Source organism: Gavia stellata, chromosome 1 (assembly GCF_030936135.1).
Source record: "Gavia stellata isolate bGavSte3 chromosome 1, bGavSte3.hap2, whole genome shotgun sequence".
NCBI lineage: Eukaryota > Metazoa > Chordata > Aves > Gaviiformes > Gaviidae > Gavia > Gavia stellata.
In genome coordinates this window covers 120,249,669-120,321,489 of record NC_082594.1, presented here as the reverse complement: position 1 = coordinate 120,321,489, position 71,821 = coordinate 120,249,669, and the positions used below count along the sequence as shown (strand labels likewise).

The 71,821-nt window shown below is 39.2% G+C and overlaps 4 protein-coding genes across 4 annotated transcripts in view; 2 read left to right on the top strand and 2 right to left on the bottom strand.

Moving 5' to 3' along the window:
* BTLA (B and T lymphocyte associated) overlaps positions 1 to 7,635 on the bottom strand; it is a 14,736-nt gene extending 7,101 nt beyond the window's left edge. The window contains exon 1 of the mRNA XM_009821445.2: positions 7,548 to 7,635. Coding sequence (XP_009819747.2) covers positions 7,548 to 7,635 — 88 coding nt within the window. The remainder of the gene's footprint in view (positions 1 to 7,547) is intronic.
* A 6,384-nt stretch (positions 7,636 to 14,019) lies between these two features.
* On the bottom strand, positions 14,020 to 19,210 carry CGGBP1 (CGG triplet repeat binding protein 1). The gene has a single exon (XM_059815988.1). The coding sequence runs from the start codon at positions 19,185 to 19,187 to the stop codon at positions 18,684 to 18,686; it is 504 nt and encodes a 167-aa protein (XP_059671971.1). The 5' UTR covers positions 19,188 to 19,210; the 3' UTR covers positions 14,020 to 18,683.
* Positions 19,211 to 22,642: 3,432 nt separating this feature from the next.
* ZNF654 (zinc finger protein 654) lies at positions 22,643 to 58,168 on the top strand. The gene is made up of 9 exons (XM_059815882.1): positions 22,643 to 22,774; positions 34,460 to 34,605; positions 39,216 to 39,297; positions 41,252 to 41,387; positions 45,506 to 45,708; positions 46,482 to 46,621; positions 51,435 to 51,576; positions 53,303 to 55,616; positions 56,010 to 58,168. The coding sequence occupies exons 1-9, from the start codon at positions 22,643 to 22,645 to the stop codon at positions 56,015 to 56,017; spliced, it is 3,303 nt and encodes a 1,100-aa protein (XP_059671865.1). The 3' UTR covers positions 56,018 to 58,168.
* Positions 58,169 to 65,618: 7,450 nt separating this feature from the next.
* C1H3orf38 (chromosome 1 C3orf38 homolog) overlaps positions 65,619 to 71,821 on the top strand; it is a 6,911-nt gene continuing 708 nt past the window's right edge. The window contains exons 1-2 of the mRNA XM_059824129.1: positions 65,619 to 65,751; positions 67,992 to 68,212. Of these exons, the coding sequence (XP_059680112.1) occupies positions 65,619 to 65,751; positions 67,992 to 68,212 (354 nt within the window). The remainder of the gene's footprint in view (positions 65,752 to 67,991; positions 68,213 to 71,821) is intronic.

Genomic DNA, 71,821 nt, shown 5'->3' with positions numbered 1-71,821 from the left:
TGGGGTTGTTTCACTTGAAGAATAGCAATGAGAGGAAAGGACATAATAAAATGATGTAAAGACATAAAAGAAGAATGAAATAATATGTTTTTTCATGTTTCTGTTAGGTATGGGGAGAAATAATGGGCTAAAAGGGAAGTAAGGAAGGTTGATTACATAGTTTGAAAAACTTCCTAACTGTGAAAACAGTACTACTGGAACTGGTTTCCATGGAAGCTTGTAGAGTTTGAATCATTGGTGGCCCTGAGGACTAGCTTACACTGACATCTGTCAGGATAATCTAGCTGAATTTACCTTCTAACCTGTCGCTGTATGTAGTCATGTAGACGAGTTCATGGACAGCAGGTCCATAAACGGATACTGAAAGGACTTGGGAAAGATGTACATGCTGATGTCCCCAGTGCAACAGTTCCATTGCTGGGGGCACAGGAGAGGAATGGACTACAGAAGGTGGCCGTGCTCATGCGCTCTCCCTGAACAGCCTTTCTTCTTGCTCCTGCCAGAGACAGAGCACTGGTCTTAGGCAGTATGGCATTTCTTGTGTGGTCTCCACTGACACACAAGAAATGCTCATGATCCGCTTTCTGCCACAGCATTGCCTCAACAGTAGCTCCTGAATATAAATAAATATGTGGTGTACAGGAAGAGATATTCTCCCAGGGACCATCCATCTGGATGCGATGGCAATAGCAATATATTTAATGTATTTAATATAACATTTAATATGAATAAAATAATTAAAAGTCGTATTTCACATATTAAACATACATAATATATATATTTTTACTGCAATGCTTAGGATGTGGTAAATATATTGCAATAGCAACAGCTCTAACATGTAGAGCCTGGCCATGTTCGCAAGGTAGCATTTCGGTGTTAGGTCAGCATGCCCTGCCCAGTCAACTATTCCTTTTTCTGCTTCCCTGAATAGGATCATTCTGAAAGACATATTTAATTATGAAGAAGGATCACTTATCTTTCACTTAAACTCTTCCATCTCTGATTAAAAGAAAGCATGATTTGGTTTCAGGCAAGTAGGTCATATCTACTTTGGTCATACCGCAGTAGCAGCACATGGTTATCAATAGTCTGAAAATGGAAACTAAAAGCTCAAATTAGAAAGTAGAGGTTTCAATTATTTAAGCAATGATTGCCATGTCAGATAACGCTTCAGGAAGTATCTATAAAGCTCAGATTGTGCCCTGATAGCAGCCTTCTTTCTGACATAATCTTATGGAACAGGTATTTCCAGAAGGATGTGCAGGTCTCTGCAGAACAGATATTTTCTGATGTCCTTCAGCTAATTATTTTATCATATAGTTTTATCTTTTTCAAAATTCTCTTTTGGAAAAAAAACCGACAACACCACCAAACCCAAACACACACCTCACCCCAAACAAAACACAAAACTTTTCTAGCAGGTCCAAAAAGTCCAATTTCTCTCAAAGTTTTACAACAGATTTCAGTGCCACTCTCTCATTCAGCATCATTATTAACCAGGGAGAGGGGCAGGAATCATTGTACCTCTTTCATTCTTATCCTTTTCCAGTGCAGGGATGTCACTGCCCACTGTCACTTCTGGAAGAACGACCTTATCAGCATTGAGCAAATTTTGTACATCCAACAGCATTCACTGATGAACATTAGTTGTGTAGGTAGTTGGAAAGGAAAATGTCTTATCAATGTTAAACATTGCTCTAAAGAAATTATTGTCTTGCACTGGTCAGAGTAACCTAGAGCAATGCTCAGTGGCAGAACCTCCCAGAGAGAGGGAACAGGGGCAACACTGGGTGCACAGAAAGTTCTGAATTACCCTGCAGCCACATCCTGAGTGGGAATATATAAATTTCCTAAGCAGAAGCCTTACTGAGGTCTGGGTGTACTTCTAGAGCAGTTTTTGTGCAGCCCTTTCTCTGTAGGTGAAATGCATATGCCATTCAAATGTTATATGCTTGCACTGATATCACGAGAAACTTCCCTCCATACAACTTCCTGCACTACTACTAATTAAGTCATAAGGAGCTATTCCACTGCTAACAAAGGATTTGCTTGGTTACAATTTGTTTTTTTAAAAAAAGTTCCACTGGCATTGATGTTACTTGTAATACTTTTGCTCATATAGTATGTATTTAAGAGAGTTCAAATAAAATGTGCTAGTACGTCTCTCAGTCAGGTGAGCTTGAATAGTGTTTCTCTTTTTTTTTTTTTCCAAGTGCCTATGCCAACACGTACCACAGTTTTGCTCCTTCATCTTCTGCTGTTATCACTCACTTTTGTTGGTAATCATTCACTTACTTACTAGTATAATTCCAATATAATCAGGTTAAATTATATTTCCAGAACAAAATTCCCTGCCATGTAGTGGGCCTGACTCCAACACCCTTCCTTTCTCCAAAAGGTTATCTATGGAACATGCCACTGAGCTTCGGGAATGGCACGTGGGAAAACTTGTGCTGCAGTTGCTACCCAGCCCAATAGTGTCACTGCCTGCCCACGATCCCTGGGCAGTAGAGCCCTGACCCGCAGAGGCGCTTTCAGATAGAAGCTTGCATAACACCAGTCTGCACGTACCTGTTGGCACTTAGCCTTCATTTCTGGCTGCTGATGCAGGTGAAAGTGTTTGGCAGCCTGCTGTCAATTAACCCTAGTGTATAAAACCTCTTCCTCTTGTGCTTTAAAATAAGTAGAGGTTGAGAGTACTGGGTTTCACTTGGTCTTCCATTTCCTCTAGTTTATAGTGCCCACCTCCTTTTTTTTTTTTTTTTTTTCTTTCTTTCAGTATAGCTATAGACTTGGTAGAATAAATTTAGCTTACTGAAAATTGATTTAATTTGCTTAGTTATCATTTGTGGATCCCTTGGAAGAAGCCTGTGGGTGCCAGGTAAAAACTACTATTTTATTCAGTCACTTTTTTTTAATTATTTTTTTTCTCCTGTCAGTCAAATAGACCAATCTTTTGAACTTCCTAACCAGGAGCTATACAAGCTACTGCTTGCACTACTGTGCGTATGAGAATTTGTAGACTGTCTCCAGAGCCTGCAAAAGGATCTTCCTTTCCGAGGCTTAAAGCATTTGGACTTCAGGCTGCCTTTGAATTTTTTTTTTAATTGTTACAAAACAATGCTTGGAGCGTGAAAAATACTCACAATTGCTTTTGTATGTTTCTGTGACTTGTTAATGACTGATGGCTGAATGACCTGGGCTTTAGGTTTTCAACTTTTTGCTAGGAAGAAAACTAGTCCTTGGTAAATGTTATTAGTCATCAATTTGGGGACCTTCTAGAACAATATAATCAGAAGAGATGAGTGAATAAGAGTTAAACATTTTTCTCAGGCTTTGGGAAATTCTTAGTTTGAATTATCTTGAACTTCAGTAACTAAAAATCTGAGCTAAAGAAAGCCTTTTCCTATAATCCAGCCTTTTTTCTCTAGTAATTAAGTGTGGGAATTCATCATGAAATCTCTAATTAACCTTTCATCTCTCCCAAATTGCACCTCACTTGGCAAGAAACTTTAAGTGGATAAAAAGCTGTGGAGAAAATCCTTTTAAAAACCAAACGACTTGGAATCTTTTTTATACAGAATAAAATATTTAAGGCAAACTTTTAAAATACCTTTCACAGATTTCCTGTAAAGGCCATTTGGCAGGAACAGGTGTCAGTGAAGATTTGGGATTAAATAACAATATAAACTATAACATCCTAGAGGATGAGGGATATCTTTTTTTTTTAACACGAAAAAAAATCAGCACAGTTGATAATGAGAGAACCTTTTCTGTCATTGGTTGTCATTAGAAAGACAAACATGAAATAAACTTCAATTAATGAATGAGCACAAACAGCGCGGTGTACTTTTCCTGTGACAGTGTATCTTAACTTTTTTCTATCTGCTGCCTCCTGTGGCTTATGAGAAGTCAATGGTAGAGACACTGTCTGCCAATTATATTCTACATGTGCAAGCGCTTTCCAAGATAAATTTAATTACCCTTTCTTTATGAGATGAGACCTGAGACCAGTTACAAGGTCTTATACTGAGTCTTAAATTTTCAATGTCACATATATGGGTGGTCACGGTGAATATCTGAATGTGCAGTTTTCAAGAGAGTAAAAGAATCTGTAACATATGGAAGCTTTATATATCAGCTTCAAACCTACACTCCTTGGTAAGATTCAGATTGACTAAAAGCGCTTTTCTTTTAGATCACTTGAGTGTGTTCCTGAACAGGCTGCAGCAAGCCAGGCTCCATTGCACCAAGAATTAATTTGCACGGGTAAGGAAAATCTTCTGTACGGTGTACTGCCAGGGTAAGGATTTCAAGTGAAAGCGTGCAGTCCATAACTTGTACAATAGGGAAATATCCATGACAATACTTACTTTTATAAAAAACAATCTTTATTTTTTTCTTATTCTTATGTTCTAGAAACCATAGTCATGACGTGACTCATTAAGCAAACAAAAGAGGTTTATTGGCTTTCCATTTACCTAACTCAACCCATTAGTAAAAAATAATAGCTAAAAACTGAGCCTTCTAATCTTCAAATTATAAATGGTGTCATTCACACCTGGTCATCTAAGAACTCAGAACAACTCTAGTAAATTAGGACCTATTAACTGAAATTTCTGAGGCATTCATTTTCAAAAGTATTTATCTTTACTTTGTTTTCCCCTCTCTCCTCCCTTTAAAAAAAAAAAAAAAGGAACAAGGGATGGGATAGAATACAGGTCATACATATCATTCCCTGAGGCAGATAATGGCTGAGGTATAAAATGTCAATTATTCACAAAAAATAAATGTCTACAGTTAGTTTTGAATCTTATGCTTGGGTCTGTCTGTGAACGCAGCAAAGCACTAGTAATGGTTTTAACTCGGGACGTTCTGGGAAGTTTCTGGTTAGGGCCATAGCACAAATACTACACCAGAAAGTGCACTGATTTGTTGGGGTTTCACAGTTAACATTGAGATCTTCATGGCTTTGTTAATTTTAACAACAAAAAAGGAAACGGGCTGTGAGAAAACTCATGGAAAAATATGCTCCCTTCTTGAATTAGGTAAGGTGTGTTTAGAAAAAGAAGCACTTCACAAGATATATTAAGTGATACCTGGATAGGTCTTTTTCAGACTTCTCCCAGCTTCAGAGAAGGCTTTTCTAGAACGATGCAAAATGTTATTTTAGTCATTTTACATATTGATATCACAATTTGGATTTTTTTGAAGAACGTCATTTTGCTAATAGAAATTTAATTTTAGTCCTTTTCACTTATTTTTTCCCATGTCATCTTAAAGATACAGTAATGTACTTTTCCTATTTACTTGGTGTTCAGTGAAGTATTTTCTGGGTTTCTTGTTGGGTTTCTGTGTTTTTTTTTTTATTCTGGCAACAGTAGTATTTGTAAAGCTGACCCGCTTGCTGAGGTAGCTGATGGAGAATTGCATCATTTTTTAACTATTCCTCGATGAAAGCTGTGTAAGTGTGGAAAACATGCCTTTGTATTTTGATGACTGAAACTTGAAGATGGAATGTTTCTGTTTAGCTGAACGTTAGCATGTGCAGGCTATCCCACGAGAAGGTCTAACAGCAAGGTGTTATTGAGCCGAGAGCCTGCCCACCATTAGCGGTGTGTGTTACTGGCTGGGGCTTCTTGGAGCGAGGGGAGGTTTGCTGGGTTTTATTTACGCTGGGATGAAATTCTTCACTTACTTTGTGTATGCCGTCCAGACAGCAGCAACCACTCTTTGTGAGACTGGATAGGAACAACCTGTTCTTTGGCGTTACAAGGGAGACGGGGTCTAACTGGTCTAAAACTACTGGCGTGAGGGGAGAGAAAGTCTTTCTGTTGGTGACTTACGAGAAACAAGCTTACTTCTCATTCCCTAATTTAGAAAAGAGTTGCTGGTTATTGACTTTGTATATGAAATCTGAGTGGTCAACTTAGTTTCTCTTAGGAGTAAGGGAAACTTTGGATAGATTTACAACATGCAAAGCTTAAATAAGTTGGCTTCAATTTTCAGCTTACTTCTAACCAAAATAAAAACCAAATAAGCTTGGAAAACTTAGGGCTAAAATGTAAATACATTAAAAAATATTTACATCAGGGCTCCGCAGAGACTGACTTTAAAAAATTTTCTCTCTATAATGCTCCTATGAACATGATTCTAATATTTGTAGTAATATAGGTGTGTAGAAAGAAATAGTATTGTTCCCAGAGGACCCCAAGTCGTTTTGATGTAGATCAAAGAATAAAGCCTAGTAAAATAAATCCTGTGTAAACAAGATTCGTGCAATAAGCAGCATAACAGAAATCACATTCTGTTTTAAAAACAGTATCTAGAACCCTAGCAGATGAGTATGGAGGGTTCATCCATGTGTTAATGAACTATGTTGGACAATGCAGAGAGGTGATTGTGTGAGGGACTAATAACCTAGACAGACTTCATGAAGTGAACAGAAACAGTAGTTGACTCTCAGAAGAAAAGAAGATACTCCAGTTTAGGGTATGAAGGAGGGTATCAGCTCTAGATACACCCCCTTCAGAAAGCATGTTAGTTTATTCATTTGAAAATCAAATGTGAAGCAGTTCAGTAGCATCCTCGAGCTCAGATCACACTCTGATTAAGAAACAGCTGCATCTAGCTGACCTGGTAATTCATGTCCCTGAAGCTAAAATTTGGGTTTCCCTTCCCGGGCAGATGCTCTGAATGCTTGTTTAACCTTTCCTATTAGTATTAATAATGAGTTTTACTCATAAAAACAAGGAGTGTGGAAAAACGGTATAGTTTTGCAGAGTTAGTCACGCATGTCAACTAAGCTTCGCATAGCCAATTCAATTTGTTTGTGTAATTTTAGCAGTGCCTTATAAAAAATGTTATTTTGACCAATTTATCAGTTGATATATCTGAAGTGTGTCAACAGCAGCTGAGCGCATCCATTGCAGCAGTTATTACCCTTTCTGTGTGACTGCCTTCCTTTCAATACTAACACTTACGTCTCCTGTGTGATATGAGCAGGAAAGAGCTTGAAACAAAATAATCTCATTAAGCAAAATAAAGTAAAAATAGTATTAGGAGTATACTGGACACAGTGTAGTCCTCACATTAGTCCAAATTAGGAGAACCTCTCTATTTAAAAACTGTGGAGAGTCAAAGTTGAAAGTGCGATGAAAATTAGATGGGGCTAAGCTAAATAATTGAAGGTACACTTACCTGGTAAGGATAATTTGACTGCAAACTGGATCTAGTTCAGAGCTAGTAGGACTGCCAGATTTCAAGCAGAGGCTTGAATGCTGCCAAACCCCTTGAAAGCAGAGCCTTTGGCCACAAAGCAAGATGTATTTGGTCCCCAAGAGCTAGAGTTCTGGTCTAGACACTTACTGAATATTTCTCAATTATTATCATTATCATCCTCTTCAATCAAATTAAGAGTCTCTGTTATGGTATTAAAATAAGACACAGATTATCTCCGAGGTACACTAAGCGCTGCTCTGGTTTCTGTTCTACCCCCGCAATGTTTAATAGCTACAGACAGGTTGAATTATAAGACTACATCTTACCATAAACTTGATAGTTGCTCTGAGCCAGCATTAGTAGAAGGATGTACAGTAATATCTTTTTTACCAACATGACTGGAGGAGCCTTCATTCTCTGGGCATGGTAGAGAGAAGAGGTTCTCACGGGTTTAAAAAGGGCAGTTCAGGTGGCCTCTTGCATCCTGTTCGGTTTACCCGGGGTGTATGTCTGAGCTGATTCCCTCTTCTAGTTCTTCTGCCAAGAGTGTGCAGAAAGGGGTGGGGAAGCAACGTATCTGCAAAAATCTGGCAGGTTACACAGTTGTCTCTCTTTGTGTGGTTGAAACGTGAACTGCTTGATCATTTCACATCATCTGAGAACTCTGCAATTCAAGGCGAAATATCTTTCACCCTTCTCTGGCTCCCCTTACAGTGTAACAAACATAGCTGCAGATTTGTTTTTTTGAAGATGCTCCTTCAGTTGAGGTTTTGATTTTATAAGCAGCGATATGGCAGAGAGAAGGGATGCACAAAAGTATTTTAAACTTGTTCAGTCCTTGTGTATTACTCTAATTCAACATTAACAAATTAAGAAGCTGAACAAATTCACTATTCACAAACTGGTAGATGTCAGAAAAAAGTCTGAATAGTCTTAATTTGCGTTAGATTAATTTACAATAATCTACACTATGAGAGATGATTGCTCGTACTACTTAGTCTTAGCATCCTCATAGCATAAGGCCAAATAATTTAAGTTTGGATTTTGTGGGTTCTTCTTCAGCATGCCCTCAACACCTTTTTCCCCTAAATATTTCTAAAACACTGAACCATTTAGCTGCACCTTCCCAAAACATTCTATCAATGCAGAGTTTCTTCATAAAGTTAGAAGCAAACTAAGGTCAAACAGGAACTTTCTGTATAGCAATTATCACTTCTGCTTATAATGCAAATACAACCACCACAAATAGAAACCAGGGAAGAAATTAAAGCAGTTATGAAATCCTGTCTTAAAATGGGGAGGTTTAAACGTGACATTAGGAAACATTTCTTTACCAAGAAGGTAGTCAAACACTCGAACAGGCTTCCTAGAGAAGTGGTCGATGCCCCAAGCCTGTCAGTATTTGAGGCATTTGGACAATGCCCTTAATAACATGCTAAACATGTTAAAACTTGCTAGCATGTTAAAACTTGTGGTCAGACAGTTGGACTGGATGATCGTTGTAGGTGCCTTCCAACTGAACTAGTCTGTTCTAAATATTTCAAGCTTTCTAGACAAAATATATGCATATTACATTCTAACAAAAATCTAAATTACCAGGATTTTTTCCAAGTAATATTCTGAAGAAAATCATTGAACAGCTTTCCAAAATTTCATGGTTGGAAGTGTCTGGCTAAGTACGTGATGATGAGGAGAATCATACTGGTGTTTGAGAGAAACTGAAATAGCCTTACAAAAATTACAATCCAGCCTAAATGCAAATATTTGCGAAAGAAAACTCTTTGAGTATAACTGCACACACAGCATGCTTCCACTTGAGACAAAATACTGGTACCGCAGGTTGCATTTCTGTATAGCGAAGACATCTAGTGGCGACATCTGTAGCTAGCTCAGATAGTAAAATTGGTCATTAAGGGATGCCTTTCCTGCCAGTGTAATTTCTGCTTGTGTTAATGTTGAGCTACCTGAAGTTTATGCTAGGTGTGTATCATTAGTAATTGGTATTTAATCTCTGTATTCTTACTAGAACTGTTTTGGGCTGAGTCCTTTGCTACTGACTGAAGCTTTTTAATGAGACAAGGTTTTATCTGCTCTCTACGGTATTTTGAGGTTGGCTTTCTAGGTGGATAATTCCTCGTTGGTAACGTTGTGGAAGTATTCTGAACTGTAAGACAGGCACTGTCGTACATTAGCCTTTCGGGAGAGGTGAGGTGGGTCGGAGTGGCAGGAAGGAGCACGTATTTCCTGTACCACATACTGTATGCGGCTTGTGAGGATTCTTTACTTTGTCTTTTCAACGGTAAATATCTTGGACACTCATCTATGTTTTTGGAGCCCTTTTCTTAAAAGGGCTTTGGCAAACGTGACTTCTACTATCACTGCTGACACTTCATTATTTCCTTTATCTCCTTTCTGCTTAAAAGTAGGGTTGTGGGGTTTTTTGGTGGGTTTTTTTGAGAATTTGCTTGAAGATGGCAAAGAATCTGAATTTTTCATCTTTTCTTGTGAAGACTTTATTACTTCCTTGAGACATTCCTGGGACCTTTTTTTTTTGGTGATATTATTAAGTTATAAATGAGATCTTTTAGATCTCCAAATGGTAATTCATATTCTAATTTTTTGAGAAAAATCTGTCCCTAATTTGAGACACTAAATTATTCTACTTTTGCTTTAAAAGCAAATCTATCTAAGGATGGTAAATACTAACTAAATATAAAATAACTATTTACCAAAGAAAGGAATGAGCATTCTAACCTAAAACTGCATAACTAGGAGAGGGAGGAGCATAGGCATTTAATTCAAGATGAGATATCGTTTGAAGGTGGCAGAAAAAGATGTCACTAGATGGCACTGATTTCCACTATCTGCAGTAACTCAGTAATTTCTTTGCTATATGCAAATCAGACCTCAGCTGAATCCTAACATACCAAGCATTTAAGGAACTAAGAGAATTCTGTGCAATTCAAACACAACAATTAGCGCAGTTCTGTGTGTATTGGATACTATTTTCAGGAAGAGGCTCGAAAATACGGAGTAAAATTAGGATAAACACCTGAGGATTGCTATTAATAGAAACTTTCTTCACTTGATTCCATCCGCTTTGTCATGTCTGCTGCTTCTTTACTGAATGCGAGCGGGGAAAAAACCCTACTATATAACATTCTTTTTGTTCCACTTCAGTTTTTCTTCTGACAAGACAAGGTTGTACTTTGGGGTTGCATTTTCCCAGTTTGCAGGTGGTTAGGCATTGGCCTCCAACCTCATAGAGAGATACGGCACTTAGTGAGCTCCAGTAAGTCTGCTGAAAATGACCTTCATTACACTACATGAAGAAGCTTTAGTATCTTCAAGGAACAAGAATAATTTAGAGTCTCCCATCCTGCTCCTTGCCTGTCGCTAGTGAGCACGCAGCTTGCAGGAGTACGTGCTGCCACATGAGTTACAGTTGGCCCCTGCAGCCTCTTCCCATGTCTTGCTACTGTAGCTCCCTGTTGAAGGAGGGAGCAGCTACTTCATTTCCATGCAAGTTCTTTCCTTTTTCCACAGTATGAGATTCTCTGCATCTCCCTGCTTCTTCCGAAGCAATTTCAGTTTAATGAGATGAGCTAAGCTTTGTTACATCAATAAACACATCTCGCACCAGGTTCTAAAACGCAGACTGAGCATAAGCCTGGATGCTCTCACAAGGGGTGTCAGTTCATTCAATAAAGTCAGTTAAGAATCTGCTCAGGGTTTTGCTGTATACAAAACACTTCATTAAGTGTAAGCATGGGTATTCTAGTCATTGGATTCATCTTATGGTAATGACAGGCTCCAGAAGTAAGGGGAGGGAGGAAGCAATTTAAAGCTAATTACAAAAGAATTAAGGTAAGGAGGTCTCATTTGTCGCAGTGAAATCTACTACTGAGTTTGGGAGCTATTCTGTATACTGAAGGACAGATAAAAAAACACTTGAGGCAAACCAATATGCAAAACCCCCCTAAGAACCTCTAAAGCTCCTAATTCTTTTTCCTCCAGCTTTGAACAGAACTGCTGAATGATACCCTCTCTCCACTGCATTGCTGTAAGCTACTCTATTAGTTAGGAGTAAAATGGAGGATTTCCTTATTTTCCTCAGGGACATAATAGTTCTTACTGAACAGGAGGATCAGGTAGGAGGAAAAAGTAAAAGTATCCACTGAAAGGCAGTAGAAACTTCCTAATGAATGCATACTCTTATTTTAGTGTGTTCATGGAGCACAAATAATATGAGAATACTGGTCACTTCACTGCACTTAAATAGTCCTCTCCTTTTACTTCCCTTTCTTGTGCACTACTAGACAGGAGAAGACACAGAGAGAGCTAAGTACTTAGATACATCTAAAACATGAATAAATTTAAATTGCTTGTGCTTGTTTGGCTCAGCTGAACACAGGTTTTGCATACCTACTGAAAACAGTCATCTTCCTCGTGTCCTTCGCCAGGTCTAGCAGAAATCTTCTAGCAAAATGTATTCTGCTGCACGACTAATCTTCAAATGTTTCTGGCTTCTGAAACCTAAATTGAGCATGGAGTTGAGAGACTCAAAAGCTAAACTCAAAGGGACTGAAATAGCTATTCAGCAATTGTTTATCATATCTATTTTATACGTAGTTTTCTATTTTATACAATAAAACTGTATTAAGTATACTTAATACATAACGTTTAGCTTCAGGGGCAACACTGGTCTTGAGGCTGCCCTCTGTCAAGCCTGAGTGACAGTTGCAGTAGCTCTCTGTATCCTACCTCAGAGCCTGCACCTTGTGCTTTTACTTCACATGTGCTGTCTGCTTTTGAGTATGAAAGAGGTGGCCTCTACCACCAGAAGACCCACAAATTCCAAACCCCTTGTAGAAAGAGAAAGGTGGTGGGGTGGGCAAAAAAAAAATCCCTACCCGATTTAAGCAGAACCGCCACAGATTGTCCATCCTCCAGTCTCTGCTGTCCAGCCTATGTAGATGATAAATGTTAAACCTAATTATCAGTATAAATGTGGCCTAAAAGCAGTTATGTACACTTCATCCTACTGCATCTTGGATATGGGTTAAACAGCATGATTCACTTAGGAATGTAAAATGTCATCGTAAGAATCTAGCATGGCCTAATTACTAAACTTTGAATATATACTTCACCTGATTCTGCATCAGCTTCCACACAAATCCTTACTGATATGTTGATTTTGCAAGCATACAGATGCTGTTTCAAAGAGGAATTGTCCACATGTCACAAATCCTGATTTAGGATCCTGCCGACTATGCCAATTTGTCATGAATGAGTGCAATGCACCTCACTCAAAAGACAGAAGCAGCAATATGTTTTATTGAGGTAATGTGGTGTTGTAAAAGTGTGACTTAACAAAGTTCAATGGCAAGGTTCACTCTATTAATGACTGCATGGAAGAAACGTACAAAGGAGAACTGAGTTACACTCGAGTTAGAATGATTCGCAGAGAGACCGGAGGCGCAAAGGGTAAGGAAGACCCTCCCGTTGAGTCACGAGGTTCAGAGTGGACCCCCTTGCTTTCTAAACTCCTGATGGAGCTTAGGTGCAGCTAGGTCCAGTCTTGGTCTCAGACTTGGACAATGGTTTATGTCTAAATGATTATATATGCAAAGTTTATGTAATGTTTCATTAGCATCAATTCAGCATGCAATCAGTCACCAAGGCAAAATCAAAGTTACTGTACTACAGGGTTATGCGTGATATTGGTCGCTCTCCAAAGATCTGCTGTTGGTAAAAGGTCTCTCTGCCTTGAGGAGCAACCTTGAGAGGTGTCCCAGCTCAAGGGGAGATCACTGCCATGCAGCCACGCTGCCTAGCATGGAGAGCTCAAAGAAAGCTCACTTAGGTTGCTGTATTTATGGGATGGCTGGTTGGCTTGTAGTCAAATTACATGCGATGGAAAAGGTATGCTTGAGACTCCTTGTACCCACAACTTTCTTTGTTCCTTGATTAATTGGAAAAGCCACCTGCTATTCATGGGTTAATCGCGTGATCAGTGTTCCAAGCTCATATGCATCGATGCTCACTGTGTCACTCTGCTCCTTTGTGGGTTTTCAGAGAACAGATAGAAACCAGAGGCATTCACGGCCCGGCTATGGCGCAGTCCTTTACCTCTTCCGGAGCCTGCACCAAACCACCACCAGCCTGGTTAAGGGGTCGAGAGCACCCGTCACACCACAAGAGAAAACTTTACCAAAGGGTATGTTTATTTCTATTCTGCTTTTCCATTTAGTATAAAGGCAACAAAAAGCAACTTGATCTTAATGTGCTGTGACCTGAAAATGACTGAAAAAGAGAAAGTAATGATTAATAAATTCATGAGTGAAGAGGTTGCACGAGTTCATCACTGATCCATCATGAGATGTCAAACAAGACAAGAATTCAGTAAAAGGAACATGTAACCAATCAAACCTACACTTGATAATTCTGATGGGCTGATGTTATTTGCTCAGTTTTCATGAAGTCCCTAAGGGAGACAAAGATCAAACTGTGACCTTTTTGCAGATAGTTTGGAAAGACCTGATTCTTCCACATTGCAGAAGCCCTTCTTGAAAAGACCTGAAGCATTAGGCAGCTGCAAGATCCTATATCTACAAGTTGTTTACTGCAATGTTGAAATGCATAACAATTATTCGGTTGGTGTTCACTTGCAACAGAAGGCATAACTAGAGAATTTCTGTCACCATGAAGAAAGTCACATACTTGACAGGAAACAGGGGTTCTGTATAACCAGTCCTGAAACGGACTTCAGTGTGATTGCACAGATACATCAACAAGCTGTTTCAACATATAGTTTGGTATTACCTTAAGCTAGAACAACAGCATGTACATCCTTTAATTTTTCCTGTCACCATCCATTTCTACTATCTCACATTACCGTTATATGTGAACTACCACATGTTCTTTATCTGCTTTCTTGGCAAAATAAGAGATCATGCATAAATTCTATGAAAAAGGAATTCCTTTATTTTTTAAAAAAGGACCATTTTTCCATTACCAAGTGAAAACTTTACAAAGTAAAGTATTTCTCTTCCAATAATATTTTAATATAAAAACTTAAATCACTTATTCTGGTCTTACTGTTCTAACAGGAAGTCTTGTGGCACTGCAGGACCCAGGTTATTTTCAGCCTCACTCTAGAATCTAATCATAAGTTCATCACTTGTTTAAATAAATCCATTTCTGTGGCCACTTACTATCAGCAAAACATCCTTACCACCAAACCAAAAATAAAGCATCTTCACTAGCCCAAAAGAGACTAAACTCTAATAGCATTATTACAATGAGAAGCTTTGTTAAAAAAATTTATTTTGAAAGTTAGACACAACCTTAAAATTGTACAAAGACAACAAGCACTCTAATTACACAAAGAGTTAGCAGTGAGTACAATGTGAACACAACAACAGTGAGTCTTTCCTCTCTTTATATGTAAATATAAATAGAGATTATCCTTGCCAAACTTCCAGCTCTTTTTTTTTCTTTTTTTTTTTTTTTTTTCCTGAAAACCAGCTCATTATGCTGCAAACCCTAGCAGGGAGCATTTCACTGTTCAGTTCAACAGAATTGCTAAAAGGGGCTCTGGCTAAAAATAGTCCTTCTATCATGAGAATATCCCATACTTTGCAGAACCAAGTTTCTCTCTCAATTGAAAAACAGCTTTCCCTTTCATTATGTCAAATGTTTCACCTCCTCTAGGGACCTACCAAATTACAGGCTTCAAAATGCTTAAAAATATTAAAACTTGCTCATGTTTTTTCAAGAACATGCAAGCTGAAATTAACATGGTGCACACATGTAAATAGTCACAAAACAGAGACTGTTCCTGTTTGTATTTTACTCTTTGAAATTGTTGTTCCTAGAAAAGTACTTTGGAGTAATTTTAGCTGTGAGTTGGCTAAACTAATACAAGTACATGGTCAGAGAAGAAAGTATTTCTTCTTTTCTTTTTTTTATATTACATTTAGAGCTTCAAATATATTAATAAAACCACTTGGCAAAAAGTATCCCTTATAGCTTGTCCCTACATACGTATGTAAAATGAAAAGCAGACATTGCTACCATCCTCCCTTTACTTCTGAGTACTCTTTACAGGAAGTACATGGGAAAATAATGCAGTGTTCTTGCAGAAAAAAAGGAAAACCCCATGGAGACTGTTAAACAACTTAACCGCAGCCTCTGTTCTAGGAATTAGTTATTACTTAGGTTTAGATACACCAGAAAACTTCTGCTGTAAATGTTCCCTAAGATCAATAGCAATTAAGCCAAGGTTATGCTTTATCCAACTACAGCCACACTGGCAAAATTATGCTCTGAACTTGAGTGTTTGCAGGACTCTGTTCCAAGACTGAGTGGAACCATTTTTACTTTTAGAGAGAATAATTGTAACTGTCTTGTTAATGATCTGGGTTACTTTTTCATTATTCTTTCTAGATTACCTGGAAGTGCTTTACTTTTCATTGGTTTACTCCATTATGAATGTTTATTGCAATCAATCGGTATCTTGATTTTCAAAAAGCTTGAAAAATGTTGTGGCTTTTTTTTAACAAAAATATCCTATTATTAAGACACCACTGTCCTACAAACTGCTGTGCACTGGAATTAAGTCAGTTCCACTCAAAATCCCAATGACCATATTTTGCTTCTAAATTGTTAAGAGTTGGTAGCTACACTGATAAGGTTCCTCACCAGGCTCGTACCATCTGCAGTAATTTTGCATAAAAAATAAATTGGTACTGGAATAATTACTGAAAATACTTACAGAATTGTATTAATCCTGTAAATTGAGGCTCTGTACACAGACTGCTTTATAAGTAGAGTAAGCGTTTGAGAAACTAAGTGTTCTAATATTACTTTGCCTTACTGAAAATGACTGGTTTGCTTTTTTTAAGAAAAGCTGTTGATGTTGCTAACTTTCATCTTTATGTAAAACCGTATAAGTGAAAGTAACTTGATTTTTTTTTTTCAGTTGCACAAGAGCCTATTTAATGTTCCCATTAAGCTTTTCAAAATGTCTCAGTTTGCCAGTCAAGGGAAAAACATACAGCATTGAATCCTATATAAAGTGGTTATGGGGTGCAGCCTGTGAAATCCCATGTTAGCAAGAACTGAGCTAACCAGCCCAAATTCATACCTTTTAAACATACCATCTTCTCTAGATGCTTTTGTTTAACAGAAGCCTGTTTCCTCAATACTCCATTGTTTTCTATTTGCTTCAATTCTAAGATAGCATTCATAAGGTAAAAAAAAAATTAAAAAATTAAAGCAAGGATGTTGTTTCACTGTAATGAAACAGCAGCTGTAAAAGAACACTTTCAATTATTGTCAGGACAGAAAAGGCTACTGGCAGTGTACATTTCACTTGGCTTAAGATTTATAAAACAGTTCTAGCCCAAGGCAGTTCATGATCTTAAGCTAAACCCAAGCTTGTACAATAGCAAATGATATTTTGGAAGGCATATTTTGATATCTAGGATTAGAGAAAAAAATTACTACTGATATTTCTGTCTTAAGTTCTAAACCAGCAACCAATATCATCAATAGGATTGCTATGACTGCATGGAGTCCCCGCTAACTTCAACAGGGACAAAAGGTGCAGCAGTGTACTGAGTACCCATGTGCTGCTACAGGTGGATAGGCAGCCTTCTGCATTTTAGTCTTCTCTGTTTATTCAAACAGGTCTCATAGCAGAAGGCCACAAGACATGGTTATAATGTAACACAAGTGCATTTCTGTAGAAGCTAATTGCACAAAAACTAGTTGCTACTAAGTATGTAAGTCTCTCTCAATCCAGCAAAAGAGACTGCTCTAGAAATAGCTAGGGAAATAGCTACAGAAACAAAATAAGCAGGTTATTTTGTCTCTTTTTAGCAATTACTTAGTATTGCTGTAAGTATCTGGAATAAAATACTGAGAAACAGATACTATTGGGGAAAGTAAGCTGAACAGAACAACTGGCCCCACTTGAGGGGGAGTTAAAGCATGCTTACGCCATTGTATCCACTGAGCAGGGGATTTCTGTGCTACTAGAAGATGCTTGGCACCTCCCTGAACCCAGAGCATCTCAAGGAAATCTAGAGCGGGCAGAAGTTGGTTGTATTCCAGCACTTTGCACAATGCTCCCTCATTCCATTCAAAAACTTTATAGAGTACTTACATCGAGTGGTCTATTTGGCATAATAATTTGGAATAGCTCAGTAATAGTTCACTAGATTTCGGAGAGGGTAACATTATTGAAATTCTTCATTTTCCCATTTTACTTTTTGCCAGTCCAATAGATGTGGCCTTGGCACAGCATAAGAAACACAGCCCAGATCTGTAATTCCAGTATAGCTTCAAAGTATACATGCTTTCCTATTTGTACTTACAGGTATTGAATAGCCTTTGCAGTAACTATTTTGAAAACTATTTTAATCACTTTACCTTCTTTGACTAAAAGGCTGAGGACAAGGCCAGAGATGTAGAGGACTTTCAGGGAAAGATGGAGGAGCCTCTTCTCCTGTGCACTGTAAAAAAGCTTTCTCAACTCCACAATTTAGTGCCTCCCCCACCCCCAATTTAGATTTGGCATCCTTTGTCCTGCTATTAAGAAAAAGGCATTCATCCTCCCTACTATGATCTCGGTCCAGTATAAGTTTCACTTGCCAGCAGCTGCACTGCAAACCACACTCAGTTACTGGTTTGTCCACTCAACTTTCAAAGATTGGCACTGAAACTGAAGGGGACAGGTTAAACCGAGACAATGAAACAGTGATTTTAAAAAAGCGGGCATGGTAAACCAGCAGAACTCCTAGCTTTATGAGAATACTGGAGTTCAGAGGTCAATACAAGAGACCAGCTATTTAAGCTGGATAACGAGCACATCCACAGTTGCACCAAATAGGGTGAGAGACTATTCTAGAAGAAAACGTTTCCCGTTTTAGAACGTAAACTGAACTTGAATAGGAATTCGAAATAATCCTCCCCCAACAGAGCAGCTGTATTTTAACTAACCATTCTACAGCTTCTTGCATTTCAGATGTGCAGCGCTTCTTCGTCACTCCTGGACAGGATACTGGACAAAGCAATCCACTGACATGATTAACAATCCCTATCGCATCATCTTCCTCGTATGTTTAGATGCACAGTTTAGGTAAGCGAGGTCCTTCATCCAAGTGCCTTTTTCTTAGCGTCAGTTACAGCTGGACTGAACATAGTTAAGGTGTATGCCAGGTATGTTCCCTACATTCATCGTGAGTTCTACATCAGTGTAGCTCTGAAGTCTACAGCAGGGTTAGCAACAGTCTGTGGCATACCACTAAGTTCACAAATAGATTGTCATTTCTACAATAATACAAAATAGCTTGTAAAACCAATATGTAACACTGTATATATGCATGAATATAAAAATAAACCACACCATCAATATGTAAAACTTCACAACGATGATGAAAACAGTTTTCTTCTCAACGGTCTTCAGTATTGATGAGTTGGTTCTCATTGTCATACCCATCAGGCAGGTATGCTTTCCTTAGCTGGTCTGACTTAGGTATCGAGCTGCCATTCTTGACGTAGCGGGACAGGAAGGCTCGCACAGATGGATGATCAGCCTTCTCAAGTGGAATATTAGCTTCCAGGCACATTTTCACAAAGTCCTGGATGACGTTGGTTTTCTCTGTCTGGGCAGTACTGTTGCACTGAAGGGAGGCAGTCAGAGTCCTTTGCTTCTTCCTGACATTCTGTTCTTCGAACTCTGCCTTTCGCTTTGTGTGTGTTTTAGACTTGAGGTGGTCATTGATGGCAGACTTGCGAACGTGATTCAGAACCACGTTGCAGGAAGTACAGAAGAGTTTTCCTCCATCTTCGTGCAGCTCGCTGCCAAACTCAGTTACACGATCCTGAGGAGTCACGTACAAAGCAGTCTTCGAGCGGTTACGTGATGGAGCGGACTTCACTCCAAATCGTTCCATTGTTGCCTTCACTAAACTTTACCTAAAAGCTGAAAAAAAAAAAAATTGCTGTTAAAATGTGCTAATGATTTCAACCAACTAGTTCTGGACGCAGTCTATTCAATATCCCATATAGCACTTATGGACATCTGAAAAATAATTATATGTAAGATATGTGTGTGAAACTATTATTGAAAGATTCTTCACCTTGAAGTTCTAAGAACTCAGGAGGCCAAAGTTCTTCATGGGTGAGAATAAAATATTTTTTGGTTTCTACAACTACAAAGCTCACCAGAACCCTCAAAACTTAATCTGTTCATCACTGAAAGTCAAATAGAAAGGTTTTTTGCTTCTTCATTTTTTATCCTTTACCCTTTAGTGGAAAGAGTGATTTCTTCTTCTTAATATTTTCAACATATTTGACAGTTTCTTAGTTATGTTGAGTCACTAGTTTTCTGTTTACTTCCTGAAAATGTGTATTAGTTCTGTTAGCAAAAACTTTAGTTGTCCAAATATCAGGCAAGAAGGCCACTACTGTCACTTGCAAAAACCAGTCAAAAAACCCAACAAAACAAACAAATCAAAACCAAACCAAAAAAACCAAACCTGAGCTTTGTCAGCACTCCTTTGGGAACACCCCTCCCTCACTTTTGCCCCAGCTCAGACCACAACTACTAGATTGAACCTTAACTCAGAGTCCAAAGCAAATCATCTTGTCATTGCAACCAGAGACTGGTGAAACAGCCTAATGTGAACAGGAACTTGCATACGTTTCAGTTCAAAATAAGAACCTGTATTTTCAAAGACGACAACATCTCTGAGGAAGGTAACTGATAACTAAGAGAGCTGGAGACTTTTTAACATCACGCTAAACTACATTGTTACTGAAGCAGGCAATAACCTAGTCAAGTGTACTAAAATCAAACAGGACCTATTTCTTTTTTTGTTGTTGAGAAATAGAGTAGCTGGTGTAAATCTCAGCTAAGATAATTTAAGTCCTTTTGAAAGTAAAGTTGAAGGCAAGAAACAGCTCTGTTCAGGTTTGAGGTTTTCTGAGCAAAGTTATCACTCATTACATTAACTACCCACTTCCTTATCAATAAATAGGGCAATAAGTGTTTCTTAAAAAATACATTTTGGCAAGCACTTTGAGGTACAATAGGCTGCCTGGGCATTTACTTGTGGGTATGAACCTCTTTGAAGAATTTTGTATTGCTTATGCTTACAAGGCAGACAGAGATTGGAATACCTCTAGAGGCATTGTTCTCTCTACTTATTTAGTTACACAGCGTTTGCTGTTGCATCATTTTAAAAGAGCTGCCTTTAAAGACTAGAATTTCCAAACTAAATATAAGTTGAGCTTGTCCAGCCAGAAGGACTGAATGGAGTGTCTGCTGTCCAGAATGCCTTTTGCTTGCTCTGGAAAGAGAGTAAAGGAACAGAGAATTCAGACTTCAAAATTGTCTTTTTTCTTAAACCACTGCCACACTAAGAGATGACAACCTTTTGGAAAAAAGGAGACCAAGGTCTTGCTATTAGCTACTTTCCTAGTTACTTTTGTGCACTATCTGCTACTTTCCTGAACTGTAAGTCTTGACTGACAGCGTCAAGGTAACTACAGACTAAGTTAACACTGCATAACACTACAGACTAAGATAAACAATCTTTTTTCAGCATCGATGGAGCTTTTTTCATTCTTTTCGTTGCTTTATGCAATTTATCCCCATGAGTTTCCTACATAACTGTCTCCTGAAATCAAGCGGAAAACATGTCTTAACCTAACATAAACTTGTTGCTCAGGCTTCTGAAACGTCAAAACAAATCCTCTACCAAACCAGGTGTTTGCACTTACGCTTTATCAAGATCCGTAGGAATCCTGAGCAGTACAACTACTGAAACCCAGGATTTTTGGTGGGGTTTTTTTTTCTCTCAAGTTGTGGCACGGGTTCTTTGATGCGTACTAATGTCTGAGCTACTTCTGGGGGACGGTGTGGGTGCAGACACGGCATCCAGGACAGACACCCGGCCTCCCGCCCTCTGTTAGGCCTTCAGGTGAGGCCGGCGTTTCGGAAGCGGTGGGAGCCCCGGGAAGGCGGATGGGCACGCTTTGGCTAAAAGCGTCACGGGCGACAGAAGCACCCCGTGTGCACGGGGACCTCTTGGCGAGCCCAAGGAGCGTTTCGGGCGAGGAGGAAAACAACTCCGCATTTCCAACCGCCAAAGAGGTTTCGCTCTTCCCCTCCCCGTGACCGGGAGCCAGAACTCGATGCATATGTTCCCCGGGGTTTGGTCACCGGATTGACGGCGCCATTTAACCCGTGAGGGCCTCTACGGAGCGGCGGGGTCGGCGCTCCGACGCCCCGCCGGCCGCCTCTCTCCTCCCCCTGCCCGGCCCCGGGGCGCTGAGGGAACGGCCTGGCCCGGCCCGGCCCCCGGCGGCGACGCACGCACCCCAGGCCTCGTCCCCCGCCCCGCAGCGGCGGGCGGCAGACAGGTGCGGCCCCTCCCGCCCCGGCCCCGCCCCGCCCCGCTCCGCTCCCGCCCCCGCCCGGCACGGCGGGTGTTTCCATGGCAGAGCCGGGAGGCGCCGCCGCCTCCGCAGGCGCCGCCGCTGTCGCCCGCTCCCCTCCCGGCCCCGGGCGGGCCCCGCCGAGGCAGCGCCGCCCGCCGCGCCGCGCCCCGCCGGCCCCCGCCCGCCCCCTGCCGGGCGCCGTTACCCGCTCCGGCCGCACGGCCTCCCCACGCCCCGCCGGCGGGCGCCGCGCCGCCGCGGGGCTGCTGCCGCCGCTCCTCCGCTGGGCGCCGCGCCGCGGGCCGGACGCGCCCCTCCGCCGACGGCCGCCGCCGCGCAGCCAGCGCCGCGCCGCAGCCAGACGGACCTACCCACCCTGGCGGCCGCGGTAGGCGGGACCTAGCAACCCGCCTAGCAACCGCCGCGCCCGCCCGCCGCCCGCCTCTTGCCCGCCGCCACAGAGCGGCCGAGCAGCAGAAACCCCTCCGTGATTGGTTCCTCTTGGCTCGGGGGCGCCGAGATGGACGTCACTCTTGCCCAATTAGAGATGGGGGGCGGATGTAAGCGCCGTGATGGAGGCGTGCTCAGGCCAGTCAGAGTGCGCGAGGTCGTCGGTGGCGTCTAGCGGACGGGGGCTTTGACCAGTCGTCGGCAGGAGGCTGAGGAGAGAGGTGTGACAGACGGGATAAGCAGCCAATGGCAAGGTGGGGACAAAGTAACGAAGGTTACTTTTGCTCCAATCGAAGGACGCTTCGGCGGGGCCGGGTGGAAGGGAGGAGCCAGAGGTCAGGGGTCACCAGCGAGTTCTCTCGCCGTTGGCGGTTGATCGGCACGGCGGCTGGCCCAATAGGAGCGCGGCGGGTGGGCGTGGCCGGACGTGAGGCGGCGGGGAGGGGGCGCCCCTTCCGGCGGGGCGGGGCGGGGGCAGGGGGGTGCTCGGTACGCGCAGGGCGGTCGGAGCAGCATGGCGGAAGACGAGAGCGATCAGGAGTCGGAGCGGCTCAGCGAGGAGCTGGAGGCGCTGGTGACGCCGGGCCTCCCCGCCGGGCTGCCGGCCCTCCTCAACAGCCAGTATTACTGCCGCCGCTTCTGCCAGGTGAGTGCCGCCCCGCCCCCCCGGCCCGCTCCTCGCCCCTCCCCCCGCGGACGGGGGTGGGGCGCGGCGGGGCTCGGGGCCCCCCCCGGCCCCTCGTGGTGGCGGGGAAGGGGGACGCCGCGGGGCCGGGGCTGCTGCCCCTCGGCTCTCGGCGGGGCGGGGGTCGGGCCGCTCCCCGGCGGCCTGGGGTCAGTGCTGGGGCAGGGCTGAGGGGGGGAGGGCGCCCGCCCCGCTGCGCTCCCGGGTCTTGAGACGGGCAGCGGAGGCGAGGCCGCCTCGTCCGCGGGGGGCGGCCGGGGTGCTGGCGCCGAGTGCCCCCGGCCCGGCCCGGGGGGAGGGTGGAGGCCGGGGCGGGCGCGGGGCCGGGCTGGGGCTGGCAGGGAGGTTTGCGTGGGGGAGGGGAGGGAAGGCGCCTCCCGGCGGGGGGGCGGGAGCGGGCGAGGAAGGGCCGGGGGCGGCGGGGGGCGGCGGGGCGCCGCCGCTGCGGGGAGGCTTTGCCGCTGCTGGGCCCGGCGGACTGGGACACGTGCGGTCACGGTGGTGCTGGCGGCGGTGGCGGTGCTGCGGGCAAAACAATTCCGGGTGGCTTTGCCTGGGCTGCGGAGTTGGGCGGGAGGCGGAGGGAGGGCCTCGGAAGCAGTTCCCATAACGGTGGCTAAATTAGACCAGGCTATTCGAATTTTTTTATTTTTCTTTCTTTTGGAAAGCGGCGTTTCTTCACACGGGCCCGGAATTCTTGGGCTCTTTGCAGCCTCTTCATGTATGCCTTGCGAAGCAGCAAGCAACAACAGGTTGCTTTTCCTAGTTGCTTTCATCAGGAGGTGTTGATGAAACATTAGTTATGCTGGGTATATTTCAGCCACACTCCTTGTTTTCAGAAACACAGTCTGGAGGTTCTTTGTGTGGAATTATTTCATTTCATCAACTTCTTGGCTGCTTACCTCACCACTATGATTGTTTTCTTCCATTTAAATACGGAATTCTATGTTCCTATTTTGTTCTTCCTGTTTTGACATTCAATAAAACATCTATTTGAAATATTATTTACTGTAAGATGTGCTTAAAATCATCATGGGTGGCATACTGCTTGGTAACTCCACAGGTTGCCTTTTGGTTTTAGTGATCCTTTTGTATTTTCTTCTGTTTAGTGATTTCTCTAAACTTAGTATGTGTGGAAAAAAAAATTGTAAAGCCAGTAAAAGGAGAAGTGCATGTTTTGGGAAGTATGGAGTAAACTACAATTGTAAGAAATCACAACCGTATTCGATTAAGTTGGCAGGTTGGAAAGAGATTTGCTTCTGCTCAACACTGAGAGTTTTCTCTTAAATTTTTCTAGCTACACTTACTGTCTGTTGAATTCGTTGTATTAATGAGGAAGTGTGGGCAGGGTGATAGCTTCATACACTAATGCCAATCCCGTTTCCCAGACAAGCTAGGAATTAGTAGGGAACAGATGGGGACAAGACCAGGGAAGGAATTTTCCTAGAAGATAGTTGTATCACAGTTATTAATGGTAGACTGTCTAAAGCATTTGACCTTGACTTCTCCTGCAGTTTCTTTTGTGTAGAAAGATTGCCAAGCCCTCTCCCCTACTTTGTTTTGCTTTGAGTTTATGAACTCTCCACATGGGCAGCCAATGTTCTGAGTGTATAAAGGGCTCTGTTTCTTTTCTTTTAAATTTTCTTTTTAATAATACTTAGTTTAAATAAGCCTGATGAAAGTGAGTTAATATATTAACACTTTGTCTCCAGGGATATTTTTTTTTTTAAAATTTGGCCTGGTGTGATCAGCAGTCATGTGCTCACTCAAAATATAGTCTTCCATGTTTTGTTTAAGCATGTGTTTTAGTAATGGATTCTTCTACTGATTTAACTATATAAATACAAGATCTTAACTGGTGTAGTGTGCTGGTATAAAAAGCTAGTAGCTGTGTGACATTTGTGCTTTGACAACAAACGAAGTTGTGTGTGCTCCACATGAGCTCATTTACCCTTGTGAGGTTGACAGTGGTGTAATTATACTGGTCTGTATATACCTGTACATACCTGATAGGCCCTCAGCCTATTTAGTAAGTGATGAAGCACATTTATAGTTCTTCTTCACAAAGTATCATGAAGTTTAGGTCACTTCTTTCTCAGAATATTTGTTGTAAAGGAAAACTTCTCACTTAAATACTGTGTCGCTTTATTAGGGTTTTTTAGTGCAATTTTTCCTTTTGGCTCTAGTTTTATGTCAGAGCCTGTTGCTTTGTACTTCTCTGTCCAGATCTTTTGAAGGTCATATTTGGCTGTTGTGCAGATTGAGCCTCTCCACTTCATTCCACTCCGCACTGGTAACACAATTTTGCTTGTCTTAATGGTTATTTGGCACTTCTGAATGTCCTAGCTTGCCTCCTATGTTCCTGTTTCTGTGTCGAAAATTGAACAGCAGTTGTAGAAATAGTTGCGTAGCGATAATACCATGAGTTTGAACTACCCAAAAGGAACATTTTTATTTTCAGTATAACAACCTATTAAAATACATGGCTGTGCTTCGATCATAGTGATGAAGCTTGGTGTCAGCTGAAAAGAATATTGTTTAGATTGCTTGTAGTTACGCTACTATGTGAAGTATGTGCACAGCCACATCTCTCAGTAAGAGCTACAGGAAAAATAAAGCAAGGTGTAAAGCCTTTTTGGTCTGCAGAACCATTTTCTGTAGGTAGAAGCAAAGACCTCTTGACTGATCTTAGAGTAAGAGGAGGGTGGCTTAGACCTTGAACAGCACTGGTGTGCACATGTCTTTCATCCTTGAAATACGTTAGAAAGGTAAAATATTACTGTAAACAGCCAGGTTGAGCACTCTTGAGGCCTGGAGTATTACAGCTGAACTTCACTTTCAGGTAGTAGATTAAGTAACAGTTACAAAAGATGACTGGATTAGCAGAGCATTTTCCTTAAATATATGCATAATCACAATTTAATGATACAACACGAAGTCAGAATGTGGAGTCTCTAAACCCATGTGTAGTTTCTGGAGTCCGTTTTTGTATTGTAGGTGCGTGTGGTCATACAGAGTCATTACAGCCTGAATCTTCCAAGGCAAAGTGGAATAAAATGTTTTCTTGGATTGTGATTTGAGATTGATGAAATGGGGAAAACAAAAATCAAGATTTCTGTGGTTGGGAATGAAAAGAGACAGTTGGAAGATAAGTGCTCAGCTTATGCATCTCACCAGCTGTTTCTATGTTACTTTCTAAAAATTGCTGATCTGGCACTTCTTCCTGTTTGTGAAGTTTGCCGTGTATTGAAACCACTTACATGTTGGGAAGAGCAAGTCTACTGTTCCCAACTTTGGCAAGCAAAAGAACAAGGCGTCTGTAACTACTTTGTAGGTTTAAAGAAATTCGAAAGGTGGTACCTAGCAGAAACCCCCTCAGTTTAAACATTTGGAAGAGCTTCGAGAGTTTCAACTTGTTATGTTATATGCAGAATTTGAAATTCTTTCAAGAGACTTCTCAGAGACCAGAGCCATTGAGACGTTCCTGTGCGAGTGAAATACAAATGATGAAGGGCAGAGAAAATAGCGTAGATGGTTGCTTTTTGGTCTGAGGATGGAGGGAGTACTTTCATAATTACAAGGATGAATTTCCGAATTTACTTGATTTGAAAACAAACCTTAAGAGAGCTGGAAAATGGATATAGCTTTCTTTGTTGCACCAACTAGCTTGAAATTTTCTCTTCAGAATCTTTTCTTGTAACATTAAGTACTATCAAAATATTACAAGTTACTCCCAGCATTTCTGTAGTTGTCCACATGGCTGCATAACTGTACTAGATGTTATTTTATGTTGTTCGGTACTGACTAAAATAAACACAAGGTGAGTCTTGATTTGAAGTAACAAGGTAATACTGTGAGCGGTAAATACTACTCGAGTGGCTCTTACGGTGGCATCCACTTACGGCCTTCCAGTATGATCTGACTTCCTGAAATAAAGATTACCTGCTTTGCTCACATTAATTGGTGGTATCTGGAGTCACTGCTAGAAAAATAATTCTTGGGTTTATAAACTCGAAAGCTAAGAAGTAAAATTTAGTAACGCACTAGAGAAGATAGTGTTTCCTGGCTTTATTTTAGTAGACAAAAAAAAAATACAGGGCTGTATGACTCAATTGTTGTCTGTCTTGCTTTGTGGGGACGAAGGTAGAAAAATAAACATGTCTTTGAATGTTTGTTCTTCTGATTTTGGGATTAATAAATTTTCGTACTTTGTGATGTGTTTAAATTTGAAAGTACTTGCTCTTTGACTCTTACTTTGAACTTCAAGTCAATAGTTTTTAAGTTGCTTTTATATTTCATACCAAAACCAGCCCAAAACCCTTTTGGTTATGCCAGACTTTTATTTTACTACTTTTTGGACTTCTGGGATCCATATTTGATCTCCATACATCGTTTTAAAGTTTAGCTACAGAAATCTTGTTCACGTGAGTACTAGTGGTAGAAAGTGAGCTCTTCAATTTCTTTGAAGCTTATTTCTCTCAGAAGGTATAATTTGTAACTTTTAACCACCTATTTTCTCTTGTAATGATTGGTGTTCTAGGATTTTTTTTGTAGCTTCCTGAATAAATATGCTTTATACTTGTTAATGGCTCAAATTTTGAGAGCACTGTTGAAAGTCACACTTCACTTATTTGACTGTCATTTTTCAGATTATTTTTAAATGTGTGACATTGGTAGTTACATGAAAGCTTATAAAGGGCAAACCATACACTGCAGTAACTAAATTTACCTGTGTATCAAAGAATAACATAACTACTTGAAACAGTTTAAATTTAAAAATTAACCTGTCATTGTGTTCTCTATTTACTGGGTCTTTTTTCCATGCTTGGCTGGTGAAAACGAGCATATTCAATTTGCTAGTTAGCAGTTTAGTATTGTGCTGCTTGAGATTCAAGTGAAGTTCAAGTTTAAAATGAAATCCTTAGAAAATAGCTGTGGCAAGCACCAGGTCGTGTTTACTCCCAAGCTGGATGCCAAGCGTGATCATTGAGTTCTGCTGAGGAATACCTCTCTGCAAAGGAGGGTGTCCTGGGTTAGGTGGTGGCACTCTTTCCTTTGACACTTGATGGGAAACCTGATAAGCCACTATCATGCAAGGCTAGGACATTATAAAGTCTTTTCTTATTCACATACTCTCTTCTCGCTTCCTACTGGCCTCTCCTCGGCTTTTGTGCCTGCTGTCCTTTTAGCTTTACCCTGGGAAATTATCTCCCCTTTTTAAAAGTGGAATTAAGGAGTTAGTATTTAAAAAAAGGAAACATTGCACAGATGTACAAATACGTTGCATACTTTTCTTGATCTTTGTAATGTTTCTTTCCTTCCACTTCTTTGGAACTTTCTCACACTCTCAAACTTCTTGGTGTTGCTGCTTCTCCAGTTTTTAATGCCTTATCTCAAAGTTTGGCTTTTGCATGAAAACAAGCTTTTGAGTTTTGCTTGGAAAAATATATCAAGATTGTAACTTACAAAGGAGTTGTAGGTTTTTATACCAAAAAAGAAGGATCTCCATTGAAGGATGCTTCTGTAGCACAGTCTGTCTGATAGCCTTGCTACGCAGGCTTTTTCAAATTATAAAAGGCACACTTATTGCAGTAGATAATGCAAAAATCAAAAAGTAACGTCTTTTTGGGTAGCAGTTGTTCAGGTGAGGGAAAGAAGTAATGGTACTTGAAATGCATCTTAAGTTGTATTTTGCTAGTATCACTGGTGATCTGGACATGCATTCATGTGTGTGTTCACAAGACTGTCAGTTCTCTCTCCCATATATAATGAAAAGAGTTCCTTACATTAGTTGAATTTTATTCTAGGGGGGACTACTCAAAAGGTGAGGAGGAATATTACTTTTCAATGTAAGTATTTATCTTTCAGTCATAAAATCTTACACAGGCGCGTTTACTACAGTGCTACAAGTAGCCAAAACTGCTTTCCTAGGATTAATATATAGTTTTCACTGTTATTCAAGTGACAGACTGTAAATATGTATGGAAACTGGCTCTTTGGATAGCTAAACCTAATGAGTACATGGAACCCAGTCTTAGATATTGTTCTTGCCTCAAGCAGGCTGAGGAAATGGATGAGATTTCAGTGATGAAGGGTGGAGGGAGGCATTTAGCTTTAAGGGTAGAGCTTTGGCAGAAACTTGTCTCATAGGATGTGTCATGCTGTTGCTGGGTGATGTTTTTTTCTTTTGCCAGAAGTGTGATTATGTTTGGTTACTCCTTATGTAATATTCACATGTGAATTGCAGTAAAGCCATTGCTTACATCTGTTTTTTTTTAGTTACACCGTATAAACACATTTTAAACTTGTATCTGTTAAATAATGTTTTATTTTATGTTATCTTAAAATCTTAAGGCCTTTTCTACTCTCTAATTGGATAATGGAATCCTTTTTTTGTGAGGACACGGTTAGCTTGATTGTATGCAAGAACAGAACAAATGCTCATCATTCACTAAGTAGGTTAAAGGGACAATAAAACAGGCGTGATTATATCTTCCGATGTTTCCAGGTAGAGTAAATTTAGTGTTATTCAAGTTCTCTGCTAGAACTGAACTTTGGTATCCAAGCTGCTCTAGTACTTCTGCTAAACAGACACCTATGGTAGGTGTTGTGTTTAATTATGGTTTTTAATTTTCAGGAAGCTCTTTTTTTAACATGCCCTTTTTTTGCTTGGCATTTTAAATCCTTTTTGGTTTGTTCTGTGCTGTGACAACCACAGTATTTGCTTATCATAACAAATGGCAACCACTGTATTTGCCAACTAGCTTTGTTCTGAAAACTGTAAATGACTACTCACAGAAGGGTTGTGGTTTTAATCCTATGGTGACTTCCTTTACTACATCTCACAAAAAGTTATGGGAGCTACTTCATTTAAAATCCTAGTCATGACAAAACTCGTGGGATTCGTGGGATTTTTTTCTTTTTAGTTTCTTTTTTGTTGTGGGGAGGGACAGAAAAAGTACAGGAAAAGACTTCAGGTCTAGCACTGCATAAAATATTTGGTTTTTGTCCTACATATTTGCAAATCTACTTATTTGCAATATTATGTCTCTTAAGTATTTGAAATATAGTCAAATCACTTTATGTATATTTAATCACTTAAAATATATATGTATGTTTAATAATTTAAAACATAATATTCAGGGAAAATTAGTTTTTACATTGTTTCAGGTCTTTGATTACTACCTTGTTATTTGGGGGGTTAGCTGCTTTAGTGGCATGCTTAGGAACTCCTTATAGGAAACTGATAAGTCTGGTCTTGATTTTTCACTGAGTAGGACACACCTGAATCACGGATTTTCCTCTGAGTTACTCAAATGTATTAAAGAAGGGGAAGTAGTGTACTGGTGTGGGAGAAAGGTGGCGTTGAATGAGGGGATGTCAGAAAGATGCTTCAGCCTCCCTTTCGGTATCTGTACTGAATGAGCAAGGGAAGACAAAAGGCCCCACAATCTCTTCATGGATGGCAGTAATTTAAAAGGTAAAGACAGACAGGGACTGGGTGGGGGGGCAGGGGGGGAGGAGATGGGGAGAGTCTTTAAGTATGTAAAAATCGCACCCTAACAGAATTCTCGAAGGGAATCGTTGCAGAAAGTCACATAAAAATGTCACCTCCCTTGTAGTTTTCTGCACTGTGTATTGGACAAGGAACAGGCCGGTTTGTTTTTGTGTCCTTCTTGTTTGGCTGACTTCATTATATTTAAATTAGTGTGCTTGTTAAAGATGTGCTGATAAACGTTAACTTTCAATAAAGCATTTAGGACTCAAGCAGCATAATTGATCTGATTTTCTGAAGTGCTCTGATGACACAACTTCACAACATGAGGGTAAACGTATGCGTGTCCCTTTGACTTCTGTTTTCCTTGAAAAATGTCAGAAGTGGTATAGTTTTTTTTAGATTTTTTTTTGCTTGTTTTGGGGGTTCTTTTCAGTATAAACCTTCGCCTATGTTCTGGTTTACAGTCCTGTTTCAAAGCATGGCATGTTGAGTATTTTGAACAAAAAAAGGTGTTAGTTTCTGTTATAGAAGAAGCTACTCTATGAGAGCACTTACAAACAGACACTGAAGTGTACATAGAATTGTAAAACAAACATACATTATTTTCCCCCTCCCCCCCTCCATATAGAACGTGTGTGAAGTGTGGTTTGGAATTTATTTCATACTTAGTTTAGCTTTTTCCCTCCACCCCCCCCTACCTTTTACTGGTGATTGTTGCAACTCTGCTGAGAATTGACCGATTTTAGACTTTTTTTTTTTCCTGGGACTGACAAATACATGGTTTCAGGTGTCCATACTCAGGAAAAATATGCTGGTCATATTCTTCTTGACCAGTTGCAGCGTAGGGGGGCTGTTGCTGTGAATCTTTTGTGGCTACATTTGAGTTGCAGACTAACTGCCTAACTAAGGCAATGTTGCTGTTGTGGTGTCTTCCTTTCTGTGCTGCCTCTGGCACTTCTGTGGCAGGGTGGCAGGCCAGCTCAGACAGATGATGTGGACGGTGACTGATGGCTTTTTTTTTGGGGAGAGGAGGCTGTTGTCTACCATTTAGCTCCTGAACTAGCTTGCTTTGGGTTCAGATGAGTGCAGTAGGTGCAGCAAGGGCAACTAGTAGGGCTGTATAGGCCCTTATAAAGTGTGGGCAGTAGGACTGCACCTTTCGGAGAGTACAGTGTCTAAGTATTATCCTCTGCACAAGCCTTTGTTGTATTGTTTTTGAGTGCTGATTTTATTATTTCAATTTATTTTATAAAATTATTGTTATAAATTATAATTTATTTATGTATTTATTATTGCAGAAGCAATACACTGGCATTAGGACCAGAATCTTATCAAAAGTTCATCTGTGCCTAATCAAAGAACGAGATGAGCAAATACAGTAACTTTCCCCTCTCTAACCATTTTCAGTTCAGCTAATTTACTGTAGTTAGTAACTTTTGGTGGATATCTTTTCCAGCTCATGCAGCCTCTTTCAACTCACGTAGCCATTCAGCATACCTTTAATAAGGAACTCCACAGCTTAATTGCATGCTGTGTGAAGAACTACCTTCTATAATTTATTTTGATCCTGCTTGCCAACCTTGTTTGGTGTCCCCCCTGCACTTGTCATGTCTTTAGAACCTAAAGTGTCATAGTTAGCTGCATTGATCCTTATGTGAAATGTATTTTGCTACTTAGCATTTCTTCCCTCAAAGCTTTTTTTGATCCTTCTGTATTCTCTTTTGAGATAAGAATGGGTAGGTAGCAAACCAGCATGCAGTTTTATGGATGCGCTGTGGTTTTCAGCAGTTAACACTCTGCTTTGTTTTATCTTATTACTCTCCTAAGATTTAATTTGCTTTCTTGGCCATTGGGATGAGCATTGAGGTGATTTTTCATTAAAACATTTACCATAATAACAGTCTTGCTCTTGGGTGGTAATTGTCAGTTTGAAGGCCATCATATTACATGTTTGGATTGTTATGTTCCCCAAGCACCACTGCACACTGGTCTATGCTGAATTTCATCGCTTGCTGTCATAAATCCTTTCTACAGTTCTTGACAGTTAGCACCTTATGCTACCAAGAAAAAAAACCCAACAGTATCATCACAAAATGTTGTCTCATTGCTTGAAATCGTTTATGAACATATGTATACTGTGCCTCTCAGGTAAAAGTGTTGTGAAACACCACGATGGGAACGGATGCTTTATTTCTACCTTTGACCATTTGGAGGCTAAAACCACTAAAGGACATTCATTCTCTCTGTCTGCTTTGCTTCTCCTAAGGCATTTGTGTTTTCCTATCCAAGGGACCTTGTTAAAAGTATTTCAGAGAACTCACAATAGATGTGTGAGGCAGTACTATTTTATAACGTGTTTATTCTTCCTTGTAAGAGGAGTATTTATCTAAAAGTCTGCTTATTCTCTTCCAGTTGACCTAGATACTTGCTGCATTAAGCCAACATATTTTCAAACAGGAATTATTAAAATAAATTTGGTGGGAAGTCAAAATCTACTTACAAAATATAAATCAATCTCAGCTGTTGTTGGTGAGGAGAAAAAAATACCGGTCCCATTATCGGTAACTGCTTTGCTTTGGAGCGGCTATAACCAAACTGTCAGAAATAAGGCACTGGCCTTAAACAAAACATGTTGCAGAGCCTTAAACAAAATTAGGCATACAGCTTTGGAACTAAAAATGTAGACCACTTAACCTGACTTATAAGCCCTTTATTTAGTTCATGGTGAGTTAGACAAATCTAAGTGGGATTCACAGATTTTTAAGTCAAAAAGAAATCCTGAAGAGGGATATATCTGATTTTTGGTTTAGTCTATGCTTTGTTGGCCAGCCTGGCTCTTGAGATGGGTGGCCAGGTATAATAACTACGATTGGCACTTCATAGCTTTCTTGAAGCCAGTTACTTGTCTCTTCCATATGCTGTGGAGTGCTTGAGCTTTCTCTTTACAACATGGCTGATAGCATTGTGTTTCCCCACCTGCTTCTCACTTTCTTAGGATGTAGGAGATCTCAGCTAGGTTTCCTCAGCCTGAGAAGAGTGCCCTAGGCCCTGAAGTGCAGCTAGTCCACTTTCTTCTGCTTATATTGAAGCTGTGCTGTTACGATGGAAAAAATAAGGCAAGAGTAAGTGAGCAAAGGGAGCCTGACTAGTGCAATGAGATGAGCTATGTGCCAGAGTGTGGAAGAAATACAGTTTTCAGTCTCTACTTAGAATACTGCCTATGAGTCATGTCTTAGCTGTTGATTAAAGGAGGAGAGAAGACCCAAAGCCTTTGGCCTTCTTGCTGGGGGACTGCAGCATAATGACTAGTCTGTCACAGAATTGGTGGGTGCCGTTATAGGCATCTGTTCTATTGCTGTGCTTTGTGCTTAACTCAGTGCTATGCATTTCATACATGGAATGCTCTAAATGGACTGGGCCTCTTGGAGGACTTCACTGGAGGGATACCTGTGTAGAAATGTCAGCTGGTGATGGGTTATTGAGCCTCCCAATGTAGGCATAGGCAGTGCCAGAAATTTGCATTTATTTATACAAACAAAATTGACTAGATGACCAGGCGAGGATTTTTCTCCATTAAAACACCTAGTCTTCACCTTCATGTTTCTCTGTAGTGATGCAGTTCTGTAGCTGTAGATCAGGGCATAACTAGCCTTAGTTCCATCATACAGATAAAAAAGGCCAAATTTACTTATTTGATCAGATAAAAAAGGGTAACTGTATGTTTGTGCCTTTCTCTGCTGACATAAAGACGAGAAGAGTGCAGGCTAGTCCTTCCCCTGTTTGAAAATTCTACAATGGAATGTCTGGATAGTGTTATAGACTTGCTAATTTGTGTCCTCTTGTAAAATAAAAATGTGTGTTTAAATGCAGAGTGTAGTATCTACTGTGATACTATGTAAGAAGAAAGTATTTCCTGCCTTATCCTCTGGAAAGAGTAGTTGAAGGTCCACTGTGGTATATCTTTTATAATGTAGGACATAAAGTTTCCTTTTTTTGTTTAGTGTAACAAAATGGTCAGGTTTTTGGTTACAAACTCTGCTTCTGAGGAAGGAGGGGAGATAAAGCAGGTACAGTATTAAATACTCACTATTTCTGACTAAAGAAAGTGTTTTCCATTCTAATCTATATTTCAATGTTTTTGTTGTTAGGTTGTTGAAGACTATGCTGGAAGATGGCAGGTTCCTTTGCCTCAGCTTCAGGTGCTTCAGACGGCGCTCTGTTGTTTCACGTCTGCCTGTGTATCATTCCCAGCTGAATGTGAGCACGTACAATATGTATTGAGTAGCCTAGCTTTGTAAGTACATCTTATTTTTTTTTATTACTTCCTTTACAATATAGACTGTCTGTGTTACTTATATAATAGCGATAGGGTCTCAGAGATTCTCAGAGCTTTTAAGAGTGGTTTTACCAGGTGACTTAGCTATGTGGAACCAAGAATTGCTAACTGAGGATACAAAACGTAGAATTTAGTTTAGTCTTTTTATGTCCTTGTTAAATATTCAAGTCGGGTATTACAATTTTGTGTCATAAGGGTTTTCTGACAAAATTAATAATCTAAAGAAATAAGTGATCACCATACAGATTTCTTTTTGGAAACTCTTACTTTGGAGTATTTGAAGACCAACCTTTGACAGTACATAATTGTAAATAATTTACCTAAAACTTTTACTGTTCTACTTCTAGTGATGTAATAAGCTAAGTATTAAGATAAATTTCTTGTAGTGTTTAAGAAATGAGTCAATTTTAAAATGGATTTTTGTGTTTGAGTCATCAAAATGCTTATGGGAATGACTTGTTATATAGTTAACTGACCAAAAGTCATATTCAACTTACAGAAATAACATTCAACTCAATGTTAGGTCATAAATCTTGCTATCATCTCTATTTTCTTAATGCATTGGTGGTTTTCCCACATGAAGGCTGAAAGTGTCAGGGTAATGATCAATAGATAAGTAAACATCCCATTTTTTTTCTTGCTGTAAAAACCTACTTTTCAGATTTCAAAGCCTCAATGTTGAATGGAAGCAAAAAAAAATATAAGTGAATTAGATATACTTAGCCAAGATGCAATGTACTTGATCTTCTCTCAGCAGATGGGGAAAAAAACCCTAAAAGCTAGCTTTATTGAGAGTTTGGTTTGAGTAAATCAGATTTATGTGTCCAGCTGGTTAAACTGCTTTCTTGTTGAGCAGGGCTTTCAAATACAGCTCAGTATCTCAGTCCAGAATTTCATGTGGAAATGTCTTGCTCCCACCTCATCTAGTCATCAGAAGTGAATGCTCTCCTGGTCTTCCTCTCTTAGTTTACTTGGTCAGGAGGACTGGGTTGCTTATCCTTTCCACTGTTCTTGAGCTATTAGTACTAATTACATAGGAGTCAAGGCTTTATTTTGTACACTTATATCTGCTGTGTTTAAGTGGTGGTGAAACTTCACCAAAGAGATTTACTGTTTTGTGTGTGTGTCAAACTATTTGACATGGGACTATTTATGGAATCAGAAGATGGCAATTTTAAAAACTGGAATGCTCAGGTATCGGAGAATGACTAGCAGTTGCATCAAAACATGGTGACCTATTTTTTTTTCGCTAGTTTTTAGGAAAAACCCTCAATGTTCAAACCACACTTTTATATACTTGTAAATATCAAAGCTTGGGAGGGAAAAAGGTAGAAATGCAGGTATTTGTTGTATGTAGGGTGGTCACTTCCTGATAATCTAGAAGTGAATTAATCGCTGAGTCCCTGTCACCCTTGTCTATCTTGGTTTTTGGAGCTGGGTTTACTCACTGAGATTTTCTTCCATTCTAGAATGCCAGCTTATTTTTTCTTCGGACTCTGCTTGACTGGTGTAGTTTTGCATATGATATCATAAAGGGATCCTGGGGCTTAGTAGTTGCAGTTACCTGGGAAACCTTGCTTGAATCTCTTTGAAAATTTGGTGTATGTTAAGTCTTCGCTCTTGGAAAGCAAAAATCTGCCTGACTGTATTGTCATACTCGAGTAAGATTTCTTTAGTAACCAGACAATAAACTATCTACAGTAGTGACTGTTGCATTTCCTATACTTACTAGCCTTGCTATGTATCACAAGTGAAGCAGCATCTGTTCTAACATTAATATCAGGGAGTTTTAATAATGGTGCCAGCATACTAGTGCTCTTAGGCAATCTTCTGATGCCAGTAATATCAAAGTAGTGATGTGATAAATCTAGAAGCACCATTATTATAAATGGATGGATGTCCATGTGGATGTGCAATGCTGCAGACTGTTTTAAGTTAACTGGGCCAAGCTGGAATTGACTATAGTAATTTTAACTGAATGGAGACTGATGATGAGGAAATAGAAATATTTTGATAGCTTCCTTTATTAGTCTGATAAGAGTGTGGAGCAGGTGCATTGATAGGGAAGAAAACTGTAGTTTACACTTGTTCACTATTAATTTCCAGGTTGTGGGTTTTTTGTCAAGATCCTAGTCTCTTTAAATCAGTCAAAGCAAATAAAAACGGATGCATGCATCATTTGCTGTGACTAGTTTTGTCTTATTATTTAAGTTCCAGTTTGGCTGCTTTCCAGATCATGACATGACTCATGCCTGACCTTTCCTGAGAGTCAAGTATGCTGCAAAATTTTGTTTATCAACATGAAATGAGATAATGTTTTTCAGAAGAAAGTAATTATTTGAGTACTGGTTGTTTTTTCATTACATATTTGAGTTGAGATTCAGGGACCTAATCTGGAGAAAATTCTGTCATTGAACATAACGAATGTGTATCTTAAATTTTCTAGGTCTGTTTTTGGCATAGCTTGTCACTGGTTAGGAAAAAAATTACTGCAGCATAACCTAAAGGAAACCTAATTTTTTTATACTTTTGCATTATTCCCATACAAAGCTTCATTTTGTTTATGTGAATATTAAGATCTTTTAATGCACTGTATTTCTGAAAATGTCATTGAGAGGAAAAATTGCCTTAACTCTGCTCTTTAACTTCTTTTGAATTAGCTTTATTAAAAAGGAAACGTTTTGTAGGAATACTTTGGGTCTTAATTTCATACATATTGAAGTCTGACTTTAAATTTGGGGATACCTGCAGTGAATTTAATTGTTCTGCAAAGGAGTTCCATGTCCAGCTGTTCATGAAAATCTGCCTTTTGTTTTAAGAACTGTCGCAACACAAGACTAAATGCTGTAGTTGGGAAAGAAATTGCCATCAGCAAGGTCTTGCCTCAAAAACCTGTAGGTTGGAAGAGTCCTGGCACCTCTTTCAGGATTCATCTTCCACTTTCTCTCTCTCTGCCTCCTTATTTTCCCTGTTCGTTTGGAAAAAATGTCTAGAATAATCTTAAAGAAAATTACTCAGATTTTCTTCTGTGATGAGACCAAAGCCTTTGCTGTTCAGTCCTGTTTCTAAAACACCCTAGATGCAGAGTTATTCTCTCAGTACTCTTTCAGTACTATCTTTCCCTCTGAGTCGCTCAGTTATTGCCTGCAGCTCATGACTTTCTCAATGAGCAATTGCAGATTATGTTAGTACAGTACTTGGTAGTTACCTTTTCCAAAGAGAAATTTAATTTCTCAGAATCTTAAGGCAGAGCAATAGCAGGTGCACTGGAGCTGTCTGCAGATCCATGAGATGCAACTATTTAGTTTTTGATTGAATTGACTGATTTACAAGTATTATCTGGAAGTATGCTTCTGTAAGTGAAGGCCTAAATTGACTTGAGCTCTGGAAAGCTACTTTTTACCAACCTCTCTGATTCTGCTATCAGGATTGTTTGTCTCAGTCACTGTATTAAAAATAAATAAAATGCTGGACATGTATTTTAAGATGATGGAAAACATGGAGGCCACAGCTCAGTTTGAATCTAGGCTGCTGTTGAAAGGATTGGTTCTGCCTTCTCCCTTCTCTGCCACCTCTTTTGGGGTAGCACTTGTGAATTCATGTTGCTGCACATAGACCTCATTTGCTTAAAAACTTACTGGTGGTAAAATCGAAGTTTTATCAATTCGTTTGAATGCCACACAGAAGATGAATGTAATTTCATTTGCATATTTGCACAAAAGCTCTCCCTTTGAAAATAATCTTCAAAGGCTTTTTTGAAATGTGAAATTAATAGCAAAAGGCTTTTATTTGGAAATAAGAAATTAATAGCACCTTTAAACCTGCATCTTCATAGAGAGACTTCAGTGGGTATTACGGCAAGACAGGCTGAAATGGAATAAAATGCGTTAGTAGAAAGTGCTTATCATACTTGAAAATATGAGTTGTTGGTAATCTGCATTCACGTAAATTACTGTTCCTTGAATGTAACTCCTTATACACTGTGCATGCTACAGTAATTTTACAGTTGTCTTCTTTCTTCCTCAAAATTGCTGCATATGTGACATGCTTTGGCTTTTGAGGAAGGTTCACTTTTGTAATGGTGAATGGGGAGCAGCAGTATGGAGGACCTAAGAGTTCTTGAGGGAGAAGATCAGGCAGATACTGTCAGTCTAAATGTCCTGAACTTACGAAGAATGTGTGGCAGAAGGGATTTTAAGTTGTGCTTAAGTATAGTCTGTTCTATTACTAATTTGGTCTTGTTAGCTAATCTATACCTGTATTGTATTTGCAACTTGATGCCTGGTGAAAAATGTGTTGAGGGGGCGGTGGGGGTGTGGCAGTCTAACTGCCAAAATCCAGCACAAAATATCAGACCAACATAAAGTTTTTGAAATACGAGTTGTGTTCAGTGACTATGGGTGTTAGCCAAAATTTTTAGAGCAACTCTGGCATGGGTACAGGTCTAGAACTTAGGAAAGACCTTATTTTGGTTTTAGTGCTGTGAAAACTAATAGACTACAGTAGTTTCACTTCTTTTGAAATAGCATTTTTAGTCTGTTTGACTTGTCACTACTTCTGTTTTTTAGGAGTTTTTTTGAATTGCTGCTGTTCTTTGGAAAGGATGAGTTCTATGAAGATCCTTTGAAAGATATTTTAGGTTCAATCCAGGTAGTGTTGCCTACTTTCATATAAACCTTTAACATTATTTTATTACATGTAATGACAGTTTTTGTGGATATGTAACCTGGAGGAAACATGCCATTATAGTAAAAGAAGGTAGCTGATTTTCTTACGTTTATACCCAAGGGGGAAAAAAAAGGGATATTTGAAGGGAAAGACATTTATTCTTACATTTATCATCAGTATTGCTATTTGAATCTACTTGGACTAAGTAAAATGTACTTCTCTTTGTTTGTAATGCCAATCTTGTTAAAGACTTATTTTTTGCATTTCCCATACAGAAGAGGGAAGCTTTGCTTGTTTATATCTAATTAGAACTTAATGTCATCCAGTGTTGTGTATCAGTTCATGACATGAAACCTCAAGTTTTGCTCTGAGGTTTTAAGCAGTAAATTCGAAATTGAAGCTCTATCTTCATAAACTCTTCAGGTCAGCATAAACTCGCCTTGTTTAAAACTGTTGTACTCTTGGCTAGACTGGGACAAGGTTTTGTATGGCTATATGCAACTGCATAAGATAAATGATCCTGAATTTAAAAATTTACCTTTTTTTTGCCAGATAAGTCTCTTTGAGCTGAACTGATTTTGAGAGTTAAGTTCACTGCATGGGAACACAACCACTTGTGCCACCATGAGATGAAACTTCATTGTAGGGAAAGAAAGGATGAAAAACAGGGTTGTTTCTTCTGTTAGTACTGATCATGGAACCGCAGCTTGAAAAATAGCTATCCCTTTGTTATTTTTATGTTGATACCTGTTTGTTACTGCTGCTACAAATTAGTGTGTCAGCACTACTTAATTATCAAACCAGCAGCAATTACATGCTTGATTAGAATTGGTGGAAGAATGGGGTCAAGGAGTGGCTTAGTAACCTCAGGAATGGGTAGGGTCTCTTGCATAAAAGTAATGGGACATTTTGGCAATCCTGCAATAAGTGCTTTTCAAAAACAGTCTATGAACAAGAAAGAATTTAGGAAAAAATGTGATGTATAATACTTTCTTCTCTGTGCTTTTGTATTAAAATTCTCAATGGCCTTGACTTTTAAACAATGACTGTATTAAAATATGTTTTTACATAATTTTCTAAATAAAGAATTTCTGAATCAGTGGTGTAATCAAACTGGTAGTGAAAACCATTGTTTCAGTTACTTAACCATTTTTACCATCAAACATATTCATCTGAATATAAAAGAGAAAAACTGAGTTGAAACTAAAAGAATTTACAGCAAAAAAGCATATGTGAAGAAGTTAATTATATGTGCATAGAAGCCATTCTTCAGCTACATCTTTTTGTTTCAAAATTAGATACCTTTTTCTTGTGATTAAAATTCTACTGTTGATTAACATTAATGTTGACAGTTTTACCAGCAAATAATAAGGCAGGGGGGAACTTGGCATATGTGAAAATCATGGGTGGCTAAAACATTCCGGATTATTTTAGGCAGGCGTCGTTTCTGTTATGTAGAGATTTGGAAAAAAAATGGTTGCTTGAGGGCTGGTGACTCACATGGCTTAATTCAGTTTTTCCCTTGTAGAATTCAGACACCATCACTGGATCACAAATCCATCATCAACATATCTAAATCTGTGCAGACTAGCATGAGGTGAAGACTTCTCCCACAGCGTATGCTAGTAATATCTCTAATTGAAGGAAAGGCGTTTTTGCATTGTTATGCAAATGACAGGCTCTTGCTGCTTGCCTATAGAAGACATGAGCATTCTGGCTTCCACAGTTCTGGATTACCGTTTTTAGAGAAAATAAGTTGTTGCTTTAGGGCTTTCTGTAGGCCTGGTCAATAAAAGACTTTGTAGCTTGAATTGTTGACTGAGGAAATATTTGAATATGCATGAATATACTTCTTTCTTATCTTTTGGATGGCCTAACTTTATTTTTAGACAACTTTTTTTTTCTTCTTTCTAATTGTTTTTCTTTTTGCCTGTAGGAATGTCAGAACCTTTTAAATAGATACAGAAATATGAACTTGGAACTAGTGACTCGCATTATCCGAGATGGTGGACCATGGGAGGATCCAGTATTACAAGCAATTCTTAAAGCAAAGCCTGTATCACAGGAATCAGGTATTTCATTTACTACGTTGATTTTCTTAGAATACTGAAAAATGTGTTCAATTATGCTTTTTTTGATATCAGAGTCACGTGTTGTCAGCTGGCATCGCAAAAAAATTTAACTATTTTTCTGTAATAAAAGGTACCGGTCCCTTTTTTTATTTGCAAGAAAACTAAATTTGTTTGCTAGTAGTTTAAGTCTACTTTTGTAGTGTAGAGATCAGATTATTCAGATAAAAGAGGCTACTGAGCAGTTACTTATAAAATGAATTTACTAAATCCAGGTGTTCAACCCCTGAAAGAGCATGGAGAATGACTTGACTTGAGTTAGGCTACTGAAGTGACATGATTAGGGGAGGACCTGATGTGTATTTCTGTCTCGTGGTACTCTGACTCATTTAGTTTTTCTTTCAGATTGTAGATACTCGGACTTGTGGCTTTTTTGGCTCTGTTCAGAATGAGGCCTGTGACTACACCTGATAGCTGCTTTCTGTTTATATCTATGTAATTCCTAGAGCTGGGAGTGGGAGAAAGGTTTCTGTTCAGGCTGCAAAGTAAACCAGCATTTTTTAACAGTGCATGGAAACAAACATTACCAGAATGTTAATGAAAGTTCCTAAGGGGAAAATATCCACCCTACAGTAAAGTCTTTACTAATATCTTATGCGACACGTTTGCTAGCAGTGTTCACAGAGGACCTCTTAAAAGTTGTTTCTATTTGATAGTGATAGAAAATACTAGTTCTTCTCTAGTTACTACGGTATAATGCATGATTGAAATTCATTACTGTGTTTATGACAATGCATTCGTTCTGTAGAGAGAGGAAGAGGACTATAAAGTCAGAACAGATCAGTGAGCTGCCTCCTTAACCAGAGAAAGTATTTTGATAGCAAATTAACGTTATTAAGTAGGTAGTCTTTGTTTTGTCTCTCTTATGAAGCAAGCACTTGAGCAACATAGTTTACCCATGATTTTTATTATATATCTGATAAACTTCTAGTCAAATACCTACAGAAACAAAATGAAAACAAAGATTATTCTTATTTTGTTCTGCATTGCATGACGAACTCTAGAAGTTTTGGTAGTTGTGATCTAGAAGTTAGATCTCAGTCTTCATCTCTCCAGCAAAGAATTAGTTTAGTCCTTTGCCTTAATGATTCCCTTGGTCATCATGAAACCTCTATATGATGGGTAACAGTTTGAGGATTTATACTTTGTTTTAACCTGGCAGAGTAGGAATGAGACTGCCTGTTGTCACTAGATGATCGTTTTGTTTCCTTTTATTGCAGACCACATCTCCCTCCCCTCTGCTGAGGTATTCTTCCTCCTTTTATCTTCTGATATCCCTGCACACCCCCTTGACATACCTCATCTGTGATGAAAAACATTTTATTTTAGATAATATGTTTTGGAAGCTTTTTCTTTCTTGTCTCACTTACTCTAAAATCTGATTCTTGTGAAGTCTTACACAAAGCAAACATTCTGTGCTGCTTTGTAGGCTGGCAGTGTTTGGTGCATATATTGAAACTTGGCCATATAGTTCCCTCAGGGATCACTATTTTAAATGGGGAAAACTGTCTATTGCTGAATCACCAACCATTACTTGCAAAAGTCAGTTTGATAAATATGTACTGCGTGAACTACATAATCCTGTCTTGGTTTAATTAATTACATGGAGAAGCTTAGGCCAAGACAAACCTCGCTGTGTCTGTCTTTACGTGAATTGTAGTATACTTTGAGATATTGCAGCCTATTTTGAGATGTCTGGAAAGGAAGGCAGTCTTTGGGTTTAAAGAAAAATAGCAGGGTTGAAACATAGGAGCAATAAACTTCTAGTAGGTTAGGGAGAAAAAGGCAGCCTACTGTGAACATCTAGAAGAGTATTGTAGACAGAGGTACACTCAGATGTAAGCAGTTAATTAGTTTCTAAGCTGATGGTTGGCATCTATCGCTCTAAAGCAAGGCACTGCACATGCTGCCTGGACAAGAATAGATGTTTTCCCCAAGCAGTTTTTAATGTATCACAGACTTGGCTAAATGCTACTATAGTTAGTAGTTGTCTTTTGCTTGGGGGGTTAGAAGATCTGTAAATGCTGCCTTGGGAAAAGAGGGCATTCCACTACAGGGAGGGAGCACAATCCTGCCAGTGGTGTAGCTGGAACTCGCAGTCTGTTTCAAAAGTGTTGGAGGGTGTAGGAGCCCCCCTTGCCTGGGTCCTCATGCTGTCAGAAGTGGGATTTATGGAGCAGAGGGGCATACTGACTTAAGAGTTGCCCACACAGAAAGTGGGAATGATATAACAAGTTAACCTGTATTGTGGACTGCAGTCTTCCCTTGCTTGAGGGAAAAGGCCAGTTGTTATACATGCAGCATTTTCTTAACATTAGCACACAACAGAAGCTAAGTATTTCTGGCCTAATTTTTCAGAGCGAATGTTCAGTAATCTGTTGGGTAATATTTGCATACTAAACTGATGATTGGGTTTATTATCATAAGTATGTTAATTCAAAAAAGGAGCGGCCTTTACTTGGTTTTAAGGATTGTTCTGTATGATCACTTTTTCTTGCAGTTGATGACCCTGTTAGACACTGGCTTTTCTTTCAGTCATCTTCTTTAGTAAGTTTGTACCCAGAAGTGCTAATGGATAGTGGGGATGAGATCTTCTCTTATGGTGGACTTTACAGTACACTTATTAACAACTCTCATCTAAACCTTATATCACCTTGAATAATATTTCTTAAGTGTTCATTAGCATCTAATACCATTGGCTTGTGTGGAAAAAAAAAAAAAAAAAGCTAGAGAAAACCTGTTCTGAGCATAAGCAATGTCTTTCAAACCAGGTGTACTTAAAAAAAAAAGTTTAAGTGAAAGCTTGTTACAAAAGTAATCTTTTCATTTTGGGGAAAAAAATTTCGCTTAGCTGTTCAGATTGTGGTTTTCAATAACTGCTTCTATTTTATGTAATCATTTTAAGTGTCACTTTAAGTTGCTTGTAACTTTCATAATACAGGTTCCTTCTAAGGTATAAACTTACCATGCTCACTTCTAGCCTTCATTGACTTTAAATTGACAATCTTTTTTCATTTTTCTTTTTTTTAAATATGAAACACTGAACAGTACTACAGGGTATGCACTAGAAATTGTGGAGGTTCAACTCTTTCTCTTAAGGTAGCTGTTGAGCATATAAGAGGAAGACCAGGCCATATTGTCCAATACATTACATAAATGTTAACACACTATTAACACCTCAGTGTGCATGTACTTGACAAGATGCAAACAATTCTCAGAATAAAAGCAGCATTTTTACATTTTGTACCCTTGAGTGATATTTTAACTTCAATCCTAAGAGATACTAGAATCTGTGTGATCTTCTATAATAGAGATCTAAAGCATGTCTTCTATGTATGTCATAGTTTCCCAATTACTTAAATGTTAAGTATTTTGAGTATCACAATTGAAACAATTTCATTCAAATGTAAGCTTTAAGATTAGCTTCTAGATCTGAAAAACAGATTTCCAGAAATCAGGGCCTAGAATTCAATGGTATTTAGGGATTTAGAATTGTGTCCAGTAGAACTTTTAGAGGAAGAAAAAGTATATTTTCCACTTCTCCAAGAAAAATCAAGGTGTTCAAAGCTACTTAAAGCAACAGCATGTGAATTCTAGTTAACTTTTTCACCACTCCGAGCTCTTCCATTTTAATGGGTAATGAATATCCTGAGTTGTTTTAAATATTTATAATTATAGTGTTGGAAGTGATGTCTATCCTATACTTCTGACAATCACCCAGATTCCAGTGCTGAGAAAGGAGGGAATTTTCTTTCTCAAAAATGTTCTTATCTGCTTCTATATAGTGTATATTTTACTAATCCTTTGAAGCACCTTGTGTTGATCTATCGGAAACAAAATACTGAATTAGATTACTGGTGTAAGAAAAATAACAATTTCTGTTTCCAAGCAGAAGGACAGATTCTTGATGTTATTTAATTTAATATATGATAGCTTCTTTAGCAGAGCCTTTTTTATATTTTTTGTTGACATTGCACTATTAAAAACAACATTACATTTAAATATATTTGTTGTTTGGACTTCATATTCTAATTGCCTTTAAATCTTTCTTTTCTGTACAGTTAACAAATATTTAAGCTCTGAAAATCCACTGTTCTTTGAACTACGTGCCAGATACCTTATTGCCTGTGAACGCATCCCTGAGGCAATGGCTCTTATCAAATCTTGCATAAATCATCCAGATATCAGTAAAGATCTGTATTTCCATCAAGCTCTTTTCACCTGTCTTTATATGTCACCATTAGAAGATCAGCTATTCCAGGAGGTATTGTTTGTCAGTATACATTTTTTTTAATGAAGTGGTACATTATACTTACTGTATACAAGTTGTCAAAAGGAGCATATGGAACTCTGTTTTTTGTAGAACCAAATGTCATAAAATCAGGCAACTACACCGGTGTTGCTTAACTTAGTGCTGGCTTAAGCTTTGAAAAGTTAAATGTTAAGCGCCTGCAAATCTTGTTGACCTAAATGCAATTTTTTGGTCAAGTTTACTTGTAGATATATTCCCTAAATAACTTGAGTCATTAATATTCTGTGGCTTCAGTGTATTGACTATTTTACTATTGACTATTACTCTAGCAAAAGCACTTCAGCCTAATTGATGTCAGTCCAGTGTTTTGTAAGTTATATAGTTTTGTTAGCCTTAAAGTTTTTTTTAATGATGCCCCAGTATGTAAAACGACACGCTAGCTGAATGTGGCCCTACTTTTACCACTGATAGCACTTCCTAGATAACAATTCTTTTCCTAACCTTGTTTTAAGAACAAGCTGCCATCGTGCAAGAAAGTGCTTTTGTGTAGTCTTTTAATTTCTCAGACGATTATTGTGATTGTCATTACTCTAAGAAATATGAAAGAGCTCTAAATATCTCCAAAATCTCTATTTACAGACCTACACAAAAGCTATTCCAAAGAAATCCTATGTTAATAGCGATTCCTGAAGTTTTCAGTAGCTTCTTTAATGTAGCAAGGTCTGATAGGTTTTTTATTTCATGTTAGCAAATTTATCTAAATTGATTTTATTTTAATTGTATAGCACTTGTTGAGGACTGATTGCAAGAGTGGAATTGAGATCATCTGCAACACTGAAAAAGAAGGGAAGACTACCTTAGCCTTACAGCTATGTGAATCGTTCCTAGTCCCACAGCTTCAAAATGGGGACATGTATTGTATATGGTAAATACTTTATTTCTGGTGAAGCAGCTTAGCAGATAATAAATGCTTATTGCCAAAGTGAAACTCATCTAACTTTAAGATGTAGCTCAAGTTTAAAATACCAGATAAAAACATTCTAACATGATTTTTAAACATTACTAGTACATCTGTTATGCCTGATGCCTTTTTACACACAATCATGTACAGTGGTAGCCTACATAGTACATAACACTTACTGTTTCAGAGTAACAGAAGGGTGAGCCTTTACATACTTTAGGCTGTAAATACCTATAAATATGGCATTTATTATTAGCAACGTGTAACAATATGCAGTCTGTAGACTTTCTGGCAATGCAGATATTTTGCTGTTCTGCTAGTTAAATGACACTGCTTATAATAACCAAACTGTAGTATGTCACCAATTTGTCTAAAAAGAGAATATATGGTTCTGAAAATGTGCTATGAATTATGCAAACTTTTACTTCATAAACAGAGCCATAACATAAATGGTGGTCCTCTAGAAAACATTTAAGTAAGAATGTCTTCATACACACTGAATCAGCTTGATAGTTGGACATTTTTATGGCTAAAAATTGTTTTCTAAAGAGTTATCAAAACAAATTTCATCATTCTGAGGACTGAAAGATAGCTAAGGAAGATAATCCACCTGTTTAACCTGTATAATTTCTGTACCTAAAGTAACATCTGCATTCCTTGATAAAGTATGCTTGTTTGATTACGTAGTTGAAGCAAAAAGGCTTTGTCAGCAAGGATTTGATTTTTTCTTTAATCAATAGAGATCAAATTATTAATCTGTGTAACTGAGTTTAATATGGAGCTTAGAATCTATATAGGATTTCCCTGTTCCCAGATTTCAGGGAATTGAAAAGTAAGATGTCTCCCTTCTCCCCGCCCCCCCCCCCCCCCCCCCCACTTCAGGACATAATGAAGGTCAGACGTGATAATGCTTGGTTTGTTAATATAATTTTTCCTTAACTAGTGGATGAGTAATGGATTGTGTTGAATCAAAACCTTTGGAATTATGATTATAACATACATCTATAGTACAATGTGTTGGCAATACCTAGTGGCATTTTTATTCAGTCTGTCCAGAAAAAGGTGGGCATGACTGTCCCCATAGGACAGATGAACAAGTTCCACCAAAAAGGTACATAGTTTGTGTGAGCCCAATGACCAGCTTTGGAACGGAATCCAACTTTGCTGGTTCTTGCCCAAATACTGCATCTCCTGCCTTCCTACTTATCAGGAAATTTGCAGATGTAACCTACACATATTAGTTACGTGGTTACTGCCTTCTGTTTCCAGGATTCAGTCTTTCAAGAAGTGCATTTTAAATATTGGAATTAAATCTACTTGTTATACCTTTTGCTGTAGTAACATGTTAATGATCAACTGAGTAAGAGCAAGATTGAGTTTTGCATGATCCATTTTGAAAATTGCTATGCAAAATAAGATGTCTGTCCTTATGTTCTGTCAAAGTGGATGTTAAAATGAAATTCCAGAAGAGACGAAAAGTACTGTTTGATATCTGTTTATCAAGGAAGCCATTTTGGCATCTCTTAGTATTTTAAGCTTCTGTTCAGAATATAGAACTTGAGGATCTTTCAAAGAGTTCGGAGCAGTTACGTCTGTGCAGCTAGAACAGCTGTTTCATTCTTTTAGAGATGCTGAGCCTTAACAATTACGTACCCAACAAGAGAAATCTGCATAATGCTTAATAGATAATGTAAACTGGAACAAAGCTTGTGAAGGCATGATTATACTGCACTTAAAATTTTTTGAGAAGTAGGAGCCAGGTTAAATTAACCCACATCGTGTATTTTTCCCTAGAGAAGATTATAATGTCTTCAGCACAGTATAAATCATCTTACCTTGTCTGGAATTGAGGACCTTGCAGATCTGGCAGGGATCTAGCAGCAAACACTACTACCAAAATAAGATATCAAAATAGATGAGAAGGCTGTAACTAGCAGATACTTGCTATCGCTTCATGTGAAGCAGCCTGTATGAAATCTTCATGCTGAAACCATTAGGTCTCATTATCTCAGAGGAAGATGGACTTTAAGCAGCTCTGTCACAAAACTCTTATTGTTTTCATTGACATTAAGAATAAATTCTAGATTTGGGTGATCTGAATTTTTTTTTTGAAGTGAAAGCCCACTTACAAATTAATCACAAAGCAAGCTGTGCATGGTCTTACTAGAAGTATTTGTGTACAAGGTATTGGTAAGAGATCAATCCATAATGATGTGATTAATGCCTTTCTAGTATCAAAAAGTGATGACTCTTCAGGAAGACAGACAAAATTTTGATGGAATAGGTGTAGCAGAATGGCTTGCCTTCTCTGCCAGGCAATTTTTAAATGCTGTTTTGGCTGTTTTCAAGTGGTTTCTATGCGGTAAATTCCCACACGTTCAATCAGTCTTTGGCTTTTAGGTAATTTTTGTGAATTGGATAACATTTTGGTAAAGTGTGCTATCTATACCCAAGGAAAGATAGACTTTCTACTTAAGAACAGTAGCAAAGGTTTTAGATCTAGCTAAGGTAGGGTGGGCTTAACCATTCTCTTATGTTGCTGATGGAGGCACACAATGGGTTTGGTATTTTGCAGAGTGTTAACAGGCTGGAATACCTGGTTGCCTCTGGTAAAGAGGTACCAAGTTCTGTGATCTCACAGTAATAATTTAAGCTGCCCCAACACATGTCCATAATAGTTTAAACACAGGCCTCAGTGTGAACTGAGTTATACTATCCAAGAAGTAAATGTCATTAAGTGCTATACTACTATGCCATAATAATCAAACAAATAGAAAGCTACCCCTGCCTACATTATCTCAAGTTTATCATCTCTGTTGTGGTCAGTGACACAGAAGTATCTCAAGTGCTGCTGACTTTAGAGTTAAAATTGCTATCCAAAGCATTTAAGTGGTTGAAATAGACTCCAGTCAGCTCTACGAGAATGCTTTAATTCTTAATGATTATCAAAGTCAGAAATTTGCTTAACAAGGAGAAGCCTCCATGTTTACATGGAGGAATAAGACTGAAATACTATTTCACATCAGGGTCTAGTCAAATGGTGGTTAAATTGATTTAACAGCTTGCTCTTCACCCATGGAGCTGTTCCTTCTACTTTCAGTTTTCTCCATTCCTTTTTCAGCTCTTTCCTTGTGCCAGTGATCACACTTGTCTGAACACATGGCAAGCCACTTCAACCACTAATCTCCCCAAAGAAGAATTTGTTTTCTCGAATTCTCTGGGACTGGTGTTGAAATGGCTTGCTCTGAAGTGGTATGAGACAAAGCAGAGAATTAAGTTGTATTATTTAACTGCTGTAACATTTAACAGCAAAAATGTTCAGTTCTATCTTTTGTACTTCAGGTTGAGACTTTTACTGAATTTTTATGAATGGTTTGGTGCACGAAGACGCTAGTTTTGAACTTGTACATGAAGTTTGCAAAGACTTCCAAGAATTTAGGTTTCCAGCCTGGTAAAGGCAGAGGTGAACAGCTTGTATCTTTAGAAAACCTGTAAGACTAATTTTTTGTGGGTAGAGCTGCTTATAGAACTTTCTTTTCACAGTTTCCCCCATGTGAGCTTGATTATTTCTATCAACTTAAGTTTTCTTGGGTTCTGAATGAAAGAAAACAATCAAGCTCTCTTGTCTAGCTCTTAAAATGTCAAGCAGAATTGTAGAGCTGCCCTAAATTTAAAAGTGAAGTTGGTGTTTTGTCATAGGCAGTTCTATCACTTCCCTTCATGCAAGCACTGACCTCACTAGACAAGCTTAATCTCAAAAGGTTTGTCTGATTTGTATCTGGCACAGAAACCAAAGATTTTGTCAGTAACTGGGTTTGTGTTTTCTGAGGGAGGAGGCTGGTGGAATAAAGAAGTGTCTTCCTTCAGAAAATGAAAGTCGATTGGTCCCCTGTTTCCGTTGTAATGTTATATTGGGATTTCTGCCTAGTCCTAACTATATCTACTCCTGTGTAAAATCTTTGTGCTGGCAAATTTTCTTGAAACTGAAAGTTAAGTCCAGTTGCCTTTGAGTCTCTGAATTCAAGTGCATAGAAATTACAGGCTGTAAATTTCAATTAGCTGTATTTTATAGACTAAACACATTACCTGTGTAGAAGCTCAGCTGCAGAGTCTAGCGATCCATTCTTATGTTTCCTTGTATCAGTCAGGAATGTTATTTGACTGAAGATCACAAAGATGTATGAATAGCTCTAGAGCCTGATATTTTCATGTAACTGCTATAGGCTAGACAGACCAGCGATGACAGCAGTAAAAAAAGAAAATTGTGTTGTAACATGCATAACTGGAGAACATCAATATTTCCTGTCAATGGACCATATTAGAAACTAGCTTTCTACAATGCTCCCATTTTCCACATTAAAACATTTCTTTTTCTGAAGGACTCCTCATCCTTGCACTGAAAGTAACTTAATCCCAAGAGAACACAGAGCTTGCTGTTCAGCCTGACGTTTATTGCCTGTGGTGTTAAGGGCTAGATGCTGTGGCATCTGATTTTATTATTCAGTTCTCTGATACTAAGCTGAATACATTAATATTTTGTTGAATATTTAATTGGCTCAGTGATAGGAGATACCCTGAATGCTTTAACAAAGTAATTAAGTTTCATTTTCCATTGTGCACATTGTGTGTAGTTGTGGTGTTAATTAGATTGGTGTTACGCCCTCAAATATTATTTTAGTTACAGAATATGCAAATAGTTGTTCTTAGTAATGCGTCATGCTTAGTGATAGAGTTCTAAAACTCAATCTAACGGAAATATTTTGTTCTGTACTTATAGGGACCTGATCTTCATTTGGAGTAAACTGCAGCTTAAATCTAACCCATCAAAACAAGTATTTGTCGACCAGTGCTACCAGCTTTTAAGAATAGCTACAAATGTCAGAGTAATCTTCCCTTTCATGAAAGTCATTAAGGATGAAGTAAGTTTTGTTTGTTTATTTTACCCCACCCCCCCATTCTTTTTATAACTTGTTAAAGTAAAGAGAAGTCATGTTTTTATTGTGTAATGTCCACTTCTTGTGGAAAGATAAGAGTCGGTAGGGAAGGACACGATATTATCTTAAAAATTTTGTCAAGTTACAGAATGTGCTTCGGTATTATGATTGCCCTTAATCTGTTGTGTGTTTTTAAGATAATTTTTTTTACTGAATTCTGTGTTTTTTCTTTCTGTCTGCAGTAAGTTTGAGGAATGTCATCCTCTATAAATAAATGGGGAAATTAATAACAAATACATGAAGTAAATGTGAAAGACGCATGGGTTGGGTTTTTTTTTTCCCAGCCTGGCTGCTTAAGGAAATAGGACTTGTGTAATGCCATCGTATCCACCTTTCACCCATGTTAAGTTCTGAATCCTTTCACCAGTTCTAATCAAATCTGAAGATGTGCTTAATGTAACATAAAGGAAAATCTATACTAAGATAGCAGAAGACATAATTTCGCTTCAAAAAAGTGCACTGTGTTTCATGCTTCAGATGTTAGTCTTATACTGTCCCGTACAAACATACATACAAGATGTAACATGCAGCGCTTCACACGCAGGAGTGTGAGTTGTTTCCAAAAAAATGTTTTTTATCATTAACCTGACCGAACAGAGCTCTTTCATATTCTATGCCCTAAATGAATTATAAATTATTTTGTCACGGGTGCTGCCGTACAGTTCTAAATGCAATGATTTGCTGCTGTTCAAGAGTTTAATCTCAGTATGTATTCTAAAACACTTGTGGTGACATGAATAACTTCTGTTTGTATTTGCATCTGAATTATTGTATTTTTTAACAACCCACAATATATGGAGTATTGTATTTATTTGTTAACGTACATTTAAGTATAGGTAGGTATTAATTATTTCTAAACTTCCAGAAGCTCTCTTTACTTTAATCTGCTACCTGTTCGGTAGTATGTGTCTCATCATCCCTTTGAATTACATGTTCATGGCAGGGCCCTTGGCCTAAAGTGTGGCATAGGAATTCTGCTCATTGTATGGATAGTTTCTCAATTCTGAAAAGTCAAGCCTTTTAGAATGCTTGGCCATGGGTTGTTATGGCTTACCTGGTGGTCATTGTTCAAAATTGAGGGCAATATCTTATAGCTTGTATTTTTATGCAATGCAAGTTAAATGAGTTAGAACAGGGACAAAATATAGAATAGCTGTCCAATTATAGTGTGAAACAGCCTAGATAATGAAGATGCAGACAGAAGATACTACTAGATGGCATATGATTTGCTGCAGTCTTATTTATATCCCCAAATAATTAATTGTCTTTAACTATAGAATTGCATGTGGCAAAAGTATCTGAAACTTTATTGACAGTAGCTGTATAGCTTTCAGTGCAAAACAGATGTTATTTTTGACCATTTTGGTATCTGTATTTTATAGTCTTGTTTGAGCATTATTTTAAAAGGTACCTGCCTTCAGGTGAAGTTTACGAGCAGGATGCTTTCTGAACTCCTAACTATTTTGCAAGTAGATGAATATAAATACCTGGGATGTTGATGTTTGGGCATTGTTTATACCAGGGTTTTTTTTCTGCGGGTAAGATTTTTTTTTTTAATTTTACTTTCAAGCTACAGAATTCTGTAAGCCCATAAGGAAAATACCATTATGCATAGTCTATAATTATGTACACTGTAATTTCCTTTCTGCAGGTTGGTGAAGATGGTCTTCAGATATGCGTTGAGATATGTGGATGTGCCCTACAGTTGGACCTCCGTGAAGATCCCAACATGAAAAGTCTTATTTATAAAGCAATTGCTCATTTTCTGCCAAATGACTTGGAGATCCTCAGAATTTGTGCTCTTTCAATCTTTTTTCTTGAGCGCACCTTGGAATCTTACTACACTGTTGAACATTTATATAAATGTGCAGATGAAGAATACAATGAGTGCACTAGTTCTGTTCAAAACCGTGTACGTTTTGAATTGCTTCCAATTTTGAAAAAAGGTTTGTTTTTTGATCCTGAGTTTTGGAATTTCTTGATGATCAAGCAGAATTGTTTAGCATTATTGGGCGATAAAGCCTTTGTTGGCTTAAGTGAAAGTACACTGGAAAACTCTACTGCAAATACAGAGAAGATAACAGAGTATAGGGCTCTGAGTGAGGAACGTGTCTGTTTAGCAGATGTAAGCAACGGGGAGCTTGACCCTGAAGACCTCTCTGAAGCCCAGTCCAAAGGTAATGCCAAAAAGAACCATGAAGCTTTTGAGGAATCTAAAATGTTAGATCAAACTGTACCAAGGCACCGCTGTGTGATATGCAACAAGGAATTTCTTGGTGGTCACATTGTGAAACATGCACAAGCTCACCAAAAAAAGGGCAGTTTTTCCTGTGTACTTTGCACCAGAAAGTTCAGGCAAAGAGGACTTATGCTGAAGCACTTAAAGAATCATGTCAGGAAGATAGAAAGGCAACATCTTGCTGCAGTTCTTGAGGCTGGTCAGCAGGCTCCTGCTCTTAATGAACTAGAATGTTCTGATGTTTCTCAGTCTCTTGAAAACGGGAATTCTGATGGTTCCAAAGATAATGAACCAGAGACTGCAATAGCTCCAAGTGCTGACGAAGTGGTCCAAGTGGAGGAGGAGAATGCAGAACAGGTATTTGATGCGGTGGAAAACCATCTAAGTGACCAGGATGATGCTACTGAAAATAGTAGTGACAGCTGTTTTAATAATGTTCCTGATGCTTTAAGTACAGAAAGTTTGCCTGAAGATGATGAGAGTTCCAGTAAAGAGTCACCTATTCTACATAAAGTGAATGGAGCTTTTTGCCCTCAAAAAGACATTGATGCTATGGATGAGGAAGGAAGCTTTAAGTGCCCTGCTAATGGTTGTGCTAGAGCATTTAAAAAGATAAGATTCCTCAATAAACACGCAAGAAAAGCTCATCCAACTGATTTGAAGGTGCAGCAGCATATAATGAAATGGAATAAAGGAAAATGCCGATTCTGCCAGAGAAAATTTGCTGATTCCCAACATTTTATAGACCACCTGAAGAGACATGTGTATCCAAATGTTTACTTTTGTTTACACTTTAATTGTAATCAGAGATTTAAGCTGTCAACTGAGCTTGCAGAACATACAAAAAGTCATAGTGTTTTTAAAGCTCAATGCAATTTTGCAGAGTGCTGTGAGCTATTTGAGGAGCTCCCTTTGCTGTATGAACATGAGGCTCAGCATTATTTAAATAAAACACCAGAATGTTCAGAAGATGCAAGTGAAAAAGATTCTTCAGATGATCCTTCCGAACTTTGTAGTTACCAAGATGATGATGACTCTATTAATGAAAAAGAAACTGTAGATCTACCAATTCCAACTTGGAAGTCAAGGAAGGATTCTACAGAACCAAAGACGTATATTCAAAGCGTTGAGAAGAAAGCAAATAATGCAATTCACAATGGAAATGAAAGTTCATCTGAGGGTAGCACTACAGTTCTAAGTTTGATAGACCAAAAGACACCTGTGTTACAGCCAAGTTCTGAGAACTGTAATGTTGTTAGCGACCAACTAGTCAATGGGCACAGTGACCTAGATCAGACATCATCAAAGTCAGAAGTACCTTTGGACAGAGTGGCAGATGAAACAAGGACAGAAAATGGGTCAGTGTTACCAGTTTTACAGAATTGCCATGATATACCACAAAATAATGCTGCTGCCTCGCAATTACCTTCTAAACCAAATCAGACAACAGAGAATACTTCATACGGTGTCATCTTAACAAAACCCTATGTTAGACCATTGCCTCCAAGTTATCTTGATGAACGATACATTAGCATGCCAAAACGTAGAAAAATTTTGACTGATAAAGCAGATGCTCATTCTGAACAAGATAAATTTTGTAGCAAATCAACAGAAAGATTTAGATGTGGCAACTGCTTGACCATCTACTGTAATTCAGAAGCACTTGAGGCTCACCTTGCACAAAAGAAGTGTCAGACGCTCTTTGGATTCGATTCAGATGATGAAAGTAAGTCTTACAGTCCTTCTGGGTTGGTTGGTTTCGAGGTAAATACCAACCAGAAAATGGTCTTTGGGAACAGGCAACCTAATGGAATAGATAAGACAGACACGACTTCTAAGCAATTGTAGTATGCTAGAACTTAGACAATTAAATCACAATACTGTGCTAAATTGGAAGTTCAAATTGGACATGCTGTTGAGAATAAGGAGGAGGTGGTGAGAATTGGTAGGCAACTCTAATGGAAGAGACTTCTCATAAAACAGAAGGGGGTAATTCAGTCTGTCTTTCCTTGCATGTCTGAAGCTAAACGTGTTAAAAAAACATAAGCAGTGTTCTAGATTAAAGAATTATTTACATTGGTTAGTCTTCATTTTGATCCCAATGCATTCTCTTTTACAGGTGCCTGATTCAATGTTTTGGGAAAATGTATCAAATGAGGAGTGGTGTAACAGAACACTACATGAAGAAGCATCAGTTTGTTTCCCAGTTGGCCTTAATCATAAAGCAGTCTCCAATTACTAAAGAAAAACATGACCTTGATAAAGACAAAGCACATTTTCTAGACAAAAGTCACAGAGGAATAATAGGAGCTCTGCAGGTCTTGAGTCCAGAAAGGTTGCTACAAAATCCCCAAAGTACCAGTTATCCGAAAAGCCACATTCATTCCAAATGTGTGATTGAAGCTTAGCGGCACAGTCTTTCTAGCATGAAGGTTTAAGGAAAGTAAGGCATACAGTTGAGCAAGCAGAGGTGTTAATTGCCTTATGGAAATAAAACCAGCCAATTCTGAAAGCTACTTTTGTTGGAAAATGTGTGGTTAAAGGATATCTATCCACACAGCTGGGAAGGAATCATTCAAGAAGGAGTTAGATTATTATAATATGTATAAGGAATGCATAGAGGAACCATGCATTCTTTTTTCAAAGTTTTGAGTATGTGATTCCATTATCTGCTAAAAAGCATGGAGCTCATTTAATAAACTTATACTCAGAATCCAAAAAGAGGAATGTAGAAAGAAATCCAAGATGGATGGAATGCTTGAATAACCAAAAACTTGAAGTACAGAGCATGCAAGGAAAAGCGAGTTGATGTGATATTAAGTGTGAAAGTTATGCACAGTGGAAATCAGATGCATGCAGAAGCCCTTTTCAAGGCTATGGTAAATGTGTATGTCAAGAGTATCCTGTAAAACCTCTGTTGTAGGTGCAGGAAGGCTAATACAAGCAGTACATGCACAGATTGTGTGGATGTTAACAGAAGCAGATTGAAACAAATACAGAATGTGAAGGGGGTTAAGCTTGCATTACAGGGCAGAGTTAAACTAACTTTATGCAAATACAGAGATCCTTCAGCTGTTGGTATGACTGATAAGAACTTGAGATGGCTTTCTGTTTAAAAAAAAAAAGTTAAAAAAAGGCAGACAAAAGCAGAGCACATGTCAAGTTGGGAAAAAAAGATCAGGAAGAGCCTGTTTCACATATGTAATATTGCTTAATGGTGGCAGGTCACAACTCAGTACTGTAACTACTTATTTATTGTCTGGAGGAAGGGAGAAAATATGTATTGACTCAACCTTAAGACACATTACAGCCCTATCTAGTAGCACCTCTTGAAAAGACAGCCTTTCCCAGAAGTTAGTGAAGGAGTTTGACTAAAATGTGAAGCACTTTATCCAAAATTCACTGTTCATAAAAACAATCAGAACATGAAGATGGGAAATTTGAGTCACGCAGCTCTATGTGTAACATTGAAATACAGGACATTCAGAAACCAAAAAGATGCTCTTGTAGTTTTTGGTCTTCCCACCCCAAACAGGTGTGGCAAACATGCGCATTGTCTAATTACTGTGCTAATTTATCCTCTAATTTATCTTATACTGTCTTGCCACCTAAAAATGTTTTATTTGGGATCCTGTTCATGGGTAGCTGAAAATTTTAATGCGATTGTAGGCACAGAGGTATAGTGGTGAAAACTGGTGTGTACAGATGGAGTCATCACAGAAATGTAGGACAGCAAAGACCAACTGTTCCTGCTTAGCTAGTTTGCTTACTGAGTAGTTCATCACAATGTGTGTACGGCATAAGATGATCAACTTGCTTAAATCAACAGATATGTAAAAACTAATGAGTAAAAAATCAAGAGGTACATAAAAGATCTGTTCATTGTAACAATGGCTCACACTTGCAAACCTAAGGGTTTCACTGTAAAATAGGCTGTTAAGTAGTTCTGGAACTTAAACTTAATAGTTCAGTAATGCCTCTGCTAATAATCCTCTGTGAAATTAAACAGATATTTGCATTAATTCTGCTTCCTTTTCTCCTCCTGGGAGGTAAAAAGAATGCAAATTCAAGATCATACTCCTTTGAATTCTAGAAAATTTTTGCCTTAACTTTGAGTTGGATTAATGTAAAAGGTTATAAAATTATGATCACAGGTATGTGTGCATTACATTAATACCGATGACTGGCCCACTTTCAGAGATTTGTATGACATTTGAGGCACCAAAGAATTTTTTTTGCAGTTGCAAAAAAGCTGATTTAAATGTATCTTTCATTATATATACATATATACACACACTCTATATACATTTACATACATAAATACATTAAAACTTTTTAAACGTAAAATTAATGGGGACTTTATCAGCCAAATGCACTTTTGCATTTTTTGCTTTCAAGTTACCAACTAATTTTTTAAGGACCCAGTTATCATCTTGAATGTTCCCAGGCTCCCCTTTCTTTGCTTAACATTGTTAATCTAGTTAAATTTGCTTAAATATATTTGGAAAAAAAGGTTAATTTTCAAGTACTACAGTTTAAAGAAATCTGAAAACTCAGTCAATAGATATGACAAAAATGTTTGTGTAAAGTCTTTTAAATGTACCTTTAATCTTTGGTGCTTTTTTCCTTTTCTTGGAGCTCCATGTGTTTGAAGCTGTTTTAAAAACATGATTGAGACTTGTATTTTCTTTGATTTAAGTGTGTAGATAAACGCATTTATGTACATGCATAAACTGTGACCATAATTTTTTGTACCTGCATTAAACTCAATTTTGTTCAAAGATGCTTTTCTTGGACACCACCATTTGTTTATACTATGTGTTCAGTATATACATTTTGGAAAACTGGAAAACTGAATTCTTACATAGGTGAACATTAGTATCACCTAAACACCTATCAGAAATATGCTAAATTGACTTAAAGTAGCAAGTGGGTGCTACTTCAAAAGACATTGCATTTTCTTTACTCTGATACCTGTTGGTATTCTCAGATAGTTGCAGTATTAAGCAACTTTAATTAGGAGCAAAAAGATACTTATAATGTGTGTGGGATAATTCTACATGCTTTTTTAAGGATTCTTTAGTATGTTATTACCCTATACTAAACCTGCAATTTCTAGGGCTGAAAAAGGTTCCAAATCTAGGATGGAAAGGTTTTTTTCCCAAGCATTAAGCATTGTATGATCTAATTGGAAATACTTCTTCAAAATGTATCACTTTGATTCAATAAATACTGAAGTACACGTGTAATGTAAGCATGCAACTACCTTAAAAGTGCTGGAAGTTATACATGAGCTTAGGAGCTTTGTTGGATCAAAGTTTGTGCATTTCAATTCTGATAATTGTATTCTAGTAACGTTCCTCCAGGTGGCGATAGCTTGGATTTAGACTTTCCTTTTAAGACTGTCTACTCTAATCTGATCACAGTTCACTGTAAAGGTCATGTAAGTTCTGATTTTCAAAGAGTTGCCGCTTGGTAGGCACCTTTCACAAAAAAAGAAATACTGAAAGTAGGTTGAAAGTGTTCATATCTGTGGGGAAAGGTCACTGGTACTTTGGTTATTTAGCCATATTCATTAAAACTATATAAATTGTATAGTTTGGATAATTTATAACATTAAACTTTGTGATTTTAATATCACATTGAAGGTTCAGCTGTACTCATTTCTTCTATTGTTTAACACCAGTGGTATGGACAAAAGACTCAAAGGGGGTGGTAGTGTTACTATTTTTCTTAATTTATTTGGTACTGTATAACACCTTTCTGATTAAATGCAGTGTATGCATTTTGGGACTCTTAATTTGTAAAAGCTGTTACAGGTTCAGCAAGAAAGGAAATTTGTGCTTCCTTGTTGAATGTTAAATTATTTTACTTTGCATTTTATATAAGAGTACAAATTAAAACTGAGCCATCAAACTGCAATAAATCAACAGTAGTGTTTCATTTTAAAAACTTTTTTGTACTGTACATAGATTTGTTCAATAAAACATTGTCTTTGTTGTTGATAGAAATTGATCTTGTCTTTTGGGGAATCACTCTGAAATACAGCTGCAGTGTTTATAGTCAGTGTTATGTTTGGTACATGATTGTTGCACAGCACCTGTGTAAAGCTGCCAGGTCTTGATGTTCCAGGTGTGGATATTTGGATTTGAATAGGCTAAATCTATTCAAGTGTGTCCAAACCCATGATTACCAAGGAAATTAAAATGGAACTCCTGTCTCTCTTCCCTGCCCCCCCCCCCTTTTTTTTTTTTCATCCTTCTAGCTATTAACTACCTGCTCTGGTAAATTTGGAACCTCTTAGTTAAGTAAGTCATCAAAAAGTCATAGTAGTATTGCAGATTCTTTCCAAATAGGTAACTGCTGAAGAGAGAAGCATGTCTGTGTGTCAGGGAGAGGAATAGCTTTTTTGGTCATCAGTCTGAGATGTGTGTAGAACACACCTACTGCAGAAAAAGCTTCCATCAGCTTTTGAACCTTAGACACCCAGCAATCCACTCCTCAGGTCTGGCCGGCTCTAACCATCTTCAAAACACTGGCAGCTTTAAGATGGTTTATTTAAATAGTCAGCCACGTACACTGGGAACCAGACTTTGTAATTAGTGCGTAAACCTATGTAATTTACAAACAACGTGTATTGTTCAGGTGATACCCTCCCACAGAACACAAGGGGACATGGGAATCTGCTCAGTGATCAGCCCAGGTCTCAGGCCTGTGAAATTTCTGACCTGGTAATGGAGGGCTCTGGGTAGTGGTTTTTAACATAACATGCATATGGAGAACGGCATAAGGCTGGCAGGGCAGAGATGGAGATTGTAGAGGCTTGGGAGGAATGAAGCTTGCCAAGGAAAAGTATGTGGTGTTTAAAGAGATCGGCATAGCTATGTTCATTTTAATGGCTTGTATGGTGTTTACCCCTGGGGGGCAATGGCTTCAAAGTGCGGGAGAGTCTAACCACGCTGAACCTATTGTGTGGGGCTTGAAAGCCAAACTTGGGCCACAAAGAGGTCTGGATGCAGCAGTTCTGAGATACCTCTGCTTCTAGCTGTTTGTCTTTCTCCATCATAAAATTGTTGAAGTTCTCCAGCAGCCCTGCGTTACAAGTACCAAATGCTGGCCTAAACCTCTTAGGAAGATTGGTTGGCACTAATACAGAGAGCTGAGCCTCAGGTTTTGCCATTTATGAGCTTATGTTTGTTTCTGATAATGCTACTAATAGAGATAGTAGCCTCTGGTGTGATACACGTGTTCCCACAGCTTTGTTAGTCCCCTTGATTGAATGCTGTAGTCCAGAGATAAAGACGGTGTAATTGCTTTTTTCTTTTGCTTCAAAAGTTCAATACCATCATCTGAAAATGCTGAATTATTTAGATTTATTATTTGCAGTCCTGTAAGTTCTTAATGTTCTTTGACTGCAGATTTTTACTGTCTTCTGCAAAATTTTGAATGGTGATTTTTTTGTACAACTTTTGACTTGAAACTTACCTTTATTTGCTACTTCGTATAATTTTGACAAGGTCTTCACCTAAGAAAGTTACTAACTTTGGGCATAAGCCTAAGGGTTCTCAAATCTCTGGTGTTATGGCTTATGCATGTTGCAGGCGAAATATTTATCGAAATGGCAATGTATACATATGCCATTTGATAAATTCATTGCAAAATATATGAACACACCAAATGTAAACTTGTATGCCCTGGATATTGTTTTAATTCCTTTGACATGCTAACATTTCAGGCAGAAGTTAACAGTTTCTCAATAGAACTGTACCCGAACTTGGTAGCCCAATGCAGTGTTGTAAGTTTTCTCATCGGTGGCCCACTTCACAACAGGTTAGTGTGGCTGGTAAACAGGGCAGGGAAAGTTTGGTATCCAGTGTTAAACAGCTGGATTGTGAGGAGTAAATATTGAGCTTTGAGCCCAGGGGGAGGTTGGGGTGCCTGGATGAATGAAACACCTAACAGAATCGGCTGGACGACCGAAGAGGCACTCAAGGATGCTTGAAATAGTCTACATAAGTTTAAGACAAATGCCAGCTTTGAGGTTGTTTGGTATAAAGGTGACTTTAAGTACTTGAATTTTGTATGTTGAGAGTTGAAAAGGTCATATTGGGGACAATTTTTTTCTGATTTTTAGAATTATGTAAGAAAAAAAATCTAACAATATCAATGATGGCAGGTAGGAGGTATAAAATACCAATTCAAGGTTATGCAATGAAATTGAATGGGAGGTACAGTTAAATTGAATATGCTTCATAGGTAACTAGCTACTGTTACCCATTTTTCTCATACATTCTTTCAGGCCGTACATGTCATCTTCATCTATCACCATAATCAACACTATATAAGCTAACTTGTTGGAAAATTTAGTGTGGGATAGCAGTGGTAAAATGAGTTAATGCAATGGCCAGCGTCATTGGACTCTGTACGTACATATCCTGAAATTATAGTTTATGACTGCGCCCACCTGTAAAACAGTTACTTCTACAGATGACTGTAAAATTTATATCTGTGTTTGCTTGTGTTGGAGTCAGTAATTTCTCATTTATTTTGCTTGGCTTTCAAAGGAAGGGGGGAAAAAAGTCTGTAACTGGTATTTCAGTTAAGTTCAGTTCCTGCCAATCCAAATAACCTGGGATATGTTTTGTAGTGTCTTGCTGGTGTCAGAGCAGTGCCGATGTGACTTAGAGCAGTATCTAGCACTGCCTGAAGCTATATTCCTGTGTATCAGTATCATTAAATCCTGTACCTTCTGTCTCAGTGCCTGACTTCTGCACTGTGCTCATAGAAATAAGAGGACAGCTGACTTTTTAGGGATATAATTTGCAGTAAATAGAATTCTGAATAGGACGGGGGGGACATGGGATGGGAGTGGATCACTTGTACTGACTCCTTGAATTATGACTGCAGTTCAATGTTAAGAGTTCTCTTCACCTTTTGTTTGTATAGGCTAATAATTTTCCTGTTTCTTCTCCTTTAGGAATGCCAGTTTACATTCCTTGTCAGTGATCAAAGTCAATTTTGATATTTTGGATAAAAACTATAGGGAATTATGGGAAAGACAAAAAAATAAAGCCTATTTGTGAGATTTTCCCCTTCTCTCCCACCACCTCCAAATGGGAAGCACTTACAAGGCATAGGTATAATCCTACTAAAAGTGCTGGCCTTCATTTAAAATAAAAAAGGAAAAAAAAAAATATCCATTCTGAGCATTGAAGAGGCTCTCCAATCTCTGTGATGACAATGCACTTTTTTCCTCTCAAGATTATTTGGAATGTGACTATTGTAAGGCAACCTGCCAAAAAAAATTATTCACTGAAAACAGAGCAAACATCTCAAAATAATCTAATTTTTAAAATGGCATTTTTATTTTTTTCCTGAATTCTAGAATATTCAGTTAAATATTATCCCCCCTGAACTCTGCAAATCTGAATAGCTTTATTGAAACATAAGCAAAATGAAGGAAAGGTCATTTATATTTCTCAGATGCATTTTCTAATTTTAAGCTTGCAGGATTCATTTTAAGAAATTGAAGATTTTCAGCAGGAAAATTACCTCGGTGGCATGTAGGTTGTCTGATTTTTGATGAACCAATTTTGCTTTGTAAACTCTAATATGGATACGCAGAATACTGCACTGCATATTGTGGTGGGAGGACTTTCTTTTACATGAAGAGCACGCAAGTAGCCGATCTTGCAGAATGTGTAATAGCTGTAGGGCAAGGCCAGGTATATTATACATGAGGCTGATCTAGTCAATAGAAGCTGTTACGTGCTGCTCTAACTGTGTAAAGAATATTAAATCAATGTTCCCGTAAGGGGAAATTTGGCAACAGACAGTAAGCATTATTGTGTTGAATCTTTCCAGATGCTATAGGACTGAATTTTTATCTGAAAGTTCAACTTAAAATTCATGAGCAAAATTGTTTCAGCTGTTCGTGGTTTATTTCACATTCATTGCTATAGCTCAAGAGAATAGCTATTACACTAGCTGAATGTGTGTTGGTTTTCTTTCTGATGAACCTGGGAGATCTGCATGGACAGTTTTTTAGACCTCAAAGAGGAAACAATCATCTAAACCAAATGTATGTGTAACGTGTGGGGTAGGGAAGTGTTCTGTGTTCATATAGATGTTCTGTCTTAGGTTTACGAGATCTTGAGGGCAGGCATTCGTTACTACGGGTCTGAACAAAGCCTACCATAAAGAAGTGTTCAGTTGTTTTGTCACCTCTTGGCGCAAAAGCATCACCAGTAATTTTAGCTCCTGTCTTCAAGCCCCAGTCTGCATATCCTTACAGAATCTAGGTCTTCCTGTTTTTGAAACCACAGGCAGCTTTAGCACCAAAAGGTGGCCTCCTTACGCTACCCGTATTAAAGCATGGGGTTGATGAGAGTGCCTGCTTTTTCTGCCACAGTGAGGTCAAGGACTCCTTGTACCTGTATTTTTCTCAGCACCAGCCCTCACAAAGCTTATGGTCCTTAGCTCAACTGAAGCTTCTGCTGTTGCCTTTTTCCTTTTTTGTTCATCTTTCCTCCTTTTTCTTTTCTCCCTCTAACCCCTAAAGTGTCCATCACTGGTTATTCTGCCCTTGACTGAGAAAATACTGCCAAGTGGAGGAGCAGCACAAGATTCAAGCCTTGTATGTAGCAGAAAAGCAGCTTTGGCTTATAGAACTTCATTTCCTTAGGCATGTGCTGTGCTCTCAGTTTTCCCACTCGTGTGGACATGTGTAACTTGCTTGGCATCAGTTCCCAAGGTGTCCAACAGCTCCTCGGTCACGAGCGGAAGACTTACTCGCTGCCACAGGGTCTGCACCTCAGATACCCAAAGATGGGTCAGTCCAGCTGAAGTGACCACTGTAGACGTTACCACAGCTTGAGGCCTGTCAAGAGATTTCCGAAGGCTGTTTCCACTGAGGCTATCTGCCTGACCTCAGCAGGAGCACTGCGCCATTCCCGAGGATCCCATGACGGCCGCTGTGCACTGCTGGATCCCGTTGGGAGCCTTGTTTGTGTAAGGCCTCCATCTCTGGGCAGGCTCTGGCCCTGGAGAGATGCTTGGAAATACTGAGCCTGGATGGATTGGCTCTGTGTCAGCCATGAAAAACCATCGTTGGAGGAAACGTGGTGGGAGATTCACTTTCTGTTCTCCTTTGCACCCCCTGCGGGGCTCGGCACTGAGGTGGGGAAGTCCCCGTCCCCCCCCGCCGGGGCCCAGCGATGTAGGGCACAGGGGCTCGGAGCGCTCTGTGCACTACTGTGCTGGCTGAAGGGGTGGGGAAGAAAATTAGCATGGCAGCTTCACCATCGGATGGAAGGGAAGGGCGATACTTAATTATAAACTCTCCATATACATAACGTATACCCTTAAGTTGGCTTTCTTGGGCTTTTCCTCCACCTGGGGGCTGGGCTGCAGCCGTCGGGCCCTCCCCTGTCTGGCCCTTGCTCTTCACGGGCAGCTGCGGGCCGGCTCGGCCGCCCGTCCGGGGCCGGGGCACGCAACCCGGGGCAGGCTTCTCTCGCGGCCGGGAGCAGGCCGGCGGCCCGGCCTCGCCGCGCTTTCCGCCGGCGGCGCCGGCTCCCGGACGGAACCTTAGTGCCAGCCGCTATTTCCACCCGGCGCCTATAGGCAGCGGCGCGGCGGCACGGGGGAGCTGCTTAGGGCGCCGCACAGCACCCTGCCGTTGCTAGGGCAGTTGCTAGGGCTCCGCTGGGCCGGGCCGGGCCGGGCGATGGCGTCGCTGGGCCTGAGCGAGCGGGAGCAAGCCGGGTGCCGCGAGCTCCTGGAGTTTCTGGAGACCGAGGAGCTGATGGCGCTGACGGACACCGTCACCAACCGCCTGGTGCACCCGGAGAGCCGCCAAGGTGCGCGGAGCCCGCGGTGGGAACGCCGACTCCTGCGGCGGCCTTCCCAGCCCGACCGCCTCCCGGCCCCGGGCGGGGGTGCTGCAGCCTGCCCCGCTGCCCCGCCGCCGCCGCCCGGCCCCTGTGAGAGAGAGCCGGCTGGCCGCGGGCTGGTGGCAGCGCAGACGCGGCCGAGTAGGACACGGAGGCGGGGCCGGGAGCTGCGGGCGCGTCCCTGGCCCTGCTCCGCGGCCGCTCGCTTCGGGCCGGGCCGGCTCACACCGGCGGGTTCGGGGGGAGGCGAGGTGGGAGCGTGTGCTGGAGCTGCCCGGGGAGATTTTCGGGGCTCTGGAGAGCCAGCAGCGCCCTGCCCCGCTGCAGGGCTGTGGCGAAATGTGCGGCTGCGCTTTGTCTGGGTGTAGCTGCTGGGAGCCTTTCCTCCAACGGGCCTGCCTGCATCCGAACCGCACCGGGACTTGGCTGCTGGGAGTGCGGGGTTTGTTTTGGCCGAGGAACTTGCGGCTGCTAGCGGCCTTTAGCAGATTTCCAGGTCTCAAGAACTTCTTTTTCTCTTTTAGACATCCCCTCCGCCCCGTGAGCTTTGTGCGCTGCTGTGCCCCTGCTATGCCCTGTTAGTGTTCAAAAATGTATTTAAGGGTCAAGCGTCCCTTGCTATTTGAGTTAAATGACATTTGCTTTCAGGTTTTGAAAGGGCAGAACACAAATCAAGTACTGAACTTTGTAAACAGAGCCCTTTCAAGTGTGACCACCCCCCATCTCTTTGTAGACGTTGAGACTTGTTTTATAAAACTTAATTTTTGTATGTGAGTTACCTGAGGCCACTCAGCGCATTGCCCTGAAATATACTCATCCAAAAACCTTGAATATGTTTCGTGTGATGTAACTCAGGCCTCTAAGATTTGCCAAACACGTTTCTTCAAAAGTTCTTATGCCTGTAGTTCTTGCTTTTTTATCTACTTTTTGCAGTGGTTGCAGGTTAAATTAAAAGTTTTTTTTTTTTTTTTTTACTTTGGCTATTAGTCTCTTCTTGTTTAAACTTACAGTTTTTATAGGTAACGAGTTAAGTACCCAGCCTCAGTTCAGGTGCGAACTGGCTACCACAACTACTTTAGAAGTGAATGTCAGTTTGTCGTGTTTCCTGATTTTGCCCCAGGGCCTTGTAGCTGAATTTTTCTGAATGTTACATTTCAATGCACTGTCGTGCTATGATGCATGGTGTTTTCTTATGAACCTGGGAGTAGTAATTTTATTAGCGTGGAAATAAAACAGAGTTAATTCCATTTCCATCACTCTTCAGGAACCTGGATGGAACCTCGCTTTCACAAACTACTGTGTGTTGTCTGAAAAACTGCAAACTTCTGGCACTATAATTTTTGTTCAGCATTCGAGGAATCAGAGATTACCTTAGTTATCTCTCTGTTTGCATTTCTGTCAATTTTCCATTCACAGGAAACATTTGAAAACTTGCCTATTCTTCAGAATAACAATGTGTTTTCTGACCAAATCATGTGAACTACCCATTTGATGCAGAAATTAAGATTCACATTCCATATTCAGAAGAAGCATAAAAAATTTGCATGGTTCTTCTTTCTCTGTGTTATCTTGCTTCCAAGAAGACAGGTAGATGGCTTATTTTGAAATATCCCAGAGCTTTTCAAATGCAGAATGAAATCAAGCTCAGCTTTTGCTAAGTGAAGGTGCTGTATGGTGACATGAAGCAGGAAGCCTTAAATGATTGCACGTTAAATGAACTTATTTTGAAGTTGAGGCTAGCTGCATCTCAGGACGTATAGGTGAAATGTATTGTGTGCAAGAATCTTTATACTTCTTCAAGCACTTGCAGTTTCTATGTTTAGAAACTTATGTTTAGATTGAAAATACTTGAAGAATGTTAGCAATTTCATTTGGAAGAAAAAGCTGCATCCTTTTCATCAAACTCAAATAAAATATAGTAAGTTCCAAGCAGTCATCGATGCTGGAAGTAGGGATTACAAGGTAGCAAGATCTTCAGTAAAAACAGCACCGTTTTTTAAACGTGTTCCCAAGTCTTTGGGTATATTTTGTGTCTAATATGATTAGGTCAGATTTCAGTTTGCAAACAAACTTTTAAGTCTTTGCATTTTATTTAGGATTGTCTTGTGCTGTGTTTGGAGGTGCTGGTCAGGAGTTTAAGAAATGGCATAGGTTTGGGGTTTAATCGTGTGAGAAGCAACCACTAACTTAAATTTCTTTACTTGCAGAAGCGATTCATGCCATTTTGGTTTACAGCCAAAATGTAGAAGAACTTTTGAAACGCAGAAAAGTCTATCGAGAAATAATTTTTAAGTATTTGGCAGCACAAGGAATTCCAGTGCCTCCTTCCTCTGAGAAACATCTACTCATTGATCGTATAAAGCAGTACTGGAGTGCGGAGCTCACAGCATGTGCCTCAGAGCCAGGGGAGAGAAAACCACATGCAGAGGTGAGTGCTGCTCTCTGAAAGACCTGAGGATGCTTTGCATTGTTTTTGCAGGATAACCAGTGTAAACGTTCTAATGTACATCCAAAATATGGCTCTTCGCCAGCGTTTAGGAAGGTACTGAATCTCCTTAACTCTTGGTTGGTTTGTTTTTCGTTGTGGCTTTTTTTTTTTTTTTAATTATATCATTTAAAGGTGTTTGTGCCAGCATATCACTTGCAGAGCATAGTCTTCTGCTCTGTCTTGCAAGGTATATTAGTGCATTTGAACTCTAATGTGTGGGACCTTCTTCATGCTTTTAATTTTTAAGTTGTACTGTAAGCTAAAATAGAATTATTTGTGAACACGCTCTGTAGATTCAAGGAGAACTGAAAACAATGTTTATGGTACAGAAACCCTGCACAGTCCCTTGTCATTTTTTAATGTGGTGGATCTTCTTAAACTTTTGGTATAGATCCAGGTTTTCCAGTCATCCTCCTGCCACACCAGGCACTAGCGATACCATTGGTAGGGCACATCCCAGAGCAGAACAAAGAGATGCTGTTGATTGTAGATCATAGGGCAAAAACATCCGTCGGACTGTGGTCTAAAATGTTGCAGGGGAGGGAGGGAATGGAGAGAAAACTGCCTTTCTGTAAGTGGCCTTGATCTACTTCTCGAGACAGTGCAATCAAAGTAGCACTGTCTGTAAGCTGTTTTCCTTTTTGCCTCTTGCAGTTAGAGTGCGGAATGGATTTTAGCGAATTTTTGTATCGTTGAAGTGTAAAGTTTGTAGCAGTGCCCAGTCTGTGTCATTTTTTTCCCTTGATATTCATAACACTTAATACAGTGTAACTAAATGTGTTTTGGCAATTACAGGTTATTTTGAAGTTCAAAATTTTGACATATAGGAAGTCCTCGTGGTGTAATGAACTTTCAGTGTTTTATTAGTCTTGGATCCTTACCATGTGGCTCTAAAGAGCCACCTTGCTCTTTCAAGTGCTGTACTTCTGAGACCTAATGGGCAACAGCCCCACCAGCTGGACTGTTAGAGCTCTGTAGCTGTTGATAACCTATTGCACTGAGCTTTCTCTCAGGGATTAACTAATGAGAATGATGATTTAGCTGAGAATTGTTGTCAAAACAATTTTTTGTGTGTGTACTTTGGAAAAAAAATAAAAACGTTGCTCTTGCAAGAACACTTCCCCAGTATTAAACCCCATAGCGAAGTTTTAGGATTGAAAGTAAGTAAATTAAATTCTCCAAAGTACTTAAAACACATTCACAAGGAATGAGAAATTCAACTGGTTTATTTATGACATACATCCTTCTTTGCCTTTGTTTTCTCCTAATTCTTGTGGCCCTCACCGTTTTGAAGAAATGGGTGACATGAACCTACGTAACAGAATTAGAAATTAATTACAGTTTATTGTGAAACGAATACAGCATTTCTATATATGTATCCAAACTCTTCATACTTAATTATTTAATGCTTACTTAAAACATACATAATTTAATACTTACTAGACTTTGATGTTAGCAAACTTGATGTTTGATTTACTTCTAAAAGTCTTGCTGTCATGTTGCAAATATTGAGAAGCCCTACAAAATAACTGTACATTTCGTTCTTGTTCAAAAAACACATCACCCTACAGTTGGAGGTCACGTATCTTTACATTGGAAAGTTTGGATGATTTTTCTTAAGTAAAAAAATCTTACCTATTGTAAGATAAAGCAGAGGATAAACAAACTACGTATGTACAAATTAAATAGGCTCACAGAACTGTTAACTTGAGCATCTGATTGTTGCCTTTTACGGTGATGCTTCCTTTAGAAAGGAGTGTCCTCTAAACCAAATGTGGTTCTATAATCAACTTAAAAACCTGTCTTAAATATCTAATTGCTAAGCAACTTGTTTTCTAAATGTTCGTGCTTAAATTTTGCTTTTCTTCCACACATAGTTGTAGACATACCAAGAATTCAGCTGCAAGGAATAGTTTTTTTTTTCCTTAGCTTGACCCATAATAGTGTCTAAAAAGTCTTACTGCTTACTTTGTTGCAGTACATATTAGTGAAACAACACTTGGAGTGGTTTGTCACCTGCTTCTGATACGGTTTTAATAACATGACCATTGGTTCCTCACTGATACTTGCTTTTGCTACGTACTGTGAATTTGGCTTCAAGACTTTATACCCATCACTCTGCTGTCAGTCTCAGCAGCCCATCATTAAACTTAAATATTATTTTGAAGTATTTCTTATCCCCCTACATCTTAGGTGTATTTTAGGAGTGTGTGTGTCATTTTCTGCAAAACAAGGAAAAAAAGGGCACAAGTGGCTTGTCCATAACCTGTGGGGAACTAATGGAAGATGTATTTTGAGTAGTTTCATGCTTTCTTTCACTGGCTCATTCTTCTCTAAGGCTTCTAGACAAGACAAGAATCTTTGACTGAGCCTTTTCAAATTACTCTTAGAAGGTTTGGCTGTCTGCTAGCAATGTTTATTTTTGTCTCACTACTTAAAAATATTTTCTCAGCAGATTCAATGTTGAACAAAGGATTTTACGACAGTCTGAAGGAAGGATTTTATGACAGGCTGAATGGAGTTGCCTTTATTCCCAGAGTAAGCCTATGCTGCTATGTGAAAATCCCTGCAGCCCTCCTATCCCAATGTCATATTGTTTCAGTCTGGTTTAATTGTACAACTAGAAAAGTAACTAAGATTCCTCAAGACTTTTGTCTATTTTGGAGGAGCAAAAGTAACATAAATTATGGTTTTCTTTGATTTGGGCTCTTTTCCTATTAGAAATATGGTGAAGACTGCAAACATCACTCATGCAAGTGACCAAGCATCTTTTGGATGATTTTTGGCAGTCTTACTGCCAAATAGGGCTAAATTCAGGCATGTGATCTGGTGGAGAAAAAGTTCTGGAACACTTTAATTCTTTGAGTTTCAGTTCTTCCTGAATTAGTTGTGTATTTTGTTAGTGTGTTCCACTGACATAGGTAAAATAATCCCATAAATCAGAAGTATTCTGTCTGCTTCAGGTATTAGAATGTGCATTATCAAAAGGTGACTTCCCGATAAGTACTATTTGTTCTTATCAGCTATATGAAGATGCAGAGGCCAACACAATTCACCAAATTAAAAGGTACCAAAAAGAAGAGACTGAAGGCAACATGGAACAGGAAAAACATGTCAACATAATTGCTTATTTATAAGCACTTTCTAGTAAATTGATACATCTTAATATGAGATGAGCTTTTCAGGTTGGGTCTGTATCCTTCTTGTTTTTCTGTAACCTTTTTTTGGAAATGTAAAGGCCAGTGAAAAGTTACTAACCCAGGCACTTTTTCCTCGGCAGAAATTTTGTCTGTCAGTGTGAGAATTCTCGTCTTATGGAATTTCTACAAAAATCCTTCCTCTGCCCTTTTTCAGTTGAACCAGGATTTTCCTCTATGTTTATAAATTGTAAACCAAGACAAAACTGAAGGACTATTCTAACTGTAATTCAAAGAACATACCCTGATTCTCTAGATGATAAGATAATCATGATCTTAAAAATAAAGGAGATTTTTTTTGTTGTTTTTCTTCAGACACTCTGTCTCAGAACACTTGAAGATGATTTAGAAT

Coding starts and splice junctions, on each gene's coding strand:
- CGGBP1 (XM_059815988.1), bottom strand. CDS start 19,187: ATGGAACGATTTGGAGTGAAGTCCGCTCCATCACGTAACCGCTCGAAG.
- ZNF654 (XM_059815882.1), top strand. CDS start 22,643: ATGGCGGAAGACGAGAGCGATCAGGAGTCGGAGCGGCTCAGCGAGGAG. Junction 39,298..41,251: donor ATATTTTAGGTTCAATCCAG/GTAGTGTTGCCT, acceptor TTTTGCCTGTAG/GAATGTCAGAACCTTTTAAA. Junction 41,388..45,505: donor GCCTGTATCACAGGAATCAG/GTATTTCATTTA, acceptor TTTTCTGTACAG/TTAACAAATATTTAAGCTCT.